This window comes from Echiichthys vipera (assembly GCF_963691815.1).
Source record: "Echiichthys vipera genome assembly, chromosome: 21".
NCBI classification, from domain to species: domain Eukaryota; kingdom Metazoa; phylum Chordata; class Actinopteri; order Perciformes; family Trachinidae; genus Echiichthys; species Echiichthys vipera.
Genome location: NC_139846.1, coordinates 9,520,319 through 9,581,266, shown reverse-complemented (window position 1 = coordinate 9,581,266; position 60,948 = coordinate 9,520,319). Strand labels below are relative to the sequence as shown.

General features: G+C 40.9%; 6 protein-coding genes across 6 annotated transcripts; 5 read left to right on the top strand and 1 right to left on the bottom strand.

The window, feature by feature from the left end:
* Positions 1-1,559: 1,559 nt before the first annotated feature.
* Positions 1,560-32,908, top strand: slc4a2b (solute carrier family 4 member 2b). The gene is made up of 24 exons (XM_083935771.1): positions 1,560-1,744; positions 7,028-7,199; positions 15,839-16,007; positions 16,097-16,323; positions 17,820-17,944; positions 18,900-19,114; positions 21,226-21,362; positions 22,918-23,007; positions 23,469-23,649; positions 23,728-23,863; positions 24,757-24,958; positions 25,051-25,159; positions 25,274-25,458; positions 25,663-25,876; positions 25,981-26,187; positions 26,351-26,499; positions 27,857-28,051; positions 28,485-28,706; positions 29,386-29,475; positions 29,575-29,741; positions 30,632-30,885; positions 30,981-31,150; positions 31,692-31,865; positions 32,674-32,908. Exons 2-24 carry the CDS (start codon positions 7,140-7,142, stop codon positions 32,752-32,754), a joined length of 3,759 nt encoding a protein of 1,252 aa, XP_083791897.1. The 5' UTR covers positions 1,560-1,744; positions 7,028-7,139; the 3' UTR covers positions 32,755-32,908.
* A 4,178-nt stretch (positions 32,909-37,086) lies between these two features.
* LOC310963169 (uncharacterized protein) lies at positions 37,087-38,251 on the top strand. Its single transcript, XM_083935854.1, has 4 exons — positions 37,087-37,339; positions 37,500-37,604; positions 37,710-37,811; positions 37,930-38,251. Exons 1-4 carry the CDS (start codon positions 37,148-37,150, stop codon positions 38,017-38,019), a joined length of 489 nt encoding a protein of 162 aa, XP_083791980.1. The 5' UTR covers positions 37,087-37,147; the 3' UTR covers positions 38,020-38,251.
* Positions 38,252-39,598: 1,347 nt separating this feature from the next.
* LOC310963607 (uncharacterized protein) lies at positions 39,599-43,040 on the top strand. Its single transcript, XM_083936485.1, has 4 exons — positions 39,599-40,090; positions 41,094-41,204; positions 41,294-41,395; positions 42,641-43,040. The coding sequence occupies exons 1-4, from the start codon at positions 39,896-39,898 to the stop codon at positions 42,725-42,727; spliced, it is 495 nt and encodes a 164-aa protein (XP_083792611.1). The 5' UTR covers positions 39,599-39,895; the 3' UTR covers positions 42,728-43,040.
* Positions 43,041-47,054: 4,014 nt separating this feature from the next.
* Positions 47,055-47,964, top strand: LOC310963637 (B-type lectin plumieribetin-like). Its single transcript, XM_083936525.1, has 3 exons — positions 47,055-47,119; positions 47,331-47,424; positions 47,633-47,964. The coding sequence occupies exons 2-3, from the start codon at positions 47,335-47,337 to the stop codon at positions 47,891-47,893; spliced, it is 351 nt and encodes a 116-aa protein (XP_083792651.1). The 5' UTR covers positions 47,055-47,119; positions 47,331-47,334; the 3' UTR covers positions 47,894-47,964.
* A 2,380-nt stretch (positions 47,965-50,344) lies between these two features.
* Positions 50,345-51,062, bottom strand: LOC310963316 (B-type lectin plumieribetin-like; the record flags this gene model as incomplete). Its single annotated transcript, XM_083936062.1, has 2 exons — positions 50,345-50,587; positions 50,973-51,062. 2 exons carry the CDS (start codon positions 51,060-51,062, stop codon positions 50,345-50,347), a joined length of 333 nt encoding a protein of 110 aa, XP_083792188.1.
* Positions 51,063-53,245: 2,183 nt separating this feature from the next.
* On the top strand, positions 53,246-54,165 carry LOC310963315 (B-type lectin plumieribetin-like; the record flags this gene model as incomplete). The annotated part of the gene is made up of 2 exons (XM_083936061.1): positions 53,246-53,335; positions 53,995-54,165. The coding sequence occupies 2 exons, from the start codon at positions 53,246-53,248 to the stop codon at positions 54,163-54,165; spliced, it is 261 nt and encodes an 86-aa protein (XP_083792187.1).
* Positions 54,166-60,948: the final 6,783 nt, after the last annotated feature.

Here is a 60,948-nt window from a genome sequence, read left to right as displayed (position 1 = left end):
TGTGTGTGGCAACATGGATTTTTCGTCACTTTTATGTCAAATTTAGAAAGATTGTACCAGACCTTGTTTCCTGTATGTCATCCTCATGTGATGGAAGGTACCATACAATGGTTCTGCATGTTTTCCGCGCATTATTACTGCCAATCTATTTCCAAAGCACCTTTTCTTAATGATTTTCTGAAGACATTTTTAGCCATGTTTGTGGTATGGCTCTGTGGATGGCATTGTTGGTTGGTCGGCCAAAATACTTTAATCCAGAATAAAATATTTCAATAACTATCAAAGGGATTGCAATGAAATTCTGTGCACAAATGTATGCTCCCTTTAGGATGAATTGTAATAACTTTTTTGATCCCCTGACTTTCATATAGCTCCACCATCAGGTTTTTAATGAGTTTAACACTTTGGTTCACGATTGACCTGCAAAACTATTAACACTTACTTTCTGCTTAATGCTAATTAGCAAATGTCGCAATGCTAACATGCTGAACTAAGATGGTAAACGTGCTAAACTTAAGCATGTTAAGCTTGTCATTGTAAGCATGTTAGCATGCTAACATTAGCATGTAACTATATGCATGTTGTTAAACAAAGCTAATGTCAGTCTGAATGAGGCCTTGGGAAACACGTGGTACCTACCTAAATGCTAACGTCATTATGTTAAAATGCCCGCAGTGACAAGACTAACATGCTGAAGTTTGGCAAACGTAAGTTAAGCATGTTAGCATGCTTATAGAGTATCACTCTAGCATGTCGACTTTAAGTCTGTTGTTGTAAATGGGCTAATTCAGTTGGGTCGGGACCAAGCAGCAATGTCTGGGGCTGAAAAATGAACTTTACAGCAGAAATAAACCGCTTGCTAGGAAAAAACCAAGCCACTCACTTTGAGCTTTATGTTGGCTCTTCAGAAACCCATCAGTGATCTCACTCATCATGTCATGTCCATATTTTATACAGCCTATGTTCAAGACCTCCACAAGGGGTCACATGATAACTGTCTGCAATATGGTTCACAGTTGTTTACAGATGGGGAAAGCAGAAAACAATATATATTTCTGCTACAGAAAGGTATGCTTATTTGCCTCTAATCCTTGCTTTTTGGTGAATTAGTGGAAGATTTTACTGCTCCAGGACTGTAGAAAAATATTCAAATGAAGTGAACTTCTAAGTTGAACTGATCACAACATGTATATCTTTGCGGCCAGTGATGAGGAGTTGCAATGTTTTGTTTGAAGTGGTCACAAGCCAAACAGGCGAGGAACCACTGATTAAAACATGCGAATCAACTTTTATGGTTTGTTAAAGGCAAGGATATTGATCATCGGGGTTAGATTTCCACCTTAAGCTCGAGGTCATCTTTGTGCATGTGTGTGTGTGTGCGCGACATAGATAGATTTGTGTGTCTGAGCAGCAGCCTCTGACTCAGTGTTGAATGGGTCCTGGAGTCACATGGCTACTTGTCAGCAGGCTGGAGGAGGAAACATAATCCTGAGGAGGAAGGTTGCTGCTATCAGTCCGTGCGTGTTGGTCAGAGACAGCACTCAGCCGGCATAGAGACTGGGTCGCACACGATCGTCTCCAACATCTCTAACTCTCGTTTCTTTTGTCTCCCTATTTCTGTTTCCCCCCCTCCCTCTGTTTGTTTTCGCCCTGCACTCTGACCAGCCCCGGGTCTCTCTTCTCAGCAGAGTTCAGAATTGCACTACCATGTCTGCGGTGGCTTCTCTGCTGTGAGCACACAAAGGTACAGTAGACTCATGGATATCTTTTTTTTTTTTTGTATTTCTTGATCAGTTGTCATGTTTTCAAGTTGTCTCATTTGTCAGAATGCCACTTTATATGGCTTGTCGTTTGTGTGTTTAATTCATTGTTTATCAGATAATCCTTAATAATTTATGGATTAGTCTTTAACTAGGTGAACCAGAGGCGTTGTTTGCCAGGTCTAGTCAAACTTTAGATTCTTTAAGATTCTTCCTGTTGGTGTCTCAAGCTTGAACAACCACAGCAGGAACAACTGTAAACAAATCCTGCTTAGTCCCACAGGTTACACAGCGGAAAAAAGGCCTCTAACAGGGCACTTTGAGCCCACTTGAGTTTTTAGTAGCACAAACATGCTTTTCCACTCTTAAAAATCCTAAATTAGAGCCTTTAAAGGCAATGTCTGTGGGAAGTGATGGCCCTCTAAATACTGTGGTCGAATAGGAGTTGACCATTCATAGCTACAAATACAGACCTTACACTATTTTCCTCATGTCTCTTTGTTTTCTTAAACCACTCTCTGTTCAACCTCATTGTTATCATGTCACGCACATTTTATTCCACATCAGAGTCTTAACGAGCCGATAACGCTGTTGATTCTGCAAATTCATAGCAGTGTTCAGAATGTTATAGCATGTTATTGTGTTAGATAAAACATTAAGGCCAAGAATTATCTTCACGTAACTTGGAACACAATCAGTGTTCAGGGGGGAAAAAGTCTTGAAACACGCATCGTCTGCTAAAAGGAAGCCAGTGAATCACACACTGTCTTGTTTTTTTGCAAACCTAGTTCTCTAATCTAATGAAACCTTAAACCGCTTCTTTCCTCCCTGTCATTGTCCTGCTTTTATAAGTACAGGCCTGTGTGTCGCTTGAGGTTTGGACATTGTGATCAAGCTGCTATTTCTGGACAGGCGTTCTTTTTTTTTTTATTGGCAGTTCACATATTTTATTGAACTGTTCTTTAATTATGCCTTTTTTTGATAGCATTTGTTGATGAACATGCAGTCTGTGGTCGACACTCGCGTGCCAACCTGCCTCGATTGAAGCCGGGCCTGTCCGGGTGTCCTGCCATGAGGGCTTGTGTCGTGAGTTCGAGTCTGGCTCATAACCTATGTCCCGTCGTCTGACTGTCTCGCTCCTCTCCCTTAACGTCATTATGAGCAGGGAAATAATTTTGACCCTTTGTGTCTGTCTTTAACCCCAAAGGTCTCATGAGATTACAGTGAAAGATGTTGAACTAAATTAAATGAAATATAGATCTTTGCCATTTTTGAGATGGTTGATGTGCTGTCTCATCACTCCTCCAGGATCCTAATGTAGAGCTGCTCCTTTCTTTAAGGGGAGACACCCCATGCACTGGTCAATTTGCATGGGTCGTCTAATGTCGTCTTCTTTCAGACTAGTGGATAAAAAACATCCAATGCACATTAAGGGGTTTACTTTATTACAGTTTTCTAACTTTCCAGTTTTATTTCAGAGGGGTTCCTTCATATTTCATTCATAGCCAGATTCTACAACATTGTATTCCTAAAAACATAGCGGACATAGATTTAAAAAAAAACAATCGGCTTCCATTATTTTCTGATTTAAGGAGTGATAAAAACGTATATCCCCAATCCCCTACGTAAAGACCTTTGACTCTAATATGTCAATGAAATGAAACAATTCTGAACCTGGCTTTATCCAATGTTCGCTATGTTTGTAAATGAGCTCATATTTCATTAGATCATCATCGTTTCCATATTGAAACCTAAAATTTCAGGAAGGTTCAGGTTCAGGATGATATCTATTAGTTAAAAATGTGACCCTATTCACCTGTAGATTCTCCCCTAAAGAAAAACCTGCAGCGTATTAAAAATACCTTAAACTTCTCAAATTATTTTATTCTCCTTTTCTCTCAAAGGTGTCTGTAATATGTTTTATATTCTAAATAGATTTAGGAAAATGCTTTTCCCAGGAAAGGTGAGCAGGTGGCCTTTTTATCAATACTAATTTGAAATTTACAACATACCAAAGAGAAGTTGTCAGGTTTATTTGCACTCTGTGGGAGAGATGAGTCACCACCAAGTGGAAATCACAGATCTTAATAATGACAAAGAAAGCCCTCACATGCTCCTGAGTTATCACCTTTCTCTTCAGAGTTATCTCAAGAGCATGAGTTTGGCATTTGTGCCGCAAATGTAAATTTCAGCCCCGACTGGGTTATCAGTTTAGTCAAAGGAAATGCTAGTTCCTCAGAATCATTGCAGGGTTATTTCAGAAACTGTGAATGGCAGGTTACTCACTATCAGCTGTCAACCAAACAGGAATTATGATGAATTTATACACCAACTGTGGTTGGTTTTTACTTTCTGTAGATAAGTTTCCTCGGTCAACACACTGGACCGGATATATACTGTGCTCTCTGTAGGAGGGAGAAGATGACAGTGAGAGCTTCTTATGCTGTGACAAATGAACCTATAAAGTCACAGGGAAGACACTGAGACATTTTGTTTTCATTTAGATTATCTTTGGAGTATAGGTCCGGTCCAAATGCATGGTTTTTCAGTTAAAGATTTCTAAAGTCTGATATTTTGTACACTAGAAAGAAATCCCAAAGTGCAGTCTTTAATAATTTTTATACATTTACAGCTCCTCCTTACCTTCTTCCTGTTTTCATACGTACTTCCTCCCAGAAGGATACTTTTCCCAAAGCCTTGTGTGCACACATTTGAGGTTGCAGCTAAATCTTGCATGGAAAAATGTGAAGAAGAAAAAATTCCACCCTCATCGTCTTCTTTGAGGTTTTGTCCTTTTTCTGGAAGAGTCTGGGAAGAGATGATGAACTTCTTCCAGGGGAAACAGAGCATTTTGTCCTCACTTCCTCTTGCACCGTCAGCACCGATCCATGTCCTTTCTTGTCTTGTCGGTTATTACGTAAGGACAGCCAGTTCCTTTTTATTCAGTCCTCTGACTGATTTTTGCCTGATTGCAGATCAACACAACGCATTTAGATAACTGAGGGACAAGTTTTTTTTCTTTAAAATCAGATGTTGGCATTATTATTGTTTTCTTCTGATCATTATTGTTATCTATAACATTACAGCCATGCCCTGAGGTAGATTAAGCTGGTTCTCATGCTTTTTGCTCAGGATCCCTGGGCTCTGTAACTTTATCCCTCTGTAGCCTCTTCCACAGTGGTGGGGTCTAGGTTTACTGAGAAAGTAATCTTCAAACACGCCCAAGCCAACTAATAAACTCCTTTATTGCCACTACTGTACAGATTACAATGTCTCAAGTAAAAGTTGCTATGTTATTAACATTTGGCACAGTGTTTACCATTTTGGCAGAGCCAACAAAGAGCGTTGCCAAAATGTTGTGTAGTCTCCTCTGTGTCTCAGTTTCAGCTCTCTTTGGCAGATGATGTCTTTGTTCAATCCATATTTAAATACAAGTTCAACACTGTCAAGCTCCTGAATGCTTCTGCTCTGCATTTAATCTTTTGTCTTTGATTGTGCTTTAATGAAATATACCTCTCAGAAATCGCTTTGCCGTCAACAAGGTCATTGATATGATTGTAGTCAGGCAGCAGGGTGCCTTATCGTTTGTTTGATAGCTGTTGTCTGAGAGCCAGAACGTGATTTCTAACTGTGACACTGAAAAGTGACCCAAAAGACGGCCCCTGGTCTGTTAACAGTGCTACTAGTGAGGAGATTTTGCCAAAAGGCTTAGCTACAATGTCGTAACAACTGTAAATAAAAGAGTTTTGTTGTTTGCTTCAACTGATTTAGATATATCATGTTTTGCAGTACATCCTCAGTGTAATTTGGAATAAACCAACAATAGAACTGGTTCTGGAAGTGACAAATTTTCCCTGATTAATCAATTTTTCGTTCAGTGTATAAAATAGTAGATGACACCTTCAAGTGTCTAGTTTAGGCTGACAAACAGTTTTTAAAGATCTTTATTTCTATTTAAATGACACTTCTTCCCGACAGCATGTTACTTCCGTACTTTATTGTCCTCTCGAAGTGCATCCCCGTTGACTTTTTGTCTCTGCAAAGCTCTGCTGGCTGTTTTTGTCGGCTGCTCTGGTTGACTGAATTCTGATTACCTTTTGGATTCCTGTGGTTGCGTGTCGTACGACGGGGACCGGAGAGTGACGGAGGTTAGCTGAGGCACGTGCCGTCGCTTATCAACGGGTCCTCTGCACAGTAGCACTCTGTTATCTGTCTCTTATCTGACTCTAATGGTTAATAACCTTGAATGGCGGTGAGGAAGTGCTGCAGGGCTTGAAATCAAGAATCATAGAAATGAAGGAAAATAGACGGGGTGTCACTATTTGTAAAATAACTTTTTTGGCATTTACTACTGCTGCCATTGTGGCTGTCATGCCTCAGGTACAATGTCCTTTTTCAGTGTTTCCACTTCATCATAAAAGCGACATTCAGTTGAGGCCACCTGTGTTTCTGAAGTGGCTCTGGGCACTCAAAGGCACTTGAGGGGCTTCCAGGAAATCCTGAAACTGTTGATTGGTCCTTAGTGTTGTTCTCCAGTGAAGCATGCTGGCTTTGCACTTCAGAATATGCAACAAAAAAAGAAGTCAGCACTTTATGAGGTTAAAGTGCACAGTAGCTGTGAGTATGGTGGAATGTTCACGTTTTTAGTGCAAAGCTACGCTATGTGCGAGTAAAGCATCACTGAACTGCAAGCATGGCGGAAAATCTTTGTATTGTTCCAGTTTTAGAGGAGAAAGAAACATAATCTGAAAAAAGTCTTTGGTTGCAAATATTTGGCAGGCAATAACTGTGAGCTGTGACCCATAGATATCAGCAAACACTTTGGTACATATCCTTCCTGGTGATGCTTGCCTGTGCGGCAGAAATTTTCACGCATTTGTTAGTTTCAATTTTGCCTCAGTTGCACAGTACGTGCAGGTTAGGTGATGACACGGTCCTCTGTTTTTTCCCTTGCACAACATATTTTTGTCTGTTTAGGGTTATATTCCTGCTGAAATGTCCTAAAAGGACACTATAAGAAGGCTTTCAAGTCTGCACTGCTTGTCCAATATAAATATAAAATCACCACTTTAACTTCATATTCATTGTTTCATTTCTAATCGAATGTTCTGCAGTAAAGAGACAAAACAATTAAAACACACACCTGTTATTGTTCATATTCAGGGATTACTGGCCTACAGCTACAGTATTTCAGCGCCTTGTTTACCTCATGTTATAAACCTCCAGCTTCATCTGCACTAACCCCCCGGATCTGTATCTGTCTCCAGGTTATGCTGCCCAAAAGCTGTCTGAGTCCCAGTGAGAAAGAGAAGGGCTAAAGCCGCACCAATCCAGACCAGCTTTCCAGAGCCTCTCCAGCAGCGACTCCACTGTGGAGCCATGAGCAACCCCAGCACTTCCAACCAGATTACAGATGCAGTGGCATCGGTTATTCACAGTGTAAGTCCACACGAGCGCATACTGAAAAGCCCCAGTCTTCCTGTCAGGTCAGGCTCCAGCTCGGTCGGCCACATGATGTAACGCATGAGGCAGAGGTGGTCACCCTGGTGATAAACAAGGTTAAATTCTATCCAAGAGAAGGCCACGCTCACAATTAGCAGTTTATTGTCTTTTCATGCATGACAGTGTAGCTATTCAGCGCGTAACTTTCCTCTACTTCATTGCATATTCTCACTGTGCTGGATTTATGCTGCATCATCTCCCCTCTGTCCTCTCTGGCATCAGAGAGTGTATTTTGGACAGTGCTGTTCCTTTCAGAGTTGTGTGTACAGATCTAGTCACATTCTAGAGCCAATTTCCTGGCAACATACAGTATTTCTGACTGCAAAAATTTCATTAGAGCACTGGAGAACGTCAACGGTTCCACAACCGAAACGGTTTCCTTCCTCTTTTCTTTAAGTCGATGGGTTGCCAGTGTTGGAAACATTAAAATAATGTAGGCACATAATGAAAAAACATTATTGCATGGCTGCCGGTGGGACTGATGTGATAAACATGCTGCCCAGAGGGCATCTGGTCAGCAGCCAAAGAAAGCTGCATTCCCAACTTGAGAGGTTCTCAACAAGTTAATCTTAGGATGATTAAGATGCTGCGGCAGAAAATATAACAAGCTTAAAGAACAAATCCACCCATGATTAACCTCATCGAGATATTAGATATCAGTGTCCAATGGTTAGTGATTTCCAGGAATTATGAGGATTGCATCTTTTATTACTGAATCACCCACTGTCCTCAACCTTTCTCATATTCTCATGAGTTAAGGATTTCTACTTACCCAGAAAATCTTTCAACGCACAAACTGAAGTTTCCTTAGCTGTGGGTTGAATGTGTAGGTGAGTGGAAATGGTGATGTTTATAGTGCAGTTGGAGCAAAGGAAAAGCAATAGCAGAGATTTTCCACTCTGCAAGGCCACTTCTTACAGACTTCTGTTGAGGTTTAAACTTTTATCGTACTTTAAGATCACGTTCAAACTGGCTTTTAGACTCACTGTGTTCATTTGGCAGCACCAGAGGTGCAGCGCTCCTCACTGCAACACCAAAGTAGGAAATGCCAACTTTCCCTTAGCTTTGCATTTTTGTCACTATGCTGTCAGCTCCTTTCTTTTCCAGTGTTGCAAAACTGTGTGACAACCCCTGCATCCACCTGCATGCAATCCAGACATAAACAACATCAGTGCTATCCAAGTTTGAAATCGAAACCCACCTGTGTGGGCGTAGAATGCAGAGTATTTAGGAGGTGGAAGTGGATATATGACACTTAACTACTGATCCTTGAAAGACGTGCGGAGAGACAGAGAGGCCATCGGTTTAACTACCTCTCATATTTCGTTTTACCATTTGGATTGTGTTGTTTCCAGACAGGACAGACAGTCAAGAACAAATGATGTCATTAAATAGTACAAAAAAAAATAAATATTAGTGCCTCCACATCTTATCCGTAACAACAAAACTCCAGCACCTTCATCCTCCCACTGACCCACACACCTTGTTGCAAAAAGCATAAAAAGCTCGTTAAAATGTATACTAAATAAATAAATGCATACTTTGTAAGGAAAAGATATCTGCTCAAAATAAACACTTTCTGTCAAGATAACAACAATAATTGTATCATGGTCATGTTCAAACAGCACAAAACAATCTTTACCCATGTCCTGTCTCGTAACATCGCTAAACACTATTAATTAAACACCTCCAATTTTTATCCAAAGCAACACATTTATCTGATTCAGTGTATAGAATAGAATATAATGCATACAAATATTAAACATAAACATCACTCTTTCAGTTACTATATTTCCATTATTTGGTCTCCAAACAGATTTGTCGTATGTGCATTGCCCCACGTCAAAAATCAAAATGTTGTTTTTAAACAAGATAAAACTAATAAGATTACTCTCTCTCTCTCTCTGCAGAACATGATGCAAAAGCTGCATCCCCCCTTTTTAAAAAAAAAACTTTTAGCCACCTTCATCTCTTATTTTTCTGTTTAAGGTTTAGAATGACATCCTTAAATATATTCTGTCAAACCTGTTCAGAAGCAGCATTTCTTTATAGCCAGTAAGACAGTTAACATCCATAAAACATAATATGACCTGGCCGTGATAAGACTCAGCAGCATGTCGCCTGATGACCAAGAAGCTCACTGAAGATAGGAGTGTTTGCGGTGTGACGATGCCTCAGCAGTTATTGGCTCACACTCTGCCAAGTTAATTATTATCTCCTCAACAATGTGTGTGTTTGTGTGCGCATGTGTGGTCAGGGAGAGTTCAGATAATCCTGTTTGGATTTTTAAGGGCGAACGTTGTGAAACTAAGTAATGTCTTCTTCCTACCCTGGTGATCTGCCCTGGTCACGTGACAAGGGCTATCTGTAATGGAAACAGGTTGTCTTCCATAGAAGTGGCAGACGTCTCTGGCTTTTACTTTTGACACCAAATATAGCTATTTTTTATATATATTTATAAATATATATATCTTTTAGGCTGCAGCAACACATCTGTGTGTGATGTGATGGACTATCTGTATTCATTAAAGGTGAGTTTGTTTAGTAGAAGTAGTTTTTTTAAAAGAGGACTCAACACAACGTGGCGTATTTCTGTGTGATGTTAAGTCTTCTTCTTATCATTCCCAGTCAGTCATTACACATGATCCTACGTTGGGCAAATACAGATTTTCTAAGCTCATATGTAGACTGACTTTCTTCTTCTGACTTCTTGACGCTCTTTAGGTGAATGTAACCTCAACACAAACTCTGCAGCTGGTTAATGTTCAGTCTAGTTCTTGTGTGTTTGAGACACACTTTTTTACTTTGTCAACAGCTCATTGATTTTTCTCAAGCATTAGAAATTCAAGGTAATAATTACAACCTAACGTCACTGGTTACAGATCATCGCCCCTCTGGTGTCAGCAGGTGGATTACAAAAGGCTTCTCGACAGGGGAGCACTGTGTGTATTTCAATTGGTTTTCTGTTAATTAAGAGGAAAAACTAATATGAAGAGACCTACTGTGCTGCTGGCTCAGTTTAAAACGGTTTGCAGTGGTTTGTTTTTGCTTCTCCTCTCTCACAGAAATGTCAGAGGTCAGTGTCAGCGGCAGAGCAGAACCACTGGAGCTGGTAGGGATTCAGTGTCTTGCTTCAGGGGTATTGCAGCAATGCAAACCACTGCTGCATCCGTCAGATAAAAACTGTCTAGAATCTAGATCACTGCTTTCCAACCTATTTGGCTTGTGTCCCTTTCTTGCGGACCCTTTGGGCGGTCTTGATCACCAGGTTGGGACACGGCACATACACACACATATATATATATACACAGACTCAACTTGCTGTCTCCATCCATACATTGTAATAGTGAGCTTTGACATTTCAGTGCAACTGTATCAGTGACTCTCGGTGAGCCGTCAGACCTCCGAAGATCAGATCAGTGGTTCACACCCTCTCCTTCCTATCATGTTTTATTACCTACAGACTTCCTGTGACGTGCATCTGGCAGCTTCTGCAGAATCCCCCCTCGTTCAACAGAGTTTATCAGTTGGGCAACTTCAACTTAGATAAAACTAAGGTGTGAGAACACAGTGACAGGGGGAATTATCTTTCCGTGTGGCTACTGAAAACACTGTTTGATGAAGCAGATGACTGCTTAAAGCTCAATGTCCAGTACAAATATAATGAAACCTTATCACCAGACAGGAAGCAAAAACGAATTGGAGACATGTTTTCCACTCTCTCACCATCTGGAGGCTCTCTTGATGAAATTCTATATGACGTAGATATTTGTATTTGATTTTAAGCAGTGCACACATGCCTGTTAATATATGATGTAACAGCAAGTTTGGGAAAATCGCCACTTGCATAATACGAAATTGGCTGGACACAGTTGGCTGAGGGCAAAACTGGGTTACAACTCACATGCTGTCATAAAATAATTAGAAACTCGGAGCATATTATGCACGCAGATCTCCTTGCAGACTCATGTTAAGTTATGTAGGAATTCAGTGACTCATCAGCCACCCGGCGCGACATGATCACTGCAACATCCGCAGCCCATCTCCCCCCTTTACCCTCCAAATGCTGACAGTGCGGGATTTGAGCCTACTTCACGACACAGATAATCTCTTCTGCAGCCTCCACACACAGTCGAGTGTCCGTCTCTTACACAACACAACCACCGCACATGCTTTTTAAAACTATGTTGCTTCACAAGATGAAATATTGAAAAGCTAATTCATTCTCGCGTATCACCAAATGTAGATACATTTTAGCTAAAAGACAAGAACATTAGATTACTTTAGTTTGTTTTTTTCCTGCGGTCTGACGCTGATGTTCCTGCTGCCAAGTGTGACTCATTTGTGCTAAACTTTTCCACCTTTCACTCCAAGCTGAAATGTCTCACCAACTATTGGATGGATTGCCATGAACTTTGGTACAGACATTCATGTACCCCGCAGATCTCTTAATCACCCATATAGCGCCATCATCAGGTCAAATGTTTTATTTGTCCAGCACTTTAGTTTATGACAAAGTACCTGCAAAAACTAATTGGATTCCCATCAGTTTCAGCTGCACTATTTCTTGCTAATGAGCAAACATTAGCATGTTAACACACTGAGCTAAGATGAAAACTAATACATTATACCTACAAAAAAAGAATTGAATGGCAATTTAGTATTGTCACTGTGAGCATGTTGGCAGCAGACGTTAGCATTTAGCTAACACGACTGCCTCAGAGCTGCTAGCATGGCTTGTTTACCGGCATTTGCTTGACTCTTATTTGGCAAAAAAGTATAAAATAGTATAAAGTATAAGCAAAAAAGCAAAAATATGACCTTTGTTTGCTTTTCTCATTTCCAGCACTGTCTATTGTGCCCAATAAATTTCTCCTGCTTTGCACAGGTTATAAGGTGTAGCATTTCATATACACGGTGGTAAATTCTCGTGTGCAGCGGTTGCTAATTCCCATAATTGGACATAAATTCAAATTGTATTGTTTTATTGAGATCTAATTGATTGATAAAACAAGATCAGTGGCACTTTTATCAAGAATGGTGAAAATATTCTTGTTGAAAGGTACCAACATGTCTTCACTAATGCATTTCAGCTTTAAGACTGAAATTGAAGATTTTTGCTCGCGTTTTACCGCTCTATGCGCCTCACGTTTTTAAGGAGTGCCCTGAATGCCTCGAGTTGAATTTTTTTTTAACTGAACACAACTTGCCTGACATCATTTGCGTTTTTTACCATTGTCCAGTTGGATGAATTGAGAGGGCGTGCCTTCTGTAATTAAAAAAAATATGCAGCAGGCTGCAAAAAGTTCAATACACAGCTGCTTTTATTGAATGAATTGCTAACTTAAGTGTTTTTGTTAAGCTGTCAAATGATCAACCACAAATGTGTTTCAGTCATTTTCCATGTAGAAAATCATCATTGGTGGTTTCCCCCCGCTGGTACACAGAGCATTGTAATCTCATTTCATTCCAGCCTGTTACTTAACATGACTTCTGTCAATATTAGCCATAAAAAAATGCATCCTTTTGAAAACGGCAATATGTTTAGTTCCTATGCCTTTACATTGCCCTTCAAGAGAACCTCAGTCAATATTTAGGCTTCATGTGTCAAAGTTAAAATGTGGAGATGAATGTCAACGTGAGGGTTTTGTTCCCGGCTGTTCAAACACGGCTTGTCCTTTCAGGCAGCATTTGTCCTCAAAGCGAGAACGAGAGTCTTGTTTATTCAGCCCTGGCACAATGGGCAGACTGGTGAAGGTGGCAGGTTGGCCGATAGGGCTCTGATTAGGGCATCACGAGGCTTTGATAAGCAGGGGGAGAGGGATGTCTCCCGCCTGCAGTCCTTAATAGAGGTGTCGAGGGTCAGAGCTCCAGTTTTGTCATGGTGGAGGGCAGTGACGCTTGTTGCCACTAAAACGCTGATTTCATTAAAGCTCACGTTGCCATGAGCGAGGTAAGTCGCTGAACCTCTTAGTCAAAGTTTCCTTCGTTGTCTGGTCAGTTTTTTGTTTTTACTCGGCTCCCTCGACTTGTTTTTGCACATGGTTTCGGTTGTGGAAAATTCTCTCACCTCTTTGAGAATCCCTCACACATCTCTCTCACCTCTAGGGATTCACTGTGAAACCGTGATATGAATGAGAGCTCTGTAAAAATAAACTCCTGGATAGTGTAGCAGCACACATCTGGACAGGATATGTGTACTTAGGGTTTTTGGATTGGACATCTTATTGAATATTGGAAGTATTGTGATAGTAATTGGGACATGCGGTGATGCCTAATACAGAAATTAAAAGGTTTTCTTTTCAATTTTTGACATGTTTTAAACGAAAGTGTTGCAGCAAAAACTGTTGACTAGCTTTAACTTTATGATGCTACTCCATTATACTGTCTTTAACTCAAAATGTGGCGTTAAAGAGAGCCACGTTTTTACACTTTTAAGCATTAGAAATCTGCTCTGCTGAAATGTTGCTTTGATGTGCTCAGTTGTCTCTGGCAGTTCAATTCTGCAGGTCACATATCGTTTGTTGACTCCCTTTTTTGAGACTCTTGTTGATCTGTCATGAAAAGATATATGTGGAATTGAACCTTGGGCCAATATTGAATGTGTGCCTAACAGTTTGACCTGTCTCTCCTTTTTCTTTTTACTCCTAAGTGTCAGCTTGTCCACAGTTCAGTGCAGGGCTCTCTGCTTCTGTCACCTGTGTGTGGCATGTTAAAACAGGTCATAGTAATACCTTGCACGGTAATGCGGGTCATGGGAATCGGTTTTTCACACCGTCTGTGGACATGCCCTAATCCATGAACATCTGGAGAGTTATAAGTGTAATTAATTCAGGAAGAAGTCTTGAGTTTTCCTTTTTTTTCTCAGTTTTCTTGTCTCGATGGGCTTGATGCAAGTGGAACAAACGAAGTGGAAAAACTGATGTACATCATGCGTTTAAGTTGCTGTCATTCTGGATGTAATGTGCGGGTTGAAAGAGTTGATTTGATTTAGTAGTGTTTCCAGTTTTGATGCAGTCTGCAGCACTTTTTGAAATACAAAACATTTGCAGTGTTGAAAAAAGCATTCCTTTACTTGAGTGAATGTACTGATACCACAGTGTAACAAGTACAAGTTCTTAAATAAATATGATAATATCATCAGCAAAATGTGCTACAATTATCAAAACTAAAAGTGCTCACTGCAGAAAAATGGACCCTGGAGAATCTTTGCATGTATTTTATACATTTATTTAGTGTATCTTCATGCAAAATCTTAATCTGAAAGGTAACAGTTCATTATAGATGTCACATAAGTGTAGTAGAATAAAAAGTATTATACATTTCAGTGCATTTGCATACTCTTTAAGCAGTCTGCTCTGCATACGCTGATCAAAGGTGTAGCAGGAGCTGCAGGTGGGAGAATAGTCATCTTTCTGTTGTTCCCTGCAGCCCTGGAGAAAACTTTATATACGATTGACATTTTGGGCACCCTGAGAACCATTTGTGGGAGCATCATATGACTTGTGGCCCCTGGGTTTTGCCACAGGAAGGGTCCGCTGCAGGGTCTGAGGCACCTGCACGTAAGTCATGGCAACATTTACTTTGCCGGTGAGCACGATCACGTTAGACGGAGTAGATCCACTTGCTTATCACAACATCCCACCGGCAGAGCAGGACGCAGCAGGGCACGGTATCCCGCTGCAAGAAAACAGATCTCTTATCACCCACATGACCCCTGTCATACCACAGCGTGGAAAAGAGAGTAACTGATCAAAGGTTATGGCTATTGTTTCCAATTTAAGGCACATTTTCAGGAAGGTTTGCATGAGAGGACTCCTCATATGATGTCCTGACTGTGGAGTATTTGCAGAACCATTACCCCCTCTGGTGTTGGTTTGAGAGAAAGGAATTACATACTGTCTCAAAAATCCATGCTACGTACTGATTCTAGGCAGGCTTTGAGTATGTGAGTGTCAATGTGCTGACTAAAAAAAACCAGTGTCTTTTGAAAGCACAAAAGAAAAGTAAGAGCTTATCACAGCTGGAAAGCATGAACAGAAGATTGAGGACGGGGACAATACGGTCCAGAAACACCCAAAAAGATGAAAATGAGTGATGTCTTTTTATGGAAAAATATGTTGCTGTCTCTTTTCCAACAGCATTGTAAAGTTGCAGTTTAATTGCCTTTGCATGGCTCACATATGGCATCATTTCCTGTTGGTATGAAACTGTTCAGTATGTTGATTTCTCCTATAGAAACTGAACTCTAAAGATTAGTATGTAAGTGTATATACTGTGTACAGATAGTATGTAGTAAGGATTTGGGACAGAGTTGCAGTATAGGCTTTATTTCTTTATATTTACTTAAACAGACTTTGGAAAAAGGACAATTTGAAAATGAACTTCTGCAATGAAATAAACTACTTTTATTAGAAACAGAAGAATTAAGATTTAGTCTTACATTAATGCATTAGATTATTTGACTGCAATGTTTTATTTATAAATTGGATCTCCAAAATTCTGACAAACTGATTGATTTTTATATGTTTAAAAATGTTTGTCTTTAATTTAAAAGTTAATTTGTTGTGTTGCAGCCAGAGGGTCTTGCTGCCTCGTCGCAACACGGGCCACCGCACCCCGAAGAGGATGATGATGGGGACCTGAACAAAGCCTTGGGCGTCCAGCGCTTCCAGCAGATCCTCAGCCCAGCCGCTGTCGTCCCTGATGAACAGCACCACACCTACCATGAGGAGGACATCGAATGTAAGCAGTCATTGTTGTTTAATGCGTTTAAACATTCAGCAAGCCAGGAAAAAACTTGAAATGAAAGTAGCTCCTATTTCCTCCTACAGACCACCGTCACTCCTCTCACCACATCCACCGACCTCTGTCCAAACTGCCCTCCGACGGCCGCAGGAAGAAGAGCAACAAGAAAAGGAGAAAGGACAAAGATCACAAAAGCAGCCATGTTCCCAGCAGTGGCCCTATAGAGGAGGGGGAGGATGAAGAGGAAGAGGAGGATGAGGGGACAGAGACGACTTCTGCTCCTTCTGATTCGGAGAGAGCCAAAGATGTGGAGGTAATCGTTTGTGTTCGTACTAATCTTCAAGGGAATTTAGGAGTTAATCAAGATTCTTTGATACTGAATTTGGGAGTATAAATATTCTAATAATGTATTGGACAAAGTCTTTGAGGCTCATATTGTTATTATTTAAATGTTTGTACAAAAACTAGTATGATATAACATATATATTATATAGTATAATTGCTCTTTTTGTCTATAGAACGTCAGAAAATAGTGACATTTTTTTCTTTTGAGTCCTAAAAGTGAAACCCAAAAGTATCCCATTTATTGTAATGTAAAGAAAGAAAAATCTGCTTTGAAAATCATTCTGTTTTCAAAATGGTTTCTGACCATTTGGTCGATCTGCAAATCGACATAAATACACATTTTCAGCAAGTATCCTTTATGCTTTCCTTCAAGTGTTTCAAAGTTACACCATGAATATATGATGGATCTATGAAATCCAGCAGCTTTAGAGTTTGTCAAGAATGAACCTGATACAATATGTCACGATGAGACTTCCTCGAGCACTTTTCACTTTATGTTCCTTAATTCTATTTTTAACCGTGATAAATATAGTTTATTATAGTGTCCAGTTAAACGGAGAGTACCTGTTAATGCAGATGTAAATGGGTCACAGCGACCTTTACTGTCCGATATGACTTGCATTTGTGGGTAAACGAGCATTCAGGAATGTGCTGCCGTACAAACGGCTCTAGTTCAAGCTCACTAACTGTTGTATCATTACCATATTTTCCTCTATGAATTTTTCAGTGTAGTCTTAATCATTCATCAGTGGGTTTCATGTTTGGACGTTGATAAACTTGTTTTTCTTTAATGTGACAGTTTTTTTTTTTTTATCTCTGTTTATCTTTTGTGTCTGGTAGTCCTTCAGCTTTCACTTGTTTGTATCTTTTTATTTGCAGCAGTTTAAATATATTTCACAAAAGAATACAAACCTCAACAAAACATGTAAACCAAGTAAGTTATATACATTTCTTGGTCTGCTGACTTAGCTAAACTAATATAATGTAATGGATAAATGTAAAAACAATATAGACGACACTTTTGTCCAAACCGACTTACAATAAGTGCATTTGAACGCGAAGATACCACCAAAAATTTGTAAGAATCATGCAACTATGTAAAAGTCATTAAATAAGCAATAGGGCTACCAGTGCTAGATTTTAAAAACAACAGATAGAGAAAGGCTGTTCTTTTCATGGGCCAAGAAATCCAGATCCTTACTCCTCAAAGAAAACATCAGTTTCTCATCACATAAATGTATTTTACTTTATCCATTCATTGTTTTAAGACTGTGGAAACGTGATCAGGTAGATAGCTTCTTTATATTTCCTTTAGATATTAGTCCCTGGTTTATACAGTAAATATATAAATGAAGCTGTTTTCATTTGGCTCATATACCCTTTGTTTCCCCACCGTTTTAATCTGAAGTGACCGGTTTGAATCTTTACAATAAGCTGTGCCCCCGCGCTGTATCCCCTCCACAGTTCTTTCTTTCGGAAGAAGACCAAGAGGCCAAGCGGGACAAAGAGAGCCCTCAGTCGCCTCGTGAGCTGGATATCGTGCCACAGTCTGGGATGGGAGCAGATTCTGAAGATGCAACTTCCTCTGAGTGAGTCTAGTGGACTAAAAATAAAGGGGGCTGTGAGCGACTATGCTTTAACCCTGCTGTGATGATTGCATGTTTTTGCCATGTTGCTGAAATCGTCTCGAAGACGTTGTGATTGGGTGAGACAGCTCGGGCACACTGTTTGATTGGCCAGTGAGGGACACGCTGTGCGTTACCATGTCTCAGGCATCCAGTGGGCCTGCTGGGCATGATCTGATGGACCCAAGTAATCCTCCACAGAGACCCATATATCACCTGTCGCTATAGACGACACCGCACACCTCAGCAGCCCCAGGCTCCGTCTCTGACATTTACTGTTCCACTTCATGAGAGTCTGATATCTGCTGGGATAAAGCTGCGTACATGCACCTTTTTCTTGTTTTCAGTCGATTGAAGAACAACCTAATAATAATAACAGCGGATTTGTTTTTGTAAATAAGTGAAAAGTTATTTTTCACAGTCTTGAAATGCTGTGGACAACAGACATTTAAAGGACGGTGAGTTTATTTAGTTTATTTCATTGCTTTGAAGGGTTTGTATTGTCCGAGCGTGTTTTCCCGCCGCATCGATGGACTATTTCATGGCTTTTTTCTGGATTTACATTTAAGCTGAGAGATGCAAGCATATTTTATTAGGAGCAGCATTAGTGGGGGCTAACACATGAAAACTAAAGTATTCCTGTCACAACCCAGTCACCTAGTATCAGGGGGAAAAAAGCAATGGATTATAAAGGGAGAGCAGTAGAGGAGAAATGTTTGTGGTTCAGTAGCAATAACTTGGTGGAAAAAAGTATTCTTTAAGTGTGTTTGTATGTTATGTTTGTAAGTATTTTGTCTATGCTTTCATCTTCACATATACAATGTTCTTTAGGAAAATGTTTGCTCAATTAAACAACAATAACCACCAAAACAACCGTTCTTTCTTTACAACATTGTCTTGTTTTTCTCCGTTTATCCAGTAAGCCGGCCTCTTCCGACGCTTCCAGCCCCTCTCCCCAGTTAGCGCCACCTGAACACATACCACTGGCCCGGGTGTCCAGTCGCGGCTACGACCTGCAAGAGCGCAGACGCACAGGCAACATGACGGGCGCTGAGCAGGCCAAGTACCAGCGCATCCCCACCGACGAGAGCGAGGCTCAGACGCTGGCCTCCGCTGACCTGGACGGTATCAAGAGTGAGTACAGAGGAATTCTCACTTGGCAGGTTTTGTGTCGGTTGACTATTTTATTTTCTCTCTGTTTTGTTTGCTTTTGTGGTGTTATTAATGTTCAGTCAAGTTTCAAGTTCGCAGTGAAATAAATGTTAGAAAGTTGGAATATGTCAGTCTTGTAAATTGTGGTCAAAGTGATCAAATAAGCTGATTGCAACAGGTTTCAATTTAAAGAATATTAATAACATGTATGTCACAAACATTGGGAACAGTAGTAGTGTAGTTTTACATAATTTGAACATGATTATTAATGAAGGATAAAGGTGAGAGAGGAAAACCAACCAATTTCCATTCAGATACATAATCCATTTGATCCACCTGGAAATAGATGAGTTTCATCACATGGATCTCATCTCCTGTATCTGCTGTAGGAGGATCAACTTGTAACTATTAAAGAGAAATACCTTTTTTTTCCTTCAGCATGTGTAGCGGACTGATGGTGTTTCGTGTGTATTTTTTAGGCCGTCAACCTCCCAGTATTTATAAATGAATCGCCTCTCAATTGTTGTTGCACGATTAGACAGCAACAACAATGAAATATTGGATTTGTTGACGCTTAGATTCCTCCAGAAGCATCAGTGCGAGGGTGGGGGGGCCACCTCCAGTCCCTATTACATTGCAGGTGGCTCCCCCGCTGCCCTGTGACGTTCCCGGCCCTCGGCCCCAGCGTGGGGTTGTGTTCAGGGCCGGGGAGATTTACGTCAGGGAGCCGACCCCTCAGCAGAGAGCAGCAGCTTATCAGAGAGTGTGGCAGACAGGCTCACATTATTAAATTAGCTGTTCCCGCTGTCAGCTGAGGCCCCTGGACTCAGGCCCGAGACAACATGGTGGCTAATTGTGAAACCTGGATCTCGGTTCATAACCTTCAATCATTAGTGGAATGAAACAAGGGGAAGAGTTAAGTGGACTCGAAGGTAAAATAAAGAGGCTGTTGATGGAGGTATGGGCTTGACATTGTCCAGATATTTGGTCGTTATGGGGCTTAGTGACACAGAGTCGAGCCTCCCAACAGCTTCATCACCACTTATTATTCTCTGTCTCTTCTTTTATCTGCTTGCCGCCACCGTAAATCGTCCTGGGAAAGTGTCTCTGTCTCTGGCTGCTGCTCAACAATAGGAATTATTAGATCACTGTCCCTCCCCTTTTGTCCGACCTGAGCAAATTAACACCTCTGCTCACTGATGCATTCTGATAGTTTCAGCAGGGTCAGGCGCCGGTCAAGAAGTGGCAACTTTTTCCGATTTGTCAAAAAAAAGTTGCACGCCCTGGTTGAGGGCGTCACGTAGTCCAGACGGCTGTGCCAGCACTGACCCTATACGCCCACCATAAATCCTCCTCTTCCTTCAAGAGCTGCATTCCAGCCAGGCCTTATTTTACTCCAGGGTCCATCCCAAACCTCACTCAGAATATCATGGAGCAACTTGACAATGCGTCCTCAGTAAAAGTTGAAGTAAAGCTGGAATGAGAAGGATAGCAGCTGAAAATGCCTGTTTTTTACATGATGAGTTGAAACATTGATGAAGAACCCTAAAAGCATCACCGTCTATGTCATAGGACATACATGCTCTGGTAAAGGTAAGGCAGTCGATATTTTCACTTATTTCTTCACCTGTAAAATAATTATTTTCTAATATAATGGGGTAGGGGGGGGGGGGGTTTGGAGCATAGTTCAGGCGCTCGTTGCAGTTTTTGCTTACTATTTTCTGCGTCTTAGTTGAATGAATCAGTAGGGTTTCTTGTCTGTGCCACCCAGTGTCTCTCTCCACATCTTTTTCAGTGCCTGGTGTGATGCCAGCCTGAGTAACCCTACTCCCTGGCGAGGGACCACAGAAACAAAAGCAAAGTGGCCTAGCAGTCTGTGACTTGGTGGGCTGAGATCTGAACTCGGGATGCACGGTCAACATATGCATGCCGAGGGCTGCAAAAGCATAAAATAAGACTGTAAAATCATGCAGTCTATGTGCTGTGCTGGGATCTGATCTCCAGTAGCTCTCTGAAGTTTAAAGTCGTTGCCCATCCTTCTCTTCTATTCTTTAACACTTCCCACCCTTCTTCTCTCTCTTCTTCTCCACCAGGTCATCGCTTCGAAGATGTTCCCGGCATGCGCAGACACCTGGTCAGAAAGAGCACCAAGGGTCAAGTGGTGCACACCGGCAAGGACCACAAAGAGCCGACCACTCGCAGCCGTAAGCAGGACCGAACCCCGCACGAGGTGAGACATTACAGCACTCGCTCGGCATTCATCACAAGTAAACCAAAGCCAACTTTACTGATTTATGTCCTGTTTTTCAGCCTCATCAGTACCTACGTGTACTTTGGCAAACTTTTAAATACTACTATAAATATCATTACATTGCCTGGGATACTAATGTAAACAACATTATCAATATCAGTTTAAGTGGACACTTAACATATGTAGAATATTTTCACAGCATTACCTTGCCGTCAGACAGACGTGTTTAAGTTTACGCAGGGGGAACTGAAGCCATTATCTATGCTCTCGTCAAAGCCACCAATCTCCTTTGACAAAACTTTTACCTCACAGAATCGATCAGTTAGTTAGCTTGTGTTTTTGTTTGATATTGGTGTCGTTAAAAGGGTAAAGAACTAAGAAAACTTAAAATCAAATTAACTGATCGAGGCAGCGGTAGACCAGCACCTCCTGTGTTCAGCAAAGTGAGATGTTTTTAGAGTCTGGTGGCTTTAAAGAGGGAATGAAACAACTTCAGTTCCCCTCATGTAAACTTATGCAGGACCTTTTTTACAGCACCGTAAAGCAGTAAAGAATGTTCTTAATATAGTAAACTTCAACAAATACTGATTGTTTTTGTTTTATACATGGGCCTTTTTGCAGGTGGCTAAAATATGTTTTGATGCTGCCCCCCTCCTCAGCAGTACATTGCTGAGCTTGCCTGTCCTCCTGCCTGCTTTTTAAACCGTCCTTAAACCGTAGATAAGTAGCTCATCTAACCCAGAACAATTCCTTTAAGATAACTTGTTTCATTCAACCAAAAGTCCTAAAATAAATATAAAAAAGTTGCCAATATTAAAAACTCTAAATCAAAATCTACACTCACTTTAACAGAGTGACATGTTTTGTGTTGCATATTCTAGCAGTGCAAATCATCTAAAAGTCTTATTTCTGCTTTTTAATGTTGTAAATTATTCCTTGTATTACATGTTGTAAAAAGCAGACCAGTATTTACAATAATCAGTATGTCATGCTGTAGTTATATAAAAGAATAAATGAAAAATCTGTTGTTGTTTTTTTTTTGTAAATAACTGACTGGGCTTATTAAATTCAGCTGCAATTTAAGGAAGATTTGGGGTGAAGTTTTCTGTTTTTAAAAATGTAACCATAAATCGTATTAAATCCTGGGAAATGTTTTTGTCTTCCCTCTATCCAACTTTGCACTGTCCCGTCTCTTTTGTGGACGGGACGGGGAGGGAAGGAGACAATTAAAAATGAATGAATGAGTTCTTTCCTTTCACACACGGAAAAGAAAAAAGAGCTTAGGTAACCAGACACTGGCAGCTCCTGAGAGAAGGAAAGCCATGTTTTATTAACGCGCACACACATTCTCATACGCAGCTCTGAGCCCCCGGCAGCCTGGGGTAAACAACAGGTCCCTGTCAGGTGTGTGTGTGTGTTTGATGAGGAAGAGTTACCTGTGGGTGCGTGGCGAAGTGAGGCTCCCGTCCTTTTGTGATGCTGTCAATTGTCTCAGTGTTTGAGTCCTCTCCTGCACCGTCTCTCACTCCTCCAGCCGTTACCGGTGGTTGTTTACCGCTCTGCCTCGCACACCGAAGGTGTCCTGCTGGACATGGACTGCAGTCAAATTGCTCGGTACCAGAAGGTGAGGCTGGGTGACCGGCCAGAGTCAGGTTTGCTCCGTGTGAGCGTGATTTTCCCAGGCATGCAGACGATCTATTAAGGGGGTGTTTTCCAGCAGGTTTTTTGTGTTCATCTCACAGGGAATTGTGACTGACCAGCATGGTGTTCAATTAATAACCTGTTAACAGATATTGAGCTGAAGATTATGATGTCTCCTCCTGACCTTTTAATAAGTTAAACATGTAGGGTCATAACACGGATGAGATTGATCTTTTGTGTGTCGAGTGAATTTCAATAAACCGATAAGTCTGTTTTCTGATGTTGACGCGCAAAAGGCTCCACAAAACTCCACCACTAAATCAAGCGTGAGCATATCAACTGGCCAAATACAAAGTGGCTTTGGCTGTTTTCCACGCATGCTGTTTTGTGTGGAGAGTATGGATGTTCTCCATCTCACCTACACCCGTGTGATGTTGTATCCAGGTGTTTGTGGAGCTGAACGAACTTACTATGGACAAGAACCAGGAGATGCGGTGGAAGGAAACTGCTCGATGGATCAAGTTTGAGGAGGACGTGGAGGAGGAGACCGACCGCTGGGGGAAACCTCACGTGGCCTCGCTGTCTTTCCGCAGTTTGCTCGAGCTCCGGAAGACCATCTCGCACGGTAAGAGATCGAGTTAGCCGTGGACATTTCCTATAAGCAGTTCACAGAGTTCTGAACTCTGTATGTGTGCGTCCACAGGTGCAGTGCTGCTGGACCTGGACCAGAAAACCCTCCCTGGCATCGCCCACCAGGTGGTGGAGCAGATGATCATTTCAGACCAGATCAAAGCTGAGGACCGAGCCAATGTCCTGAGGGCCCTGCTGCTGAAACACAGGTGACCCGCAGCACCAGACTGCAAATAACAAGCAGTGATTCCCCTTTAAGAGGATATTCAGTAACCTGTTGAGGGGATTTCAGCTACACTGATGCATTTGTTTCTTTATTCCAAGAATCTGTCAGAGCCCCCGTTGAGTTCATCAGGCAAAGTTTTACCACAATTTTCTACCTTGTCGTTAATTTTTGTTCGGTGTACACACAGGCTGGAAAGTTATGTTGAAATGGCAGATATCTTGGCACTGGTATCAATTAACAACTCATTAAATGCTCACTGATGTTCTGTATTTTACCGGTCACCAATCTGTGAGTAAGGACCCCTGTAGAGGTAATGCAGTGAAAATATGTTTCCACTATTAAAGGCTGCAAATCAATCATTGCAAGATTATTAAAGACATAAGAAAGGGGAAAACAAGAAATAGCTTATTTTGTCTGACATTCTCTAATTGTAGCTTTTTCCTTTTTTTCTTTTTTTTTGTAAAAAACTGTGAACTCACTACTTTAGGTGAGAAGGAATCAGATCCTTTACATGGATCTAGTCTTAACTATTAGGGGAAATTCTTAGAAAACATAATTTTCCTGGAATTTCACCATCAAGTCTTTCTCCTAGGAAGCTTTATTAACACAGCCCCTGGATTCCAACCATGAACATTTATTTGTTAAACGTCTCGGCAGTGCTTCCAATCATTACAGCGTTCATGCTGACACAGGACTACAGCTTTGACTTTCAAAGCTACTACAAGTTCATACTGTTAGTTCTGAGAATAAACAGCCATCAACAGCCTGACTTTTCTCTCGCTGCTGCTCACTTCCTGCTACTAGGTGGCTTAATGCCTGGTCACTGCCTATCTTCCTCCTGCTCACCCTCTCTCTTCCTCTCGCTACCTCCCTTAGTCACCCGAGTGATGAGAAGGAGCACAGTAGCCCTTTCCCCAGGAACATCTCTGCTGCCAGCCTGGGCAGCCTGATAACGCATCACCACAGTGCCAATCACTCCCATCAGCCAGAACCATCAGTGACCGACCCGCTCATGGGCACCGTCCACGCCCCGGGGGACACAGAAACACGCATCGACATGGAGAAGAACGAGGTACAGGTAAGTCTGGAGCATTTCTTTTCGGAAACAACTCAGTTTGATGTATCTTTCATTATCCTCACTCTGCTTCTTGTGTTGCTTTCCTATTGCAGCAGAAGGAGCCGACCTTGGTGTCCGGTATGCATCGGTCCAAATCCAAACATGAGCTGAAGCTGCTGGAGAAGATTCCTGAAAACGCTGAGGCCACTGTCGTCCTTGTGGGTGAGTTATATCAACTAAAGTCTTTAAACCCACACACACTTAAAATAGCTTATAAACTTGTATCCAGTGTCTTACTATCTGTATGTTGACTGTTACGTCCCGCCCGTCTTCCAGGCAGTGTGCACTTCCTGGAGCAGCCCACCATGGCGTTTGTGCGACTGCAGGAAGCCGTGGAGCTGGAGTCCGTCCTGGAGGTCCCCGTGCCGGTCAGGTTTCTCTTTGTTCTGCTGGGACCCGCCACCACCAGCATGGACTACCACCAGATAGGACGCTCCATCTCCACACTCATGTCTGACAAGGTGAGCAAGACGTAGACATGTGTGGGACATAGTTGTCGTTTCGATGAAAAATCCAAATTAGGTTACATAAAAGTTGTGAAATAAAATGGATTGTTGCCACATAAACGGGCAAACAGACCTGCAAGCAAGAGATTAACAAGTACAGTTTCAAAGAGAAATTGTATTTTATTGGTTACATTTGTTTGTATATGACTCACCATCCAGCAATTCCACGAGGCAGCGTACCTGGCAGACGACAGGCAGGACCTGCTGAACGCCATCAACAGTTTCCTGGACTGCAGCATCGTGCTGCCTCCTTCAGAGATGGGAGGCGACGAGCTGCTGCGCTCTGTCGCTCGCTTTCAGAGGGAGATGCTGCGCAAGAGGGAGGAGCAGGGGGTCAAGCTCGCCAAGGAGCCTAAAAGCCTTGAAGAAAAAGGTAATTTACCATAAATCTGTGGCCTTTATCAAAGGAAAATGTCAGTTGCTGTTCTATGACTTCCTGTTGTTGTGATTGATAACCTTGTCTTTCCCCCCACACAGAGGCCCTCCTCACACCCTTGAAGAAGTCTGACGACCCTTTAGAGCGCACCGGACGCCCCTTTGGCGGGCTGATACGAGACGTGCGGCGTCGTTACCCAAAGTACCTCAGTGACTTCAAGGACGCCCTGAACAGTCAGTGCATGGCTGCCGTTATCTTTATCTACTTCGCTGCTCTCTCTCCAGCCATAACGTTTGGAGGCCTCCTGGGTGAGTTGCAGGAGTCGAGTTACTGTGGATACACACTTTATTGTCTCTCGTGTCAAACCTCTTTTATGTTTTTGTCTTGATTGTTCACTCGATCTGCTGACGAGCCTTTAAACCTCTGCAGTTTCCATTACGGTGTTAATTAGTTGCGTCTGTCTGTTGCTAGGTGAGAAGACGGAGGGTCTGATTGGTGTTTCTGAGCTGATCGTGTCGACAGCGGTGCAGGGCGTGATCTTCTGTTTGCTCGGAGCGCAGCCGCTACTCATTGTGGGCTTCTCCGGCCCGCTGCTGGTCTTTGAAGAAGCCTTTTACAGTGTAAGTTGATGAATAACAACAACTGATGATGAGGGATACTATTTAAAAATCTAGTTGACCATTCAAAATTAATTTAAAAAAACATTAAAACCTTTAGGTATTGTTGAAAGTTAATGAAATAGTTCAATATTTTGGGGAATGCTCTTAAATTATTTGCATTCTTGTTTAGCTTAGCTCAGCATAAAGACTGGAAACCGATATCCCGGCTTTAACAAAATTATAAAAATCTGCATACCAGCACCTTTAAAGCTTTAATCCTGTCCAAAAGCTGTATCATAAAAGTTGTGTTTCTACTGGGGTTATGTGCCATTTCTTGGCATAACCCCATAGTGATGTTGCCAGTGACTGAGCACGGCCAAGAAGTGGGCCGGTACATAACCCTTGAAAAAACATAACTTGTCGTTTTTACTAGAAAGTGGATTTTGTTCCCATTGTAGAGTTTCCAGTCTCATTGCTAAACTAAGCTAACCAGCTACAGACATGAGAGTGGTACGGTATCAATCTTCCCATCGAACTCTGGGGAAGAGAGCAAATCATAATCTCTGCTCTGCTGCATGAAGACTGATCAGATTTGATTTGATTGCAACATGATCAAATTATAATACGATATTACTTTGTCAGAGCAAGTCAGCTCCGTTTACAGCATCAAAGAAAAGACAAAAGAGATGAGACCAGCATTAAGACATCAAGACAGGACCCAAAAATACTTCCATTCTTAAATTACAATATCAGAAGACAACATTGAGTGTGTATTTGATCTGGGATCAAGAGCTGTATTTAGTGCGGATCGACTGGTGCACAAAAGAGTTTAACCTTATTAAATATTGGGACCCAATCTCCAGTTTGATGGTAACAAAAAAAATGGATTACTGATTATGATTCAAATGTTGCTAAATCCTGATTGGTGCACAATCTCTGTGACATCACCTTTTAACAACTGATCCCACCCACCTCAAAGCAGAACACACACAACACACAAAAATAATATAAATCTGTCATCTACAGACAACAGTGTTAAAGTGTTGAACTGTCGTCTGTATATCACAAACTGCTCTTTCGCACGGACACCTCCCGTCCTGTTGATGGTTGTTGTCCGTCAGTGTTTTGTATTTTTTTATGAATCCTGTTGCAAACAATTTCTCTGTAAGGGGCCATAATCAATGAATGTACAATGAAATAACCAAGACTGGTCCCACTTTGCTAGAGCATTGTGTCTGTTCTCGTAGGACCCATCACTCATAGTAAGAAGCTGTTTGAGAACCTATGTTTTCACAAGCTTTTAATGTAAGTTTTCTTGGCTGCTGTGACGATGTTTCCAGTGTGTGAATGGAGTTTCTTGATTCTTTGTCGTCCCCAGTTCTGCAAAGCAAACGAAATGGAGTACCTGACGGGACGTGTCTGGATCGGGTTTTGGCTCATCATCATCGTGATCGTCACAGTGGCCTTCGAGGGAAGCTTCCTGGTCCGCTTTGTCTCCCGCTTCACCCAGGAGATCTTCTCCTTCCTCATCTCCCTCATCTTCATCTGCGAGACCTTCATCAAGCTTGGCAGGGTACATCTGAGACTTGACATAACAGCTCCTGGTTATAAAAAAAAGTTTTTGTTGGCCCGCTGCGTGTTCACGTCCCCGACACTAAACTGAACCGACTAATCTTTGGACAATATTCAGTTCTCTGGGTCGAAATGAGTATGTTTTTCTAACAAGTGCACCTGAAATCTTTTGTGATTGATTGGCCTTGAAAGTTAAATGGATTAAGAGTTTAACTATTATCCAGGCTTATGATTTTGGAAGGTTTGCTATTTTTAGATTTTTATGGCACCCACTCAAAAGCCGTTTGGGATAATCTTATTTTCCAGACAGTGTGGTTGTGGTAGCTAAAAGAGTGATAAACCATAATCCGTCTAAGGAAAAGTAAACGCAGCAGGTGTGCGTACATATTCTTGTGTTTATTCTGTTTTTAAATAACCTTCTGTTGTGTCTGCAGATTTTCAAGGAGCACCCGCTGAAACGTTGTTCCCTGGACAACAGCACAGTAGGGAACACCTCCATGGAAAACGTCACAGTCATGCTGAGCAACAGCACCCTGCCGGTGGTGGTCCGAGGCGAGCCCAACACCGCGCTGCTCTCCCTGGTTCTCATGGCCGGAACATTTTTCATCGCTTTCTACCTGCGCAAGTTCAAGAACAGTGCGTTCTTCCCTGGAAGGGTGAGGAGCTTTTAAGCACTTTTTAACGTCAGTCCTGCAACATCCAGCTATACATATTAACACACACATTTATTTAACCTTCCTTGAATATATACCTCATATATTGAGGATACATGTATGTTTTTGTAGATTCTTTCATCCAAGAATGTCAAAATAGGTTACAATGGAATACGAGAAAGCCTAAAACTCATTTTAGCCCATCTAAAATGCTATAGTTCATAAAACGAGCTGCTCTGGAGCTATTCGATCATGATCTTCCTTCGCAGACGGAGTTTACCCTGTTATTATGTGAAATTTACTTTTACTTTTTTTAGGAATAGTTTGACATCTTGGGAAATACTCAATTAGTTAGTTTTAGAGGTGATTTTGTTTCCGTTGGACAGAGCCAGGCTGTGTCTTCATATTTAACGGAGAGACAGAGTGGTATCATGTTTCCCCTCCTTTAAGAACTTGGCTCAAAACTTGAAATTGATTCTTGGAAGTGGAAACAAAGTGGCAAAATCTTACCGCAAGGTCTATTTAGTAGCTGCTCTGGAGCTTTTCAAACGTATCACATGATTTCCTTTCTTCTCTGTTTGTTCGATCGAAAGCTCAAGATTGTTTTGTCCACAGTCCAAGAATGAACCCTCAATTTTAAAATGCTCCAGTATGTAACTTCTATCACCTTTTGTGTGTTCAGTTGCGCAGGATTATTGGAGATTTTGGCGTCCCGATTGCAATCCTCATCATGGTCCTGGTGGATAACGCAATAAATGACACATACACACAGGTAAGGCTCAAACACCACCACTAAATCTAATGTAAAGATTCACAATTCAGAGCATGATCGTCATCTTTACCTTTCGCAATTCTTCCTGTCATCGTCCAGAAACTGAGCGTTCCTTCAGGCTTCTCCGTAACGAGTCCCTCGAAACGCGGCTGGATCATCAGTCCTCTGGGTACCAACGGTGAATTCCCCGTCTGGATGATGTTCGCATGCTGTTTGCCCGCTTTGCTGGTCTTCATCCTCATCTTCATGGAGACTCAGATCACCACGTGAGTTACAGGTCACATCACGAAAAGAATATCATCAGAATTACTCCACGTCAGAGTGTCTGAAAGTGTCAAAGCAACACGCCAGAGAGGGACAGGAAGTCAAATAAAGCTGCTAAACGCTGACACTTGTGTCTCCCGTCTGTTCGAGCTTTACGGTACAGCGCGTGTTTAATGGTGTCAGAGTTTATGATTACTTTGAACAGCTGGTATAATGTTACAGACAGACCTTCGCTAGCCAACAAACACATCTTTATTCACAGTTGTCAATAAGCAAAACAATTCAGAGGTTTCACAGTGTGAGCACATAGTCTGAGGTGGAACTAAACAACAAGGTTTCCCAGCTTTAGAGTCTGTCTGTATTGATTGAGTTTAACTGCTGTACAACCCAAAAAGCAGGGTTATTACAGGTGCTGGAAAACCTTGAAACCACTTGAATTTTAATGGGGTGCTTTCAAGGTTTGAAAAGCACTTTGGATTTCAAATGAAGTGCTCAAAACCACTTGACACTTAGGTTAAATAGAAGGCCAAGATTTTTTACCCTGATGTAGAAAGCTGTCTCGATGTTATTGTTTAAATCACAATAACATCTAATTTAATCTGCTGAAGACGTGAAACAATCAGTGTACTGTTGATACCATATGTGCTGCACATAAACAGCTGTAAGGTGCTGGAAAAGCTTGAAAAGTGCTTGAACTTGACTTTGGAGAAGGTGTAGGAAGTTCGATTTATAGACTTGCACATGATAATGTAGCACCTTTCCGCTCAAAGTCCTTTACAAATTAAAAAAAGAAAACAAACTAGTTAAAGTATTGAAATATATTTTAAAAAGTGGCTTCACGCATCTGTGAATGTGTGAATAGTAAGCTGCTGTCGTTTATCTGCTCCTGCAGCCTGATAGTGAGTAAGAAGGAGCGGATGCTGGTGAAGGGTTCTGGTTTCCATCTGGACCTGCTGCTGATCGTGGTGCTGGGCGGAAGCTCGGCTCTGTTCGGCCTGCCGTGGATGGCCGCCGCGACCGTTCGCTCCGTGACCCACGTCAACGCCCTCACTGTCATGAGCAAGGCCGTCGCCCCCGGAGACAAGCCTCGCATCCAGGAGGTGAAGGAGCAGAGGGTCACGGGGCTCCTGGTGGCCATCATGGTTGGTGGGTGTCACACACTAAAATCTCCTTACTGCTCTTTTCATTCGTAGTGAAGGTAAATTTGGCATTTTAATTTCTTGGTTCATTTCTCCCTTCAGGTATGTCCATCGTGATTGGGGACCTGCTGCGTCAGATCCCCCTGGCGGTGCTGTTTGGTATCTTCCTCTACATGGGTGTGATGTCACTGAATGGTATCCAGCTAACCGAGCGGATGATGCTGCTGCTCATGCCACCAAAGTATCACCCCGACCACACCTACGTACGCAAGGTAAGAGCAGTGTTGGTGTTTTTATCTAGAGTCAATCAAATCCTCACACTAGCTTTTGAGATCATTCTTCCAGTCATTGGATTTTGAAATGTAATGCTTTTTCCAACAACAACCATTTCCATGATTTTTTATTAAATGTCATCTTTTTTAGGAATAAAATATATTAAATTGTCTAAAAGTTCTTCAGAAAAACCTGAAAATCACCAGAAAATCTCATTGGATCAAACAAATTAATTAATTATTTAATGAATTATTCTATAAAATGTTGTAGTTTTACAGTCCAGTATCCAAAGCTTTTCAAGTTAGTGATTTAAAAAAAAAAAATCTCAAAATCTAGCTTCATAAATGACTTAAACTATAAATCAAATGATTAATCATCAAATCTTTTCAGCTCTTAACTATCTTTCCAAGATTTGAAATGACAGTAGCGATGCTTTAATTATTTACCTAAATCCTTGTTGCAACATTTGTGTCTTCATCATTGACTTGGTGTCACACTTGTGTTGGTGAGTTTTTCATTAATAGTCTCTGTTCCCTTCAGGTCCGTACGCTGCGTATGCATCTGTTCACCTGCATCCAGGTGGTGTGTTTGGCGGCTCTGTGGGCGGTCATGTCCACGCAGGCGTCTCTGGCTTTCCCCTTCGTGCTCATCCTCACCATCCCTGTCAAAATGTTCCTGCTACGCCGCATCTTCACCACCAGAGAGATTGCATGTGTAAGTTGACCACAAGAGGGCGCAGCACACTTCTTAACACCCTGCACCACTGCTGGTAGAACTGTTTGACATGTAATTAGACAACAGGAGATTATTATTACATCAATGTTAAAGTTAAAACTCTATGATTGACACAGACATTAATATTCATTTTAGAATGATATTTTATACATTTACGCTGCCATTTTGAAAAGACTTAGAGGAATATTCTGGTGCCACACAGTACCTTATAGCGCAGCTAAGGAATAAAGACATTGTAACTTGCTTTAATTCCAAAAAATATTATTTTTAATATATTATTTTATCATCTGATTTTGTATTAGGCAAACTGACTGTTCAGCTGTTTGAATTCTTTCATTGTAAAGATTAGTCGCAAGCAGGAACAGGTCAAAACGTCAAGAGTTAGTATCAGTTTATTTGTTTCTGTATCTATTTCATATTTTTATAAATTGTGCATGTTTTGCTGCAGTTTGATTATATTCATTGTATGTATTTTAAAGTTATCTTTTAATATGATTTTGACACTAGAGATTAAAAAAATGGCAATATTCACAACATCTTAACCACCATGACTTAAAAAAGTGACAACAAAGACACTGAAGCATTCTGGGAAATGTAGGAAACATTAGAAAGATACAGAAAACTGACGAGTTACTACACTTCCTAGGAACATAGTTTATCCAAGATGCCTCACATTGACATTTTCTTTTAAGAAGAGGTTTTATATAAAATGTGAAATGAGTAAATTAAATAAAGCTTAACTCGTGCTCAGACTAATGAATCCCGATGTCTCCTCTCCCTCCTCCAGCTGGATGCAGACGACGCAGAGCCGACGTTTGACGAGCGCGACTGTCACGATGAGTACTCGGAGATGCACATGCCTGTGTAACCGACGAGTAGCCCTCGCGTCGCCACCTGACTCCTCTTAGTGGACATCAAATACTGTCGATCACCGTAGCAACCATTGAGATCCGGAGTCCTTGAACTTGAAACAGAATTAGACGCCACATCACTGTGCATCTTTATTATCACACACACACACACGCGCGTACAGTATGTCAGAGGACTGTTACTTTGGTCCAACTTCAACTATTTAAGTAGCTTTTTATCAAATTGTTGGAGGCTTAACAGCGCAAAAGATTTCAATCCAACCGAGGAGATGAAACGGTCGACAGCGAGGGTTCGCTCATGATATGCTTTTTTGAAAATACATAGATATTTCAGGGGACAAGAGATTCCAAATCAAACGATGTGATCTCGAGCTCAAAATAATTGCGATGACAGTAGATAGGTTTGCAGGACTTATTAATTTTCAGCCCTGAAAGGTCGCTCTGATTCACATTGAATATGTGGAGGAAATATGGAATACATTTTTTATATTAACACACACTTGCTTTTCAAGTTTGTCGCTTTTTTCATGTTTTAAGCTCACCAAGCGCCTTATGAAGGAAATAATAAAGATATACTGAGAGGTGTTTATTTTCCTCATTCTGTCTTATTTTAGACAGCTGATCACTTTACCCGCCTCCCGAAGCTCGTAGCACTTTTTTAAAAGACACCAAATCTGAACAGTGACTGTATTTAATGTAATCATTTTAGCTTCTTAGCATCCTCTTAAATCCTTTAAACCTTAAGTTTGCTTCTTGAACGACCACCTGTGAGTGATTTTTAGCCTGTCCTTCTTTAACATGCTTTTTTTTGTACTCAAATGCAGCAGTTTAGATGACAGTTGGGATTTTATGTCGAACTCTGTCCCTGCAGTGAGTTCAGATCACCAGCAGAGGGAGATCTTGCAGGACTGTGGTCATTTACCAAAAACAAACAAGAACACCTAACTTTCTCTTTACGCTAATGACTTGACATCATGTTTCTGATTGACACAGTGGCATCCTAAATATACTCTAAATGTCTCCACTTACAAGATTTAGGGCACTAATGTATTAATGTAGAGTATTTTTCACGTGGTGTGTTTGATGGAATCACTGTAATTTATTGGTTTGTCCAAGTGCCAGAAGTCTTGTGTAAATAGCTTAGTGATCAGAACAATAAGCTGCAGTTCAGCCATCTCACATCTCCCGACGAAGGAGTTTCAGACGAAACTTACGACATTTCAGAGAAAAACATTCCGTCATAAGTTTGCTTTGTTTTGGCGTCGACTAATTTAAACATTTCACCTGCGCTCATGTGAACTCGGTCAACCAATTTTCCACACAAGCTGTGTAGACAATCTCAATATTCATGCATTACTGAGAGGGAAGGTTTTTAAAGAATATTTGTGTGTGTTTTGTTTTATGTCATGTTGTATCAGTGTGACATGGATTGGTTAAAGCTTTGACTGTGTCAAATAACTTAAATTTTCAGTCCTCTGTTACTCTCAAGTGTGTGTTTCCGACACTACTTTTCCCTCTGAACTGTCCCATGTCAGCCCGACTGCCGCTGGGATCTTGTGCCTGTTGTTGTCACAAAGGTGCACAAAATCTCAAGTGCCTGTGGGACCACGAAGTGATCAGCTACAAGTGTTTGTTGTTTGTGAGGAAGGCACACGTGTTACAATAGTTTGCACTTTTGAGACGCTCGTAAATCAAACATCTCTCCATTATTTATCAGCTGCAATATGAGGCATTATTGCTGTTTCTGAAGAGTTATTTGTCACAAAACTTTTTTTCTTTTTTTTAAAAAGTACACTTAAAACACATTTGGCTGCATCATGGTAAATGAAGGATATGTTAATGAGAAGTAGGCAGTGTCAGTTTTATGTCTGTGTCTGTGGATGGTGTGAAGTTGGTCTGTGTATGCCAAAGTATCTGTCGTGAAATGTTGATTTGATTTGTTGTTCCGTTTCAAAAGCAATTCAAAGTCCGAGAGGCTTTTGCTGATGTTCCCGTGTACATTAAAGGTTGAAATATTGATGACAAATAAAAGTTATTTTCTATTTATCCTGGCTGTTCTCTCGTGTTGTCTAAGTCTCTGAGGTGCTGAAAGTGTGAAATATAATGCATGCCAGATACACGTAACCTACAAGGATTGATTTTTATTTTGTTCATGTGCTGTTTGCTTTAATTGAGTGTTTTGGTGCTTTATATCCAGGTGCAGGTGAAGTTAGTTATTGTACTGTTGAATAAAAGTCCATGATGGGGGGCTTTTACGCATTTTACCTCATAATATGCCCGTGTGCAGCAGAGATGATGACATGGACTCTAGGCACAATTGAGTCGCATACACAGGGACTTGAGACTGAGATTGACTCAAGATTTGGGACTTTTTTATAATATTTTTGGTCCATTAATGCCTGTCCAGCTGAATGTCATTCCCTCCCTTCTTACCGTTTTTTCACAGTGCACTGCAACAGACTGTTTAAAGTGATAACATACCAAACTGTTTGCTAATATATGAAGAAGTGATGATAAAAGTACACAGTTTGAATTCTGACATGCGGCAGATGATAAACTGCTCATTACTATCACAAGAGTCTTGATTTGGACTTCTGACCAAAGACTTGAGACTTGATTTGAAACTTGATTTTGACTCTGGTTCAAAAACTTGAGACTTGATTTGGACACAAGCTCAGAGACTTGAGACTTGGTTTGAACACTAGCTCAGAGACTTGAGACTTGATTTGGACACAAGCTCAGAGACTTGAGACTTGATTTGGACACTAGCTCAGAGACCTGAGACTTGATTTGAACACTAGCTCAGAGACTTGAGACTTGATTTGGACACAAGCTCAGAGACTTGAGACTTGATTTGGACACTAGCTCAGAGACTTGAGACTTGATTTGGACACTAGCTCAGAGACTTGAGACTTGGTTTGGACACTAGCTCAGAGAGTTGAGACTTGATTTGGACACTAGCTCAGAGACTTGAGACTTGATTTGGACACTAGCTCAGAGACTTGAGACTTGATTTGGACACTAGCTCAGAGACTTGAGACTTGGTTTGGACACTAGCTCAGAGACTTGAGACTTGATTTGGACACTAGCTCAGAGACTTGAGACTTGATTTGGACACTAGCTCAGAGACTTGAGACTTGATTTGGACACTAGCTCAGAGAGTTGAGACTTGATTTGGACACTAGCTCAGACTTGAGACTTGATTTGGACACTAGCTCAGAGACTTGAGACTTGGTTTGGACACTAGCTCAGAGACTTGAGACTTGGTTTAGACACTAGCTCAGAGACTTGAGACTTGATTTGGACTTGATTTTGACTCTGGTTCAAAGACTTGAGACTTGATTTTAACTCTAGTTCAAAGACTTGAGACTTGTTTTAGACACTAGCTCAAAGACTTGAGACTTGATTTGGACTTTCCCCCAAAGACTTGAGACTTGACTCAAGACTTGATTTTGACTCTGGTTCAAAGACTTGAGACTTGATTTTAACTCTGGTTGAAAGACTTGAGACTTGATTTAGACACTAGCTCAGAGAGTTGAGACTTGATTTAGACACTAGCTCAGAGACTTGAGACTTGATTTAGACACTAGTTCAGAGACTTGAGACTTGATTTAGACACTAGCTCAGAGAGTTGAGACTTGATTTAGACACTAGCTCAGAGACTTGAGACTTGATTTAGACACTAGCTCAGAGACTTGAGACTTGATTTAGACACTAGCTCAGAGACTTGAGACTTGATTTAGACACTAGCTCAGAGACTTGAGACTTGATTTAGACACTAGCTCAGAGAGTTGAGACTTGATTTAGACACTAGCTCAGAGAGTTGAGACTTGATTTAGACACTAGCTCAGAGAGTTGAGACTTGATTTGGACACTAGCTCAAAGACTTGAGACTTGACTCAAGGCTTGATTTTGACTCTGGTTCAAAGACTTGAGACTTGATTTGGAATTGCAAAAAAGGCTCGCGAGCATGTCTGGACTGTGCTGCATTTAGAAAACCATTCTGCACAGAACACAGAACTGAGTAAAGAAACACAGGACAGTAAAAAGTAAAAACACACCTGCTCTAGATTTCTGTTCTTTTGTAGCTAGTTTCTCTTGTGTTTTGTGACTGGAAACATTTCTGCATTTGGTTATTTTTTTCACTATTTACTATTTTATTTGTCATGAAAATGCTTTATATTCTTTCATTTAATCTTATTTGCATGTGTTTTCTACGTAAGTGGCAGTGCATTAAGCTCTCGGGCCGACATGCTAAAGTTCTGTTCTTTGTTTCCAGAGTGTTTTCTTCGGGGGAAAGAGGGCTGGATGTTCTTTCCTGTTCAGGGACACAGAGTGGGTGGACCTCTGCATTCCCCCCTCACACCCACTGTTACAGACACAGGGAAGAAGATGGCTGCGCTATTGTTGCTGCTCTTCAGTGTTGGAGCTTTGTTTTTTTCCTCTAATGCACAGGAGGCTTACAGCAAACTTCCTGAAACCTACAGGAAAGGAGTGGATCTGGCCCTGGAGAAGCTCAGCTCTCACGCTGGAATCCAGCACCATTTTCTCTTCCTCAGAAGTGTCACAAAGTCAGACATTGAGGTACAGTATGTCTGCTTCTCTGAGTCAGTGTTTCTCACTCATGATTGGGTGATTTCCTGTGAGTAAAACCCTCAAGAAAAGATCTAATCACCAAAGAATGTGGGAATTTTATCAGAGAAACCCCCTCAGAGCTAATCCCCCTCTTTGTCTTTCTCCTCAGCCTGGTTTTGATGTGACCTACATCTACCACCATTTCTACCTTAAAGCCACCAAGTGCCAAAAAGGAACTGTTGACGCCACGGCGTGTCAGTTCAGGAACGATAGAGTAAGTTTAGTGCGATTTACTGACCGCAGAAATGTTAAACTCGAGGGCGACTGCCTGCTCTAACTCGCCTGTGCTGGGTTTTTTTGTTTGTGTGCATTCATGCAGCCGCTGATCGACTGCGCCGTCTGTTACAAAACATTTAGAGGAGAGATTGAACAGGAGCCCAAACCGTATGTTCACTGTGTCCACAAACCGGCCCTTACAGAGGTCAGTCTGTTCACTGGAAGGTCACTTTGTTAGTGACAAAACCCCACCTGCAATATCACTTCATGAGATTGTTTAATTTTTTTCATTTGTCCATTTCTGTTGTTGTTCTGAATGGCAGGAGATGAAGGCGGGCAGAGTCGATCACTGCAACACAATGGGCTACAGCAGCGGAGCTCCAACTCTTCTGGCATCAACAGGGACAAAGTGAATACTTGGACTCATTTAGTATCTACTTTTTGAAGCTTTTTTTTTCAGTATTGAAGCAGATTACTCATTTGTCGTTAATGCCATCACAACCTCTTAAGCATTATTTCAATAGTATTGTCATTTTTTATTACATTTGAGGGAGTTTTTTTTGTTTACTTCCATGTAGATATGAGATATACTTCCGAGATATGACTTTGTGTAACAAAACTCAATAAAGTTTCATTTGGTGTGCACTGTTATTATGAATGCGCTACTTTGACCTAATTTCAAAGGAGAAGGCCGGCATGTTCCGTATTTTGTATTGTTAAGCTGCAAAGATGAATCGACTAGTTGTCAGCTATGAAGTGCCAAATATGGAACAAGCTCTGCATGTGGTGGCATTGCTGTTGAGGAGAGGTTGGGGATGGGGAGGCCCATCATTTTGGAAGCATTGTTTGTTCCAGCTAGCCTAAATTATTAGTAGCTTACAGAAACATTGCATGCAATAGTCCACCTTCTCTTCCCCTCTCCCTTTTTCCCCTTTTCTCTCTCAAACGCTTCAGTCAGTCTCTGTCCTTCTCTCTGCAGACAAATGTGCTACTACAAGTTGGTGGTTCGTGTGCCGGTCCGACTGGTTGATACATGGTGTGGATCTGTTCACTCACACTAGACACAAATGCCTATTTTGTATTGCCTAAGTTATATTTTATAATGCTACAAATGATATCCAACTAGGAGAAAAATGGCCTGAAAAGTCAGAAGTTAGAACGGAAGTACAGAGAGGCGTTGCTATGGAGAGGATACACCATCTCTTGCCTCGTCTCACTGGTAGTCAAGTCATTTTGTTATTCTGAATAAGAACATAAAGCCCTAAAGAATCCCAATAGGGCAAACTTTATGAATAGGTGAATGCATGGGGTATATGTGGGTATTTTTGGAAACTTTCCCCTTTTTCTGTCCTTTTTTTTCCCTCACTCGAGGATACAAAATCAGTTGAGTTTTGCTTCTGTTGCAATTTGTTGAATTTGTTGACCCCTATTTTGGCTCAAAATGACTGGACTATGGTGTGAACTGGCAGGTTTCAGAAAGCTGCCGACCTGCTCATCGCAAGTAGTCGCAAGTTGCAATTCGACTCGTGGTGAATCTTTGGCCTGAACTGGGCTTCAAGTCTCCACTGATGACCGAAGAGCTTCGTCCCGGAAAGCCCCGCCTCGTTTAAACCCCTGCTTGTGGCCCTTTGGAGGGGCCCGACCCCTAGATTTAAAAAACCACTATCAAACTACTGAACTCTTTACAAAGTAGGTCAAACAAGCTCCACCTCAACTGGCTACAAAAGTAAAAAGAATGCACCATCAGCACTCGGATAAACAGTTTAATGAACCATCCTGTCATGCATATTCAAAGAAAACCTGCAGTTCTTCCAAGTGACCTACTTTCTCTTTACGCAACAACACGGGAGCCCATGAGCCAATAGAGTTCATTCCCCCCCTGATCACCCCTGACCTTTATGTCTGTCCTGGGGCCAAAGTCTTTTCATGGCGTGTCAGGTTGGTTTCCAGGAATTGGATTACTAACCTAAGTCTCTATTGTAATAGTGTTTCGGGATATGAGAGTAATTCCACTTTCTGGCAAGCAGTAACTTCTGTGAAAACTTCCCCATTGAAAATGTGTTTTGTTATGACAGGCTTGAATCTGTTTCCCCTGGCGAGTTACAGGAACTTGGACATAGAAAGTAAACAGTCAGTGCAGCAAGCCTGTTGAGGGTGACTGTGTTAAGTCCCACTTGTTACTCATACAGCCATAATAGGATTTGTTTTCCCTGTGAGTATTGATCCCACAGAGCGAGGAGGGAGTTTACCCCCTGAGCCACACTGCTCTCCTCACACGTTCAGAGGAAGATGGCTGCTGCTGGGTTGCTGTTGCTGCTTTGTGTCGGAGCTGTGCTGTGCTCTGCCGGGGCCCAGGATGCTTATAATGGGCTGTCTGAGGACTACAAGAAAGGAGTGGATCTGGCGGTAGAGCAGCTCAACACCCACGCTGGGGTGCACCACCATTTTCGCTTCCTGAGAAGTCTGGAGAAGTCAGATATCGAGGTAAAGCTGGAGTTTAAGATTTGATTTTTGAGGGAATGAAAATATCAAATCAAAAACTAAACAGACCCACATTTAACCGTAATAAGTGCTGCTTTCAGTTCCCTTTACTTCTTGAAGGGTTTGTCTCACTCACGCTGCCTTCAGGGACTTCTGGATCCCACATGTGCTTCAAATCAAGTGCACCGTGAACGGTCAAATCTCAACATGTTTTCAGCGGGGCTGTTTGATTTCACAAAAAAAAAAGAGAGAGAGAGAGAAATGAGAGGTGTGTCTTTGTCGGAATAATTCAACATCCTTCAACTTTCTACTCTGACTGTGAATTGGCAGCAATTATGTTTTGGTATGTAATCCGTTAATAAGCAATGAAGACAAATATGAGCTGGTATCAAAAACACAAAGTATTACTTGTAGGAAGTTGTAACAAAATAGTTTCTTTTTTAAAAAAAATAGATGTGAAAAAGGGATTTCACATCTATTGGGAAAAATGGATGAATAGACGGGAACTGAAAGAACTTTATTCTCTATTCAGACCAAAAGACTCGACTGAGTTAACTACTATATCACAGCATCGTGAAGAGCTGTCCAACACTTTGGTTCACGATAAAAAATCAAATTGACAATTTAGTACAGACATCCATGATCGTCAGAGGTGGAATCCTTGAAGACTTTGGTGATCACTTGAATGCATCATTTCAGCAAGTGGCCAAAAATGACATTAATGACATTTGCGTTCAAGAAACAAATCTGTAATTATGATGTAAATGAGAGGTACACTCTGCATAAGCTTCCTGGGTGAATTTTGTTTCAGATTTTATTTAATTCTGTGATTTCAACCCTTTTTTTATGTTTCAAAGATTCACATCTGTCCTGCTGCAGCTCTAATCCGATTGCAATCAAATATGTTTTTGCTTCAATATGACGAATGAATCTATAAAGGAGGTTTCCCAGACTTTATTTTGCTTCTTTGTAGCTCGTATTAAAATGACCTTTTGCTCTCTTGCAGTCTGGATTCGGTGTGAGATACCTCTACCACCACTTTTACCTGAAACCCACCAGGTGTGCCAAAGGAACGAACGCGTCCAGCCCTCAGACGTGCCCCTTCAGGAATGACAGGGTGAGTGAATTTCAAAAGGAGAAGCATTCGTTTCAAATCAGTGATCGGCATCCTCATGATTAGTTTGTTTTGTTTGAATGACTTCACAGCCACTGATGGACTGCGCAGTTTGCTACAAAACAGCAGCAGAGCAGATAGAGTCGAGACCCAAGCCGTACGTTCACTGCATCCAGAAACCCAGACTCACAGAGGTATTGTTCATGTATTTATCTCCTATCTGAATGATTCTGTGCAAAGCTTTTAGCCTTTTAGGATATACACTTTAAAGCCCCTATGAGTAGTTTTTTATGTGATTATAAATATCAAATTGTTCTGAAATAAGGTGACCGAGCAGGGAACACTTCCAGTTCTATACTCAATACGACATTAAAATATCCAACGTGATTATTCTATAAAATAAATAATGGGGACAATTCCCATTTCTTGACAGTTCCATGGCCTTCGGCGCCCATTCTTACAGTATTTGTTGTAAAGAAAAAACAAAGAAACAGGGACTGTCTGGGGACAGCCCCAGGCAGGGACCGTCCCCGGAAAATCACTCTACTCTGATGAAATGCAGCAGGTTTTCAATTTAAAACATATCATTTTTGTGGCTTTCTGACCTTCATCGGGGCGGTGGCTGCCTGAAGGAGTTTCTACATTCCCGCCCGTAATTTAACTGAAGGCTGATCAACATCACTTCGGTCAGAGGACCTCTGCCAATTTGAAACAATAAAAGTCAGACTAAATTTCTGATGAATTGCCTCAAGTGATTTGAGTTACCGTCGGATGTTTTCTGAAGACTACAAAAATGAAAACCTGGGGGTGTGGAGTTAGACAGTGATCTTACCACACCTCTATGGCCTGCTCTTCATCTGTTCGCATTCACCGCCACTAGGTTGTGTCTAGACGGTAACCCAAGATAAGAGAAAGTCTCACAACATGATTACGGTTAAGTGGTAGGCAAGGTTAGGCATCGTACACACTTTTTTGAGTTTTTGCAAATCTAATGACCATTTAGACACGACCACCTGAAACTTATGCATCTGTTCTAGTTGAACTAAGAAGTTCAGAGTTCCCAGTAGGCAGCGGGTTTGGACAAGGAAAAAGAATGATATATCTGGTTCTTTCATTTTAAAAAGAGTTAATAGTGAACCTAACAATCTTCTCTAAAAACTCTAAAAGAGTGCGATGCTAAATTGGTGGAGTAAAAATATAATCCAGTGGACTATATTTTCCGTTTTTTCTCAATGTTGGACTTAAAGTTCTCCAATATCTCTCAATGTCCTCCTCTCTCAATGACCTTCATAATTTACACTAAATGTGCGGCAACTGGATACATCTTTATTTTCTTATTTCTATTTTATAAGAAAGTTAAAATTGGTGCAGTGTGTTGCTTCCCTACACACAAATGATGCATGAACAGACATCTTAATGCGTTTACTCTCTTGTTTCAGGAAATGAGAACAACCAGGCTGGAGCACTGCAAAAAGATGAATTACAACAGTGGAGCTCCTACGCTGTTGGCTGTGTCAACTGGCTAAAATGAAGAATACCAGAAATTACATGCTTCATAACATACGGAGACTCTGCACCTGTTGCATGCTTACTTCACTGCAGTGAGGTGACTTTGACGTGCCAGCGCTCATTATCATTTCCCGCACATTTCTCACCCAGGCTTCGCTTATAATATGAAAATAGAAAAGCAGCAAATCTCCAAATTAAATTAAAGTGTGTTTGTCATGTTTGCCAACAATAATGCTGGTCACTCAACCTCACTATTAGCTCCTCTCTGATGTGATAAATAAGTTCCTTCTTTGCTTGTAAAATCACTGTATAACAAATGTCACTGTGTAATAAAAAAAAAAAAGAGAAAGAAAAAAGTGTTGGCAGTTATCTGTGCTTTGTGTTTGAGATCCAGATTTATATCTGGGTTGGGTTACTCATCGTGGACATCCACCCAACCTGTTCCTGCAGGAATGCGCCAGTCAAGGAAACAACAATTATAACACCGTGAGAAAAATACTCATCATCACATAAACACACTGATTTATTGACATTTTTATTTGATGGTGTGAATAATAGCAAGGCTGACACTTCACTTCTGTCCAAAGTATCTGTGAGACTGTGAGTCTTTGGCAGTTGGAGCCTGTGAGTTATTTTCCACTATAAAGCCAACTGTACTGTATCAACATGCAGGGCCGCCCATTAGGAGGGGAAAAGGGCCCAGACATCAGGGGGGCCCATGTAGGTCAGCAATAATCATTTTTATCTTAAATAAAAGCAATGATAACTAAGTTTTATATTGTAACAACATGAATACAATCAGGGCGGCACGGTGCTGTGGTGGTTAGCACTGTCGCCTCACAGCAAGAGGGTTCCTTGTTCCGGGTTCGAATCCCGGCCCTTCGGTGTGGAGTTTGCATGCTCTGCCAGTGTCTGCGTCTTCTCCGGGTTCTCTGGCTTCCTCCCACAGTCCAAAGACTTGCATGTGTTAGGTTCATGGATGACTCTATATCGTCAGTAGATGTGAATGGTTGTTTGTCTCTGCTTGTCTCTATGTGCCCTGCACACTGGCGTCCTGGATCTGCTTCAGCTATTCCAAATATTCAACACAGTACCATGCCCATAGACTGTAAAACACCGACCATCACGGCCCGAATCCTCCCGCTGCTCCAGATCAGCATCTAGTGTATGTGTCATCAATAGCAGGCTGTACTACAAGTCATGGTGCAAGTGCTGCTGTTTAATTACCATAACAGAGCTAACGTTAACACGGTGTGTTCCTAAACCATCTGTTAGTGCAGTTGATCAAAGAGCAAACCATCAATTCACTTATGGAAACACCACCAAACGAAAGACCGCAGTCCAGGTCGAGATGAAGGAGTTGTAATCCTGGCGACTAGCCTCCGCGGAGAAGTACCGCGTCCCTAATCATTATTAATTATGCTGTGAAAACGGCCTTTTTAACATGGGGCTCAATGAGAAACTGCTCTATTATTCAAACTAATCCTAGTGGACACTCAGAGAACTGCAGTTTCTGGCACTTCCCAATTGGATCAACCAGGAAGTCGCTGTGATGGGGGCTTGGAATCAATCCATCTGGTGTAGTCATGTTACTCAAACACTGTACTTAAGTACAAATAAACAGACTAAAATGTACTTTAGTAAAAGTTGAAGTATTACATTAACCTTTCTACTTGAGGGAGTTGGGCAACCCCTGAAATATGATTGGCCACCCCAGGTGTCACCCCAGTCAGAGACCTGTGGGGTAACAGGGTCTAGCTTATATAGAGTGCATATATTGGTCTCATAAGAAACTAAATGATCTAAGGAATCCATTGGTACCAACCACCTCATGCTAGCTTGTCTGGAAAGAAAATGAAAGAATGCTCCAAAGTTATGTTGACTAAATGCTGGTGAGAAAAAAACTGGCATGGCCTTTTTCAAAGGGGTCCCTTGACCTTGGTCTCTATGGGTGCCATGAGTCTCCCTCTTACAGACATGCCCACTTTATGATAATGCAGACAGTTTGGGGCAAAAAAAAACAGGCCGTTTTTCTCATGCAGCAGAATTGTGTTATATTGGCCTATTCTAAAATAGTGTATCTGAATATTTCTGCATACTGGGGTCAGTTAAAGCTTCGATGTCATAAATTGGGTCTGAATAGAAAACTGAGAATCTTAAGGCTTCAATGAGCCCAATTTCATTGTAGTGAGAGCATCTTATGTATAAAATAGTTTTCATGAATGAAATTTTTGAAAGCCAGTTTCTCGTGTTTCGAGGGACACAAAGGAGGTGACGGACTGCCATGAATCATTATTAGAGCCAGTTATCTCAGATAACTATTTTAAATTGGACCATGGGTGGCGAATGTCCGGCTCAGCCTCTCAGTGGTAGCCTCTCCCGTATCCATTTTGGGTGTGAAGAAGGGGCTGCCTGCTCTGACTGGTTCTGATTACTCTCACACTATTGATTACGCTTCATTCAGGGGGAAAAACAGCCATGTGACTGTAACATGTGACACATCCCAGTGTGGAAATATAGCGGAGTAGAAAGTATAGACACTAAATCTACTTAAGTAAAGTACAGCACAGATACATGAAAAACGTAAGTACAGTAACAAAGTATTTTTTACTTTCCGCTTTAACTAAAGTAAGGTTTAGAAAGGTTTTGACTTTACTTGCAATGAGGTATTTCTAGACTCGGGTACTTCTATTCTAATAGAAAATGTAGAAACCTCAGTGTGTCTCAGTGTCTTGATAGGAACTTGGATGACATGGTGCATGCATGGCAGAACATGGGAAGTGAAAGGGAGACATTAATGGTCTTTCATGTAAAAGAAAAAAGATGTCAAATAAAAAGCTCTATTACATGATCACACCTTTCCCTAAAGGAGTGTTGACAAAAAATAAGATGTAAAAAAAAGTTGGCTCGGTAAACTGAGAAAGGCTTTCACACGCCATCACCCTGATGCAGCATGTAATTATGATAACCTCTTCATATCAAGCTTGTGCATGTTTATTACTTATCTTGGGTAATAAAAAATGACTAGTGGTTACCACGTATGGGTAGGGCTCCTGGAGCACTTTCTTGTGCATATTAGAAATGGTAGCTATAATAAATTGATATCTAAACAAATTTCAACATGTGTGTCCCCCTTTCTCTTCAAGGACGTATCCATTTGTCAAACATGTTACCCTTCAAAGATTACGGTTTGTTATGTAAAAAATCTAAACCCTGCATTCACTTGGATATTGAAGTTTCACTATTATAAATTTCTGACCAGCCACAACTTTCCAGATGCATATATTTCATTAGGTTGGCCTTTCTTTAGGAGTGGCAGCTGCACCCTATGCCAACACAGTAGATCGGCCCCTGCACACCCCCCACCCCCCACCCCACCCCCAGACTTGCAGGCCAGCCAAATACACTGTTGCCCTGGAAACTTTAGTCCAGCCTTGTGCACAGAGCATGGGAAGTGGAGGGAGACAATAAGGCCTTTTTTGTAACTTAAAAAAAAAAAGAGTTGTTACATAATCACAGCTCTATGTTAAGGGACTGGGCAATAAAATAGCACATCCTGCTCAGGTGTGAGTAGACTTGGGGTTTAGATTAGTGAACAATTTCGTCAGCACTGTCCATATGTCACCATAAACAATCAGCAATAGAATCGCCTCTATGGTAAAAGTAAGGGGTACCTGCAGGTACCACTTTCAGTCAGTCATCGTTTTCAGTAAAAGGAATACATTTTGAGAATGCCCTGCCAACGGAAAAACACAAACTGATCTGATGTAGTTTAATGAAAAGGTAGAACATTGGCTAAGACAAAGGTACACACAGACAGAGGAAAAGATAGACTGCAGAAACCTGCAAAGCAAACATTTAAATTGATTTTAATGTGGTGTAAATATTGTCATTTTTCTATGATCATGTTGCATGTATGAGAATGTCACTATTTATCTATTATGTGCACAAAAAATATATTTTTCAAAAGAAAAAATCCCAACCAAGAACAGGGGTTACAGATTAGACTAGAAATCCTATGTGTAATACATCTGTTTCATGTTATTTTAACCTGTTACAATGTTTTTCATTGTCCCTGACAAATAAACTAATAAATCTTTTTTTTTTAACACTACATCCTTTCAGACGTAGTCTGTAGCTACTGATTAGTTAATTAATGTGTCAATCACTGATTTGTATAAGACATATTAAACATGTGTATTCTTTCATATCCATCTAATGTCACAAAAACCAAAACTCAGATCAGGAACATTCAGTTCTTATGAGATAAAGAGGGATATGGCGCTCCCCTTTCTGCCCCCTCCCTTCTCGCTGCAGCCCCAGCCTATAAAACTTGAGTGAATTTCACATCTTGCACTTCACTCCTCTTCCTCTGCTTGCAGTCTGACTGAGTTGGGACATTCAACCCTGTAAGTACTCTATACTTTTATACTGATGGATGGATTCATACATTTCTCTGCAGAGTACGTTAATGCACAAAGGAGTTTTTGCAGTTTACTGTTAAATCTGTGCTGTTGATATTAAGTTGATAATTGTTGCATCAGACTGACACCTTGTGTTTTCAATGCGTTTTCGGCGTTTTGGGATTTTGATATAGCAAAGATTTTCTTCTTTTTGCAGAATAATGAGCAGGAACTACATCTCCAAAAATGATGAGCTCCGCAGAGGAGACTACCTGATGTCCAACAACAGGCAGTGGAAGGCTGTCTTCCAGGTGAGTAACTCAGAATATTTGTGCACTGCAGACACTTATTAGGATACATGATGATCCAGCAAATGCAAAATTAAAATCCCCAAACCCTGCTTGGTTCAAGTAGTTCAAGCGGGAACATTTAGTTCTCATCAGCAAAAGAGGGGCATTACACTTTCATTCAGAAATGCACATTATGATATCAGTCAAATATCTCTGTTTCCGTCTGCAGGATGATGGCAACTTTGTCATCTATGGCTGGACCGCTAAGTGGGCTTCAGACACTCATGGATCAGATGTTTTCCGCCTGTGCATGCAGGAAGACTGCAACCTGGTCATGTACAACAAGAATGATGAACCCAGGTGGCAGACAAACTCCTCCAAGGGTAACTGCAACATGTGTCGTCTTCACCTGAGCGATGAGGGCAAATTGGTGTTGACCAAAGAATGTGATGAGATTTGGACCTCTGATATTTCCAGGGGTCTGAAGTGATCCGGTTTATGTCAGATTGAGTTACCAGTAAACCTGCCATCAGTGACCAAATAAAAACATTTTTTACCATGCATATTTTATTTATCTGATCAATGTGTGCGTCTGCATCTCAGCTCAATGAATTATTTGAGACAAGAAAAGGTTTAACATTATAAATAGTTACACTGGTATTTTTAAAGTAAATGTAGCAATTTAGAAATAAGTGAAAGTACTAGCATCAAAATAGACTTAAAGTAGTCTACCAAAAGTAAAAGTACTCATTAGGCAGAATAAATTCTGAATGATATATATTATATTACTGGATTAGAACTATTGATGCATGAATGTGTTCATCACCTTTTCACAGCTGGTAAGGCTGGAGCTCATTTTAAATACTTTATATACTTCTACTACTATAGTAGTACTACTATAGGTGGTTTAATCTATAGTTAAATGTCATAAATGTATTAGTCCATGTATATTTTTACTCAATAATCTGAATTTTCTAAATAGCTAAAGCTGTCAAATAAATGCAGTAGAGTAAAAAGCCAAATCATTTCTATTTAGATGTAGTGGAGTAGAAGTATAAAGTAGCATAACTGCACTTTAAGTACAGTAGTTGAGTTAACATACTTACATCCAATGAGAATATGGTAGTAAAACACAGAGGGATTAAAACATGATAATCATCTAAATAAATGTGTCTAATGGTGACTCCATTATCATTCAGACTGGTACTGGATCTCAGTGGTGGAAGAAGTATTCAGATCTTTCGGTTAGTTTAAGTTTACCTTAAGTGAAAGTATAATCAGCAAAAAGCTCTCATTGTGCAGCAGAAGAGCCTCTGTCAGAGTTCTATTATGATTTAGGGAAATTATTATTACTGATGCGAAAAGATGTAAGAAGCACTGCACTAGGTGGAGACGCTTTTTACAGCTTTATATACTGTTAGTTTGATCTGTGACATTGTTGTTATTCAGCAGCAGAACTCTCTGCAGGTACTTTAGTGAAATAGCTCCTGTATTGATGGGGGGGGGGGGGGGGGCTTAGTGAGATAGCCAATAAAATAGCCTATGACAACAGGGAACCAGTGAAGAAAAATATAAATTGTATAAGAAAAAACAAACTTACTATTCAAGAAAATGCTTAAGTATCAGATAACTCTATTTTGGTGTGAATTTGTTTAGATATCAGTCCAATAGCCCCAACCACGGCGACTTCCTGGTTGATCCAATGCAGAAATGCCAAAAATCGCATTGAGTGTCCACTAGAGGCAGGTTTCATAATAGAGCAGTTTCTTATTGACCCCCATTTTAAACAGACCATTTTCACAGCATAATTAAACCTGTTTAAGGTCTGGGACAAAAAAACATTCTAGTCTGTATGTTTAGGTCATATCTCCATGACAACACTGAGAAGTGGTGAATTTTTTTGTACCATGCTAGTTTTTAGTTTATTGGAGGTTAAAGTTTATGAATAATTAGGGGCGTGTCCTCTTGAGTGACAGTTAGCCGCTGGCCCTCAATTCTCCTCTGAGGTATACGTCAGCCAGATGGATGTATCTCGCTCCCCCCAACGTCAAGTCTGACAAGATGGGAACTCCCGTAGGCAAGGACGATTGGATCAAGTTGAGAGAACGGCCCTCGACGGAGAGGCTACGTCCATTTGTTAATACAGTCCATGGTAACAACAGAATGTTTATTTGTAGGGGAAATAAATCTGATATCATTGAAATTGTAAGAAAATTCAAACACACAAGATCAACTTCAATTCTATTGGCGTTAATTTTTAAAGAAAACATTGATTCAATTGTAGGACTTCTGACCTAAATATACTGTATGTAACCAATCTTTTCAAAGGGTTGTCTTCCCTAACAAGATCGAATCAGCTAAATGTAATACCAGTGTCAAGTTATTCAGATACATACTTTTTTGCATAAGTGAATCAATAGATGTCTGTCTCAAAAGCACAGACAGCAGGAACTGGAAACTTAACAAAGCATCTCCAGGAAAGCATTCATCAAAGCAGTGTGTATTAAGGAGCAAAGAGTAAACGCTATATTTCCATTTGAAGATATTCTTTTTGTTAGTGAAGTGCAGCAGTCTGAACCTCCCCTGAATGTTTCACTCGTATAGCTTGTATGGTGTAGGCTGCTATGTTTTAGCTATTTCCCCCTTTTCTCCTGGACAGAAACCCCGACAAACCTCACTCTGACAGTCATGCTGATACAAGTACTAGTGTTTTTTACCAACATGTTTACATCACAGTTAAACTTTTAAAGATAACTAGTAAGTCATAACCCAGTAAGTACAAAAAGAATGAAAAACGCATTCATACATTTGTAAAAATGTGCTTTTATTTGATTCCAGATTAAACCGCAGGCAGGTTTATTGGGATTCACGCTGACATCCAAAGATAACTTTCACTTGCAAAGCAACAATTTTATGGCTTGACATGTTGTGACATCACTTCTTAAGTAGAGCTCCAGATTTGAGTAGCTCCTCTGTACAGCTGCAGTTTGCCGTCATTGGTCAGTCGAAGATGACACGTTGTGCAAGTTTTCCCGCCGGTGTTTGTCGCCCATAAGGGAACGTCATTGCTGTCGTACATGACCAGGTTGCAGTCATCCTGCAGGACCAGGCGGAAACCACTTGCTCCTGGAGTGCCTGAAGCCCACACAACCTCCGGGCCATAGATGACAAAGTTACTATCATCCTGCAGGCAAAAATAATATCAACATATCACCCAAAATATAAAGTTCATACACAATACAATAAGTATAACAGCACATACAATATACAATTGTGTACCTTCGACTAAAAAGGCAAAGGAAGAAGCATAATGCTTCTAGTTCTACAACCAATTTGAACAATTTAATATCATCTTAAATATTAATATAAGTATAAAAAGTATTGGACCAATCATCGATCACTGGGGTACTCCAAAACTGACCTCCCTATATTTTGACACACTGTCATCAAGTTACATATATTGCTGTATTTCCCAACTGTAAACTATAGACTATACTGTATATTACAGTTTCTTTTAAATAAACAATTTATATTTTTCTTCACTTTCACTGTTAGAGTAAGTTTCTCACCTGAAAGATTGCCTTATACCGCCGGTTGTTGGACTCAAGGTAGTCTCCTCTGTGGAGCTCATCATTCCTGGACATGTAGTTCTTACTCATGATTCTCAAACAAACAAACAAACAAACACAAACATTAATGTTGTGTTGCACCAGTCATCTGTAGTAGCTTCTTCCTTTGATTCTAAATGTATTTGTGATGATCCACCTCAGTTTATAACTACAATGAGCCTGATGTACCTGTTATATACACATTTAACTGCGTCCTGCAACGACTCTGAGCTAAACTTCTCTCAGTAACGTATGAATCCATCAGAGTACTTACAGCCTTGAAAGTCGCACCAGTCAGTCCGTGAGCAGAAGTGAAGGAGGTGAAATTCACGGCTGGTCACTGCATCTTTATATCATCTGAGCTGGGGCTGGAAAGGGAATGACATACAGATGATTAATGAACATTCCCAATTAGCAGTCATGACTCCTAATTTCCCAAGAATTGTTTTTCTTCCATGCAATTTATTCAGTGTTTCACAACTGCAGATCGGCCCTGAATTCTACTCCTACAAAGATAGTAATGCTGGTTGACATAATCAGAAAAGGTTTTAATGTGACTATGTTTGTTATCGTTGGAAGAATGAAGCAACTTAAACAACACCCTTAACTTAGACCTCAGTAATAATAATAATTCCCATAGGCTTTGTAGAGGTCAAATGTCAATGTGGCAAGGTGCGTGTAAGCTGTTGCATTAGATTGTTTCGATGTAACACACAAAGTGACCAGGGTGAGTAAAGAAAAATGCTGATCACTCCTTTATTCTTCACTCGTCAGCAGACTCTCCACCTGACTTTGCAAGAGGTATTTAGCCCCCTTTCTGATAAGCTAGCATGTCATGGTTGCAACCAAGAGATTGGCTAGTCCATACTATCATCTTCACTATAGCTATAAAAGTAAGACCACTACACCTTCTGAAAGAAAAAGTGATCAGGTCACATAAAGGCAGGTCATCCGACCGTTAAGGGGTGAAATATAGGGACGGGAGAACTGAGCTTGTGTTTTCTTCTCAAAATATTCTTTTAAATATCAAGGTTTGATTCCAGCACCAGAAAGAAATGCTGACATTGTACAGAATTGTTGATATTTAACGTTTTTGGGACCCTTTTAGGTCTATATGCGACATGCCATCTGAAAGTAAGCTTTAATTACACAACGTACTTATATTGACTTAAAATACAATCTTTTTCCTGGACCTAACTACGTCATTTTTATGCCAAAACCCGGGGCCACTGTGTATTTTGTTCAGGCCCAGGACAAGATGTCCAAAGACCTCCCCAGTAGATTCTCTCAAGGTAACAGGGCCGTGGAGAGAGGGCAACCGTCGGCGGTCCCTGTTAAACCTAACAATGTTATTTTTGTGCATAAACCTAAGTAAAGTTAGTAAAGATCAATGTTGATCAGGTGTGACCGTGGAGTAGGATGTGTCCATATGTGATGAGTAAGAAGTGCAGCGGTTCAGAAACGCAGCCTGATTCCCATCCTTTCCGGAATTTATGTGATTAAATGCAAGTCTGCTGACAAATGCCGATTATGAAGGAGCGACTCTGCATTTTTCTCTACACTCCCTGGTCATTTCGTGTGTTACACCCACAAAATCTAATGCAACACCGTACAAACACTCTGCCCCATACTCCACCTCTACAAAGTTTATGATGAGAGGTGTCCATTTAACTGTATGTTTGTTATTGAGGCCGTAGTTAGTGGTGTTGTTGGAGCTGCGTCATTATATGCAGTCTAATGAACGATAACAAACATAGTCACATTAAAACCTTTTCTGATTATGTCAACCAACATTACTATCTTTGTAGAAGTAGAATTCAGGGCCGATCTGCAGTTGTGAAACACTGTGAATAAATTGCATGAAACAAAAACAATTCTTGGGAAATTAGGAGTCAGGACTGCTTATTGAGAATGTCCATTAATCATCTGTATGTCATTCCCTTTCCAGCCCCAGCTCAGATGATATAAAGATGCAGTGACCAGCCGTGAATTTCACCTCCTTCACTTTCAAGGCTGTAAGTACTCTGATTCATACGTTACTGGGATAAGTTTAGCTCAGAGTCGTTGCAGGACGCAGTTAAATGTGTATATAACAGGTACATCAGGCTCATTGTAGTTATAAACTGAGGTGGATCATCACAAATACATTTAGAAGCAAAGGAAGAAGCTACTACAGATGACTGGTGCAACACAACATTAATGTTTGTTTTTGTTTGTTTGTTTGTTTGAGAATCATGAGTAAGAACTACATGTCCAGGAATGATGAGCTCCACAGAGGAGACTACCTGATGTCCAATAACGGGCAGTGGAAGGCAATCTTTCAGGTGAGAAACTCACTCTTACCTTAATCTTGTTCTTATGTTTTTACATAATTTAAAGGTTAAATGTCCAGTTGCTATAAGTTAGACTTCTTGTACGTAAGTAAGAATAATGACACACAAACATAAAGCTAAGGATGAATAAAGGCTACAAATTAAAAACTTTTACTTTCTAAAAAGTATTAACAACTGAAAACCAGTGAAAGTGAAAGAAAAATATAAGTTTTTTTAAAAAGAAACTGTTGATAATACATAGTCTACATATAGTTTACACTTGGGAAATACAGCAATATATGTCACTTGATGACAGTGTGTCAAGATATAGGGAGGTCAGTTTTGGAGTACCCCAGGGATCGATGATTGGTCCGATACTTTTTATACTCATATTAATATTTAAGATGTTACTAAATTGTTCAGATTGGTTGTAGAATTAGACTATAGTAGATTAGAATTATGCTTCTGCCTGTGCCTTTTTAGTCGAGTGTACACAATTGTATATTGTATGTGCTGTTATACTTATTGTATTGTGTATGAACTTTATATTTTGGATGATATGTTGATATTATTTTTGTCTGCAGGATGATAGTAACTTTGTCGTTTATGGATGAAAGCCTGTGTGGCCTTCAGGCACTGATGGATCAGACGTTGTCCGCCTGTGCCTGCAGACTGACAGTAATCTGGTCACGTATAGCAGTGACGCTCCCGTATGGGCGACTAACACCGGCAGGTCTGAGTACAAAATGTCTCATCTTCAACTGACCAATGACGGCATGCTGGTGTTGTCAAGAGATGGTGATGAAATCTGGAGGTCTACTTACTTCAAAGAAAAGAAGTGATGTCACAGCATGTCAAGCCCTAAAATTGTTGCTTTGCTAGTGAAAGTTATCTTTGGATGTCAGCGTGAATCCCAATAAACCTGCCTGCGGTTTAATCTGGAATCAAATAAAAGCACATTTTCACAAATGTATGAATGTGTTTTTTATTTTTTTTGTTCTTACTGGGTTATGACTTTAACAGTTTAACTGTGATGTAAACATGTTGGTAAAAACACTGGGAGTTGTATCAGTATGACTGTTAGAGTGAGGTTTGTTGGGGTTTCTGTCCAGGAGAAAAGGGGGAAATAGAAAAAGAGTTGAGAAGTATAGTATATAACAGAAGTGAGTACACCCCTGTGCAATATCACTTAAATGTCAAATGATTCAAAATTGTATCACTTCCCAGTAATTGCATCACTTCTGAGTTGAACAGTCAGTTATTTGCTCAAATGTAAAATTCAAAAAAATGGAGTTTAGATTTACTATATGAAAAACACAGGCCCTATAGGAACGCAATGCAACAAAAGTCAGTACACCTTTCATCACTGAGATTCAAATCTTTTATTTTGTCGATATATTTGTTATGTGAACCTTTACTGTTGATGACAGACTCGATGCTCCTTGGCATGGAGGACAAGAGTGTTTCTGGAGAGGTGTTCTGTCATTCTTCAGAGACATTTTTTTCCCGCTGCTCTTTGCTGGAGGGGTTGTGTTGCTCTACCCTTTCTTTAAAATACCCCAAATGTGTTCTGTTGAAATCAAGTCAGGTGACATACGTGGCCAGGTCATAGTTTTCACTTTTCCCTTCTTTAGGAACTCTTGTGTGATTTTGGCAGTGTGCTTGGGATCTTCTGCCAAGCTTCTGGAGACTTGGAGTCATCTTGTGTTTTGGGAATTTGGGATATTTGTAATTAATAATCATAGTTTTGTCAGGTCAGACGCAGTTCAGTGTGTCCTCTGTTTAACCTTATCATGTGACTAGTACATAGCTTGTTTGTGCTACATGGATAACATAAATAACGGCCTCATGGCGGTATAATGACATATCTGTGCTTCTGTACATCCTGTTTCTTGCAGATAACTCATGGCTGTTTGTATGGCCTATGTGGACCCTGTGTTAGAGACCTTGTGATAAGAGAAGTTCAGAGAGGGATTGTAATGTCTAAGGCATGTTTTGTTTGGTCTAAAGACGTCACCCAACCAAGGCTTAGCTCGTTCTATCTATTACCTTGTGACCCTGTCTGTCTGGATGGGGTGTCTCCTCCTCTAAAAGGCTGAGCACCAGTGGGCTCCGGGTCATTCCTGCTAAACTCTGAGCCTTGTGAGGAAGCAGGGGTGAACGCATTTTTGTCTGCAGAAGAAAATACTTTGTCAAAATAAACCACGGAGAAAAGGCTGATCCTGTTTGTTGATCTTTATTGAAGAAATCCATTTCCACAACACTTTTCAGCCAGTATTTTGGTAAATCCACATGTATTCATGGTAAATGTCATCTCTCCAACACCTTTTGCACTCATGCAGCCCCACGTCATCACACAACCACCTCCGTGCTTCACTGTCGGGACGATGCATTCACTGTGGTACTCCTGGCCAGGTTCACACCAAACATGCTGGACCCCATCTGAGCCGAACAAATTTACCTTGGTCTCATCTGACCAAAGAATGTGCTCCCAATATTTATCAGGCTTATTTTCATGTTCTTTAGTAAACTTTAATCTTTTAGATTTTGTGCCGAAAAGCAAGCAAGGCTTTTTTCCTGCTGCACGGTTTGAAAAAAAACCTGCCTATTCTCAGTTTCTCAGTTAAATTGACAGTTGACGATGGCATTTTCCCGGCCCATTGGTTTTTCTCATTCTGGAAATTGGTGAGTTATTGTTCATGTTAAACTGATGGAAAGAAAATATTGTATTGTCTATGAACCTCAAGTCAAGTTAGAAAAATGTAATGTGTTTGAATTTTTGGTGTGTAGCCTTCATTTGAGTTCAACTATCAAAATGGCATTATCGCTGTATTATAATGTTAACTGTTAACTGTTGGCCATTTTCAACTGTTTCTGTTTCACACTGTTGGGCAGAGGCAGTTAACAATCCAACTGATTTAATTGTACTTTTATGGGCCCCGGAGCTAATGTCTGTTTCTGTTTGTCACGGAAGCTGATGGACACCTGCTCTGAGACACAATACTTTTGTCATCTGCAGACGATTCCCTTAAAAGTTACCACACCACAAAGTCAACTGTCCCTATAAACTGCGACTGTCAGAGCAGTGTCTTCATGATGCAGACTCCTTGGACATCCCAGTCAGCGTCGTCTACTTTGAGAAAAGCAGCAGCTCCTCAACTGAACCCTCACAAGTAAAACATGGCGTCTTCAACAGGTTGATCAGAATGAGCTATAATGTGAAATAAATACGAACTGTTTCACTGTGACTTTTGTGAATTTACATTGTGTTTTTGCAACTTTGAATAAAGTTTAACAAACATTAGCTGAATGTTGTGTTCATTAGTTTATATGTTTTATGAGTGCAAGTCAAGATTTTGGGGGTGAATTTATTTGTAAGTTTTAACAACTTAAAATTGTAAACTGATGAATGATAAATTAAGCTGAAGGAAAAAATTAGTCATTGGAACTTTAAAATGCTGAGTTAAATGATTGTAAAGTGGAGTTTACTTTACAGGATATTTTTAAGTGCAAATGATTTGCCTTTTCTTTTGTTCAACTTAAATAGTTAAGTCCAGGCCCACTTAAATAAATGAAGGGTTAAGTAAAGTCAGCTTATCTGGGCTTACAGTGTTATTTTCAATAGTCTTTCTAAAGTTTTTGTTTTTGATTGTTCATAAGAAGAAATACTCTGCTCGTCAACTTAAAAATAATGCAAAGACTGTAAGGTGGTTCTGTTTGACATATGTGATATTGCACAAGGGTGTACTCACTTCTGTTGTATACTGTAAGTCGGAGAACATGAGTGAACTTCACTCACAAAAAGCGTAGCTTCATAATTAAATATAGCTTTTACTCTCTGCTCTTTATTACACACTGATTTTAGAAACATTCTGATAAACTGAAATAAAACAGAAAATAGATAGTTTTCATGTTTCCTTCAGATGGTTTGCTGAGTTTCTCCTCAGGTCAGAATTTTAGTTCCTGCTGTCTGTGCTTTAGAGACAGACATCTATTGAGTCACTTATGCAAAAAAAAAAAAAAAAAAAAAAAAATATATATATATATATATATATATATATATATATATATATGTATGTGATTAAAGTGTGTACCATTTTTCTTTGAAAAAAACTTATACTTGCAGCCTACACCATTCAGAGGAGGTTCAGACTGCTGCACGTACACCAAAATGACACATTTCCACCAGCATGTGGCACTATCATCAAGGTAAAGATGCTTTGGTCTCAAACTCCAACATTAACAAGAGGCTTACAAACGTGTTCCCTCAACTGAGCTCAATCTTGTAATATTGGCAATGCCCACTTCCACCTAGACTACCCTCTGCACACACGCCCATAATGACTTGTGTCACAGCTTAAGCTCCAGGTTTTATTTTTAAAGCACAGCCACTAGATGGCAATCAAGGTTTGTACTAAAACCAGCTTCTATGAAGCAACACAAAGCTCAGACTGAGTACCGTATTCTTTGTGGATCGGGCTCAAAAGGATACCAAATCTATTGACAGGATCTTCCTCTGTAAGGTTTGTCTGCCTGTCAGTGACAACAGCTATTAAGTCATTTGTGAAATCACAGATATAGTTTTAATACAGATAATAATAACTTATATCTTCTAATTTATACTTGAACAACATATTTATGGAAGTGTGCATCTATCTCTGAGTGTATCATGTCAATGTTTTCAGTGTTAGAATGTAACTAAGTACTCACTTTTAGCACAATTGTAATGTACTTTACTTGATTATTTCATATTGAAGCTACTTTATGCTTCTACATCTCAAAGGCAAACGTTCTCCACAACTTTCATTCACAGCTTTAGTTACTTTGCAGGTTCAGATTAGTCATACACATTTAAAATTAACTAATAAATGATGACGATAAATGAAGCTACTCAGCAGTATATAAAGTAATTAAAATGAGCCCCTTTAATATATTTATATATGATATTATTTTGTTAAATAAATACTTTTACATCAATAAGATTTTGAATGCAGGAATTACTACTTGTAACAGAGTATTTTATCACTGTGTATGTTATTTCTGCTTTAACTTGAGTAAAAGATCTAAGTGTTGCTGACAAAATTAAGAGTGAAAATGTTTGGAGTAAAAACTCAAAATTTGCTTTAAATCTTTGTTTACTGCTGGCAAAAAGAAGAAAAATATGTAAATGTGGATATCTGAAATTTTATAATAATTAAATTACAGATAAAGTTTGCATGTTCTCCCCGTGTCTGCGTGGGTTTTCCTCGAGTTCTCCGGTTTCCTCCCACAGTCCAAAGACGTGCACGTGTTCGGTTCATTGATGACTCTAAAATTGCCCTTAGGTGTGAATGGTTGTCTGTCTCTGTACGTCTCTATGTGCCCTGTGATAGACTGGCGTCCTGTCCAGGGTGTACCCCGCCTCACGCCCGATGTCAGCTGGGATGAGCTCCAGCACCCCCCGCGACCCCGACCCCGGGATAAGCGGTTGAAGATGAATGAATGAATGAATGCAATACATATCCAGTCTAGCTATTATGTAGCTAAGTCCGGCATAATTGGAACCCATGGTCTTTTTCGGCATGAATATACATCAAATAAGCCAACGTGACAAGTTTTTTGGATGATCAACTATTGACAGAGAAATCCTGGAGATTCGGCTTGCAGCTCGGGGCGGAGTGCTGAAGCATACAAACCTGCTTTTTTTAACCACTAATACTGCTCAAAATAACACCAAATCTCTGCAGTAGAATGACAAGAGTTCCTACACATAAATTAAGCACCAACAATGTACTTAGCAAAACCGGAGCTTATATAAGAAAAAAGACTGTTTTACAACTCTAATAGACTTGTTTGGGCTGCCTGTCAACAGAACAGAGCCTTCCGCTAAGGCTGGTAGCCTTGTAAAACCTCCTTTTTAACAAACTCCGGGTCCACTACATTTATGTGTAAGGACTCTTATAATGCTACTGCAGAGGTTTGGTGTTATTTTGAGCAATATTAGTGGTTAAAAAAGACGCTTTAATTGGTTCAGCGCGGGGTCATCCCTATGTCCCCGCTCATAGGCATATGCCTCCTGATTCAGTTCAGAATTTTGTGTAGGGTTAGAGGTTATGGTAAGGGTCAGGGTTAGGGTGGAGTGTTAGGGTCTACATAGGCCTATTTGTCAGGGGAATGCAGCACTGATTGTAGAAAAAAATAACAGACTGGGGAACATCGGACCCTTTTCTTAAAAATGGGGGACATTAGACCAGGGGGACATAGGACCAGGGGAACATAGGACCAGGGGAACATAGGACCAGGGGAACATATGACTAGAGGGAACATAGGACCAGAGGAACATAGGACCAGGGGGACATAGGACCAGAGGAACATAGGACCAGGGAAACAAAGGACCAGAGGAACATAGGACCAGGATATAGGGCCAGAGTAACATAGGACCAGAGGAACATAGGACCAGGGGGACATAGGACCAGAGGAACATAGGACCAGGGAAACATAGGACCAGAGGAACATAGGACCAGGGGGACATTGGACCAGAGAAACATAGAACCAGGGAAACATAGAACCAGAGGAACATAGGACCAGGATATAGGGCCAGAGGAACATAGGACCAGGGGAACATAGGACCAGAGGGACATAGGACCAGGGGAACATAGGACCAGAGGGACATAGGACCAGAGGAACATAGGACCAGGGGAACATAGGGCCAGAGGGACATAGGATCAGAGGAAGATAGGACCAGGGGAACATAGGACCAGAGGAACATAGGAACAGGGTAACATAGGACCAGAGGGACATAGGTCCAGAGGGAACATAGGACCAGAGGAACATAGGACCAGGGGGACATAGGACCAGAGGGACATAGGACCAGAAGTCATAGGACCAGGGGAACATAGGACCAGGGGGACATAGGACCAGAGGAATATAGGATGAGGGGGACATAGAACCAGGGGGATATAGGACCAGAGGAACATAGGACCAGGGGAACATAGGACCAGAGGAGCATAGGACCAGGGGGACATAGAACCAGGGGGACATAGGACCAGAGGAACATAGGACCAGAGGAGCATAGGACCAGGGGGACATAGAACCAGGGGGACATAGGACCAGAGGAACATAGGACCAGGGGGACATAGAACCAGGGGGATATAGGACCAGAGGAACATAGGACCAGGGGGACATAGAACCAGGGGAACATAGGACCAGAGGAGCATAGGGCCAGAGGGACAAAGGACCGGGGGAACATAGGGCCAGGGGAAAATAGGACCAGGGGGACATAGGGCCAGAGGGACAAAGGACCGGGGGAACATAGGGCCAGGGGAACATAGGACCAGGGAAACATAGTGGACATAGGACCAGAGGGACATAGGCTTTTTGTGTCTCTCAGGGATTTCTCTGTTAATAGGTGATCATCCAAAAAAACCAAATGTGTCTCGGTGGCTTATTTGATGTATATTCATGCCGAAAAAGACCATGTAATCCAGTTACGCCGGACTTACACTTTAAACGTTACATCTTGCTATACTTGTTATCCTTACTCAATTACCTTGGGAACGGCTCTCGGGAAGGAACTGAGCCGTAAGATCCGACTCCCATCAAAGAGTCGTAATTCCCATCAACCTCAGTAAATATGCTAGTGCGCA

Bases quoted from the DNA above. Each gene is read 5' to 3' on its own strand.
- slc4a2b (XM_083935771.1), top strand. From the start codon at position 7,140: ATGAGCAACCCCAGCACTTCCAACCAGATTACAGATGCAGTGGCATCG. The intron at 19,115-21,225 runs GTGAGTACAGAG...CTTCTCCACCAG, and splicing joins TGACCTGGACGGTATCAAGA to GTCATCGCTTCGAAGATGTT. The intron at 23,864-24,756 runs GTGACCCGCAGC...TACCTCCCTTAG, and splicing joins GCCCTGCTGCTGAAACACAG to TCACCCGAGTGATGAGAAGG.
- LOC310963169 (XM_083935854.1), top strand. From the start codon at position 37,148: ATGGCTGCGCTATTGTTGCTGCTCTTCAGTGTTGGAGCTTTGTTTTTT. The intron at 37,605-37,709 runs GTAAGTTTAGTG...GCATTCATGCAG, and splicing joins GTCAGTTCAGGAACGATAGA to CCGCTGATCGACTGCGCCGT. The intron at 37,812-37,929 runs GTCAGTCTGTTC...TCTGAATGGCAG, and splicing joins ACAAACCGGCCCTTACAGAG to GAGATGAAGGCGGGCAGAGT.
- LOC310963607 (XM_083936485.1), top strand. From the start codon at position 39,896: ATGGCTGCTGCTGGGTTGCTGTTGCTGCTTTGTGTCGGAGCTGTGCTG. The intron at 40,091-41,093 runs GTAAAGCTGGAG...GCTCTCTTGCAG, and splicing joins TGGAGAAGTCAGATATCGAG to TCTGGATTCGGTGTGAGATA. The intron at 41,396-42,640 runs GTATTGTTCATG...CTCTTGTTTCAG, and splicing joins AGAAACCCAGACTCACAGAG to GAAATGAGAACAACCAGGCT.
- LOC310963637 (XM_083936525.1), top strand. From the start codon at position 47,335: ATGAGCAGGAACTACATCTCCAAAAATGATGAGCTCCGCAGAGGAGAC. The intron at 47,425-47,632 runs GTGAGTAACTCA...TTCCGTCTGCAG, and splicing joins AGTGGAAGGCTGTCTTCCAG to GATGATGGCAACTTTGTCAT.